Here is a 72,089-nt window from a genome sequence, read left to right as displayed (position 1 = left end):
AGACTCGAGAAGCCTCTATTCTTATCTCTGCTTCCATTTGGAGGGAGGAAAGCAACACAGCAGCAGCAGCTAGAGGGATTGATTGGCAATTGATGAGGTTTGTCTACCGGCAACTCAACGTTGGAGGTTAAACACCCCCCCCCCGATCCCCTTGTCAGGTTGCAGGTCTACAGAGAGAGGGCGGTGATGGAGGCAGTGGTTGTTATTGTTTCACATGACTGATTGTCACTTTAATCGTTTGGGTCCCGGGCCGGGAGACACTCATGCAATTCAGTCAGACGAAATCCACTTCTGACTGAACAACTGAATCAAGTGCCGCAATCATGGCCGAACACAAACACGGCGGAGTTCGTGCTTCTGTACTTGGGAGGACGCGTGACCGTGGGGAAACCGTGTGTGCGGACGACAGCTAAAGCTGAATGAATCGGATTCTTGGGGGAACAACGCACGGGGCCTCCACGCAACCGAGATGCAGGTTCGATTTATTCAGAACGACAGATTTTGAAAGTGATCAAAAGCAAAGCAGGTGATCCTCATTGCGAAAATATGAAGAAGCCTATCTTGCTGTCAGTTTCACTCTCAGTATAGTGGAGAGCTTCAAAAAGCTATTTCTTGGAAATGATTGAACACGCGAAACAGTCGGGGTGTGCTTGAAACAAACCAGAGTTGCCCAACACACCTCCAGACAAAACGCTTCAAAGTTGTGCCAAATGATGTTTAAGTTGCACACGCAAAAACTGACAGAAGTAGTTGAATGAATAAATACATCTCGAGAGGGAAGGGCACACTCAACGTCTACTTTTACACCTGTACACAGCTGCCGCTGGGTGAACAGGTGTCTGAAGCCATGTGTCTGATGGGTCTGCAGGTAAGCAGTTTGGACACTTGGTCAATGCTCTGATAAGCACTTTGAAGCAAACCGATGCTTTGAGAACCACTATCCAAGCCCCAAAACATAACCTCACCTTAATTCTAACCTCAAATCTAAAAACACAAAAACAAAGCTTCAGCCTCCAACAGCCCTTTAAAGAGTCCAGGACCAGGTCCTCACATGGTCTAAAAGTCAAACTGGTCCTCACAAAGACACAAGTCTAATCATAAAGTAGATGGATTTCATTGGAGTCTCAGAGGTATCAGACGCTGAGCAACACTGACCAAGTGTCTGTATTTGGTGAGTTGGGAGCGACGAGTCGGCCCCCAACAATCCCATTTCATTTCATTCCCTGAATTACCGAGCTCCCCCACCAAATCTATTTTCCTCCTGGATTCCGGCACTCTGACCTCATCCACACAGTTATTGTTCTTTCCTGCGCAGACATTCGGAGTCAGCCTTTACACGACATAGTATTTTTTTTCCATTTAGGGAATGAAATGAACACAGTTGCCGGCAATATGTCAACCCTGCTGATCCACCCTGATTAACTCTGTGACTCAAATGAGGGGTGAGATGGATAGATGTGGCATTCTCAAAAGGGGCATCCTGAGGCGAAATGGAGCACACCTCCATGAGACAGAGACATGTTTATGTATACACGTCTGACCATCTGTGTGTCTGTCTGTCCGTGGTTAGCGTGTGGTGAGAGCATCACAAGTCCCCTGAGGCCATGGACCTTCCACTCGCCTGAAAAAAAACAACATGAATCAGCCTGCAGTTCATCCATTTGTCTTTCCACGTGACGGTTCTTTCAGTGCGAGCATCAAAAGTGAGGCCAGAGGGGTATACACTGTTGGTAAATCACCTCAGACAGCCATGATTCTCAATGAATCCAACTTTCAGCGGAAAAGGTTTTTTAAGCCTGATGAATGAAATGACTTGCCAAGCAGAACGCCAACGTCTGCCTAAAACAATCTTGTGGCGTGAAGTAGGTTTCTCGTTGGGAATACCAATCGCTGAGCGCCAGAGCATGTTTATGAGAAAAATAGAAATATGGAGCTTGGGTTGGGGAGAGGGTAACGCTTTGATACCAAGTGGGAATCAAACCCTCAGCAGTGTGACAGCCATGCTAAACCAAGACATACATGTGTATGGAAGACTGCAATACGCAGATAGAGAGAGAGAGAGAGAGAGAGAGAGAGAGAGAGAGAGACTGCATCTATTTTTAGTTTCATGCCAATAAAAGCATGTAGAACTGGAGATATTTGAAGAGAGACAGAGAGATGAGGATGGAGAACAAAGGGAGACTGAATTGGGCAGAGAGACAAGAGAGAGAGAGAGAGAGAGAGAGAGAGAGAGAGAGAGAGAGAGAGAGAGAGAGAGAGAGAGAGAGAGAGAGAGAGAGAGAATTGGGGAGTGAGAGCACCCAGGCCATGATAAACGACAAACCGGAGTCGTATCATGCATTCAAATGAGGCTTTACGACTCCTTCAACAACCTGAATACAAATGAGTTTGAACGTATCCAAAATCTGCCTCGAGTCTCGTGTCAAATATTTCCAGATGAGCTGGTAACAGACGGATTGTTCTGACACGTGTCAGAGTTTGAGTTTTAGACCAACGCGTATCGGGTGTACTAACAATAAAAGCCCACGACAAATCTTGCAACAGCATGAAATGGCACCTGTGGCTCCGTCTGTGGGGAGGAACTGAAGGAAGCAGCGTTTTGGTCCTGCAGATTATGTTGTTGAAAGGCGAAGGAGAAAGAAAACAAGAGAAAATGAATAAATAAACCAGGTCCCAAAATGTCCCACGGGCTCTAATCCTCCGTGGAGACAGGTGGATTAGCGGGACGTTCATTGAATACACACACACACACACGCACGCGCGCGCCCGCGCACATACAGCGGGATGAATTCATTCACAGCTTGGTGCAGGTATTTGCAGCTTGGAAGAGGCGCAGAAAACCTCCAGAGCAGAGGGATAGACACGCGGAACGCGCCACACCCTCTCTGAACAAAACCCAGCCGGCAACAAACCTTTAGAGAACCAAACGCCCTCTGAGAAATCTGCAGCACCTCAACATGACATTGAGTCGACTGTGTTTCCTCAGACCAAAGCGACTCATCTGAATCATCACTACTTGCTTTGAGCGCAAATTATTCCCAATCCTTCCTGATTGTGGATCGTTTTTCCTTTGCAATACGAAACGCACACCACCTGTGGGGGCTTTTTATCAATTGTGGCGTACCGGAAAACACATCTCTTTAAACTCAAAACCAGACGAGATCACTTGAAAAGGGCGTTTTCTTGCGGCGCATCCGACGATGGGCTGCGTAAAAACGCAGCTCTCGCTTCTCCGCCAAAACTCTCATCCACCTGTGAATCCAACGACACAGTCAAGTCTCCACTATTACATGTTCTGTATATCTCTCCGCGTTCATATTGTCACACATCTCGGTCTTATTCTCATTTTTAACGGACTCTAAATTTGATGTCCTCAAAGTTTCTAATTGAATCCAAAGATGTTCGTCCTTCAGGATTTGCTGTAGCTACACTGTCACCAACTTTACCCTCCTCGCACTTCTGCACACACAACTCTGACCTCCACCCGCTGAAGGCACGGACGCCAAATATTCTCAGATATCGATGGATTCGTTAGAGCGGGACGCAGATTCACTCACCCGCGATGACATCCGATTGTTCCTCCCGCGTGGTAGCAGTTTGCGATGTCCCTCTTCTTCTTGTATTTTTAAAGAGCTACATCCTTCACGTCTGTCTGCTTCAGTATGTCCACGTCCTCTCTTCGGGTTGAGGAATGTGTCTCCGCGTGGCGCGCGAAGCCCGCAGCTGTGAACTAGAGGAGGAAAGGAGAGCGGACAGTGAGTGTGGCTTCGGTCCACCTCAGGTCTGGATTTCTCTTTCAGTTTGTCACATCGGAACGGAACCAGTGCGGACGCACCGGACACGTTCCGCGGTCCATTTTTGGTCCGCTGCGCACCGAGACGCGTCCTGCGCCAAAACAGGAGAAATAAATGACAATAAATCCCACTTGAAGCTCCAGGCAACAGCAAAACAGCTGGTTAATTTATTGTGGTTTTTTTTGTGGGATGTTGAAATATATCCGTCTCCTGTCAGGAAAGTTTGAACACCGGCGTCCAGTGCGCGGAGGGGATGAGAGAGAAACAGCGAGACAGGACTCCTTACTGGAGCCGAGAGAAAATGAGGGAGGGACGGGGGGGAGAGAGAGGGAGGAGAGACTGCACACTCCGACTCGCTTCACCGAGCACCAGTTGACTCCTGATCCCACACATTGTGACGCCTCAACAAAGTCTGAAATTCTAACAAGCTCTTGCAAATTTGTGACTGAAAATAGCAGCCAGAGGCGATATTTGGGATCCTTCTTGTTGTAGATGTATTCATGCTGTTGGAGCATATGGTGTCACCTGCATATTAAAGCTGCAGCAGTCAAGTCTGTCATGTGCAAAAGCCTAAAGTATTTTTTTATGAAAATATTCATATGTGGCTTGAAAATGATTTTTTGTTTACTTGTATAAAAAGGAAGGTTTATTACTTACGTATTTTAGCCAACAATGTGCCATGGAGAGCAAACATGTATTCGCCCTGCAAGTAATTTACAGGTGAGTTCCTCGACTCACTTGAAGGAGTGCTAATTAGCGCTGATTGAATGAGACTGTTGGCTCTCAATGAAAAATGGTTGTCCACCTACTTTATTTATTGTAATTAGCCCTCGACATCACTTAATGCCAAAAACAGGTCTTAAGATATTGGCTTCCCTGACGGCAAGGTAAAGTGGTGAAATACTCTAAATACAGCGTGCATTTAAAGTGATATTGATTCTTTTTATTTGGGCCTCTTTTTAGAAGGCTAGGATAGGTTTTCCTGCTATCCGCAGCCATGCACTTTACCTAGCAACCAAACTCCATTCATAAAAACAGGAATTTAACCCCACAGAACACGGGAGTATAAGTACAACCCCACTTTAAAATATCTCAAAAAACAAAAATGGACTTCTTTCCGAACTTAGCACAGCTAACGTTGACTTGGCTAATGCTAGCGCAGACATTATTCACAACCTTATTGATGAGCTTTACTTTGGTAACATACATTACTGCTGTTTGCTGACGTCTGAGTGGGCGTTTCCATTTGAAAAAAAACTTAGAAAAGAACGCAGATGGAGCTGACCTTCAATGAAGTGAGGGTAGCAAACAACATACCTTTTCTCAGCACAAGTTTGCGAACTGGCAAACTTCCTGGAATTCTCCTGTTTGTTCATGACCACGGCATCCATCAAAGGCACCCGGCCAGCTAGCGTGTGAAGAGAGATACGAGTGAGTTTGAACTTGGAAAGCCACCTTACATAACCATGTGTGAGACTGCATTTTTTTAAAGCTTGTATCCTAAGTGTTCCTAGTTCGAAGGCAAGAGGACAAGAGGCTTCACAGATTTAGTTTCCCTCTTTGTGCTTCCTTATCGCCGGGCTTCAGACTTAACACCGCTCAGCCCTACAATCTGTACTTTCTGTGGCTCTTCCCATCAAGGGTTAACTCAGTCGGAGAACATGCCGGACTCTCGAGCAGCACCGCCCTCAAGAAATAACAGAAACGGCAACTTCCCCTGGATAAATATACAGTCGATGCCATCATAATGATGCCTGCAGAGACGCTTGTTCAATAGATTGACAGGTCAGATTGGCGGTCGTGAATGATATCGATATTATAGAGCACCCAGTCTATTGCTTTCTTTTTGATTTTCTGAGGCTGAAAACCCGATACCAGCAGTTTTTCCCTCTACCTGAGGTGAAAATACCACTGAACTGGTATTTATATTGTGCGACAGCTCAAACCCACCATTAAAAACCAGATTAGTGGGATTATTTTGGGGGTAAAAACTCTAAAATGCCAGCATGATCTCAAAATGTTTGACATTATTGCCTTTTTTAAAGATGAGCCACTTGTTGGAACCCATTCCCGAACAACTAATTGCACAAAATGTCACATATATCAGCCACTATAGAGCAGATTATACAGTTTATAGCTGCAATCAGGCAGCGACCTCCATTGTGACCGACAACTAACATCACATACAAATGAAAAACGAGCGTCGTAAATGTCTATGTACCAATGAACATTTACACACTTTGTATGATATATGAGAGCGAGATTGCCAAGCTCATTCAATTAAATAAACCCACAGAGCCACGAGTGCCTCCGTTTACAGCATGAACTTCTATCCGTGACCGGATGGGTTTGAAATATTCACCCCAAGCAAAGCAACGCCTCCGTTTCCAGGTACAAAGTCATCTCTAGTGCAGGTCTTCCATCCTCTCACTCGCCTTTCTATTAATCTAATTAAGCCACGCTCAGAGGCAGTTTAACCAAGAGTCAGTTCACAACCTTAACAGGAACACCCTCCTCCTCCATGACACCTTATAAGGAGCTTATCTGTAGCCAGAGGGTGATGACCGAAAGCCTGTGTGAGTCATATTCCAGCATGTAGAGTTCAAATACAAAGAATTCTTCCTCACATATCAGTCCACCTACCGGGACAACATCGTGTGGTCTTTTGACCAATGAGACATCTTGTCCCGTCCGACCCACTTTCCCTTAAATCACTTGTGTTTTTAGGTTTAAATTCAATATTTCTTTGTATTACTTATATTGCTGTTGCTTCTACCGCTCTACAGACGTGTCTACATGACTCATCTATTCTCTCCGTCTCAGTGGATTACTGTATGTTTTCCATTGCTTCGTTTTGGCTTACTTCCCTTTTAATGGTTGTATGTGAAGCACTTTGAATTACCTTGTTGTTGAAATGTGCTATACAAATAAACTGAGGATTCATCCTCTGGGGACCACGAATGTCCATCCATCAAAAAGATGTTGAGATATTTTAGCAGCAGAATTAATGTTGTGAACATCATTTGAAAGACCATCATCTTCCTAAATGTTATTTGTTGCCATCAATCATGAGTTTGCAATGGAATGTATGCGATAAGTAAAACAATGTAGCTACTGTGGAACATTTTCTTATTAAGAAAGACACAATTGCAAAAAAAGATGCTGCATTTGTACTATGCTGCACTGTGTTGGCAGGCCTTTTTTCTTTTTTTCTTACATGAACAGAGGAATAAATGTGCAAATAAATATGAACCAAAAAGAGTGCAGAAGGATTACACAAGACACTGAAGAGAGCAACCGAGGAACAAAAGCCAGAGCACAGAGCCGTGTTGAACAAAGTCATCGAGAGAGACGTGATAGCCAGAGACTCCATGTGAACACAGGAAGAACAAAAGGTATTCTCCTTCAGTAACACACCATGAAAAAATAACTTGCACAAACACAATTCACATTGCTGTAGACCTCCCCTTTACACACTTGCAGGAACATGTGGAACATACTACGTTAAGATATGTAGAAATGCAAACATATCAACATCCATCGTGTCTCACAACCAGACTTTCCTGTTTCCATCTGAATGTGTCCTTCGCTGCTCTGTGACTTTGTGACCAGCCTGTTGCATTCAAAGCAGCTTGGTAACGCCTCGCTGACGGTCCATTTGACAAAAGAGACGGAGGCTAAAAGCTGCAATGCTGCAGGTCAATGTGCAGCTACTGTATTAGAGGAGGCTGGCTTTGTTGGTGGAGACATACGAATGTAAGAGCATCAGAAAAATTAAAAGAAAAAAGATTCCAAGGGGGTATACCTCAGCTGAGACCTGGTTTACACATTCTTCTTCCAGTTGAATGACCCACAACTTAGTGTAATCGACACACAGATGGGGAAGCATAATTGTTTGGCAGCTTATTAATAAAGCTCTGAAGGAAAATTGGATTCAAAGCGGTGAGGTCTGATGTCATTTAGGGTGGCAAATTGCTAAATTAAATGGCAAGTCAATCTCAAACTGCCTCAAAAAGTTTTGGTACAAAAACACTGTCCAGATTGCTGCGAAATTTGGTTTTGATATTCATGATCACCAGAGGATGACTCCTAATCATCAACGTGAGCCCTGACTCTGGTACTGTATGAAAACGAGTATGAGTTTTAAGAATTTCGTCAGTTCCTTGTGACATCCCATCATAGGACGAGCTAATATGCTGAACACGTTTATGCTACCGAGGGGATGGACTCGTCTGGCTCCGATATCTTTCATCTCGGTCTAAAAAAAACACAATCATCTGGATTCATTCTGTCCAGCGCTTTCTTATTGCGGGGTATAATGAATTGCTTTGAGGTGAGCAGGCAGCACTTCATCAGAGGATATCTGACGCAACGTCAGACTTTGAGCAATTCAAATTCACTTCTGGCAAGGTTGATTTGATTGAGTCTCTTTTTTTATATGCTGAAGAGGATTTGCAGACGTTGGCTGGTAGAACGTGGATAATGATCTGAGCGTTTCTATAAAGGCTTCCTTAGGCTTCAAAGCGTGTGATTTATTGCATAAAAATAATTCACATTGTGTCAGCTCATCAGAGCAGCAGTCTTTTGAAGTAGTCGTTTCTCACATTTATATGAACGATACATTTTGCTCTATTCTGCGGAGGCACTGGACCAAAGACATTAACATGTATAAGAGACACACCTTCACCTTTGATGATACAATTTACTGCCATTCTGCAGATCAAACCTTGGCCCTACCGTTGAATAACAGCATCAAGGCTAGAGTACGATTGACACGCCATTGTGTGTCAGCAAGGGAAGGATCCTCTTTACATTTCAAGCAAAAAGAAGTTGGGTAGAAGGAAATCAAAACATCAAACAGCAACGTCTTGGCCAACACCATGAGGAGAATTCTGGAGTGGTTATCTCGTCTTCTACTTACTATCGACCCCAGCAGTCGCTGTTGGCAGTGCATGATGGATGAAGGGGGACATCGGTCTTCACCCCTTTGGCCTGCATCAGTTAAAGGCACTGAACCTTTCAGAGGTTCATGGAGATGGCCCTGGGGGATCTGAAAGGCACAATCCGTTTCATCGACCAACTGTCAGCATTTGCCGAGTTGGAAGCGAGGCCCTGTTGCCTGAACGCACAGTTCAGTGGTCCCCAGTGCGCCTTTGAAACCCGTCCTGGGACATCCACACTGGGACCTCTCGTGTGTCAACAGTGGTCTTGGCCTTGGGGGTCCTGCTTGCCCAGCAAACAAAGTCGAGGAAGCCCCAGCGTGTGGCAGCAGGAGCCCGAACAAAGAAAAGCCCTGCAAACGGTTGGACTTTTTACAGTTTTGTCGCATTAAACAAGCCTGAACAAACTCACTGACGGTTGATATTAGGTAGGTCGTAAAAAACCCTCTCTTTCAAATGCCTTTTTGTTTCACGGTGCAGTTCCAAGAAACCCGAAAACAAAATGTCAGAGGATCAGCTGTCGAACAGTGTAAAGTCTTTTTTTCTGGCCCTTGTACACGTCAAACACGGCCCAGCGGCACAGGAGGCGCGGCAGCACGGGTCAGTGGAGGCCGAGAGCTGCTCTGTCAAGCATCGCTTGCCTAATTGACGAAAGGACCCTCCCGATGCCGACGCTCGACTTTGTCAGAGTGCGAGCTCAGACTGTCACAGCAGGTTCACTTAAGAGCCTGCGCACTTTTAACTAGCGTTAAAATAAGAAAGGAACAGGGTGAAAACTTAAAAGAGACACAGATGTCATCATGTGCGCCCTCACCTCGCTGAAGAACTCTTTTGTCAGAGTCTCTCTCATGTGGATGTCAAATGTACCGCCTATAAAAAGCTTTACGATAAAAATGCCCTCACTGGTTCTTTCTGTGAGACATGTCTGCGTTATCCACTTCCCTTTATCTGTTATTCATAATACGTCTTACTGTCTCACTGTCTCCTTCAAGCATTGAGACAATGTAGCCCGACAAACTCAAAGTTAATGGTAGAATGAGGAGAGATGGTATTCATAAAGAACTTTTATTTTTGTCATTTGCTTGTTATTCACCTGCTGCTCGCGGTCCCCACTATCATCGTGACAGAAGGGTTGTTAAATGAGCAGCCGGCTCTTCAGTCTTTCGCTTGTGATAAAGGCCAATTGTTTGGTTCATTTGGGAGATTTCTGAACGTTGGACGTTGATAACTTTTCATTCTAATGATAGCCTCTGTTGAGAAAGGGGGATTTCTGTTCCTACCGGTCCCATTCACTGCCTCCTGCAGCACCCAGGGTCCCTTATCGCTGTGCGTGGGTTAAAACCACCTGCAAAGAGACGAGTCGAGGAAAGAAGCCACGATGGGAATCTGGAAACTTCAAAAGGGAAAGCTAATTTAGTTTCTTTCTTTTCCACGTTTCCATTGTGCAGCTGTTGCTGAAGACAAAGCCATATTTGCCAAAACTACTAGCTGACAACATCATAAAAAGAATATTAATCTAATTTATTTCCACACATGGTATGTTATTGCTGCAGAAACTGAACGAATCAGTACCCACTGGCTGTATCCTCCTGTCAGGACGCCACATTGAGCTGCTGATGTACTGGCCTGATATGGGGCTTTGATTAACATCTGATTCTAGATCATTCGTGTTGTCTGCCTGAAACATGAGGAAAATAGCTCAAATTAAATTAATTTGTTGATGATCAACTTTTCCCTGTATTTCAATAGTTCTGGTGTGTTTTATTCTGAGGCTGTTGGTTGAGTTCTAGCTTATAAAACCACCTGCAGAGTGTGTTCTTCTGGTCCAGACCCAGTAAAACAATGAAACTGTTTTCATTGTGGCCATGTGGTCAGGTTCAGAAGGGTTGAACGTGAAACCATCCTAAAGGTCGTGTTAATAGTTCGTTAGTAGGGGTGTGCTTATGCTAGTTACAGGGTTAGCATAGCTGCTATATGCAGCAAACACGAGTCGATTGATGCTAATTTGGCTCAAAACTAAAGTTTAGATAATAAACACCGACTTATGTGAAAGTGGATTGGAACAAAGTAAATGAGGGATTTTTAAGTTGGTTTTGTCAGAAGTTGGCGGTGGAGGCTACGCGTTACGCTCGGCTGGACTATGCCAGTGAACAGAGTGAACGAAACAACTTTCAACTGTTCTTTATGACGGCTCATATCGGCCGCGTTACAGGTTGACTCATCAGTCATGTCAGTTTGCTACATCAGTACTTATTGATTCAAGTGCATCAACCTTTTGGACAACGGCAAAAAAAACACCCAAAGCAATTGTAAAACAGAAATTCACGCAATTGAGGACGTTTTATCAAAGTTTTGTCGTTTCCATTCAGTTTTCTCATCTGATACCTAAACAATTCACAAAAACCTGAACGGAAACATGACATCCTTTCTCCAGATGCATCATGGGATTGGTATCGATCGTCTGGAAAGACCAGATTTCACTGCGCATGTGTCGCACCCAAATGACATTACGGGACATGACGCCATGACTTCTTTTCTTTTTGGCCTCCTTGACTCTAATCGGTGTCAATCCTCCGCCCGGCTTTCCTTTCCTGCCGTCTAACCACTGAAGATCTGCACCTGGCGGATACAATTATCCACCTGGCAGGACAAAAAAGTAATCTGCATTGAGAAGCACTGATCTAAAACTTCACTTGAGCCGTTTCTAATGAACGTTTCGATCTGATCGCACACAAGGAAACACGACTGCTGTTAAAAGAAGCTGAAGCTGTTCTAGTGCGAAAGATGCAGTCAAACGTTTTCCCTCTTCTGTGACTGTTTGTCACATTCACAAAGTTGAAGATGTGAGCAGAACGATTGGCTTCGGTCGCAAACTTTTTTTTAAGAAGCAAGATTTGTCACACAGCTCGTAGGAATGTTGCCCATCAAGTTACAACCAAACATGGTCAGCGATACGATGACACATCAACTGTGTGAAGGCCTTTCGAGTTCAAGAGCATATTCTTTGGAAAATTTGGGAAGGGGGGAAAAGAAAAATCTCAAGGGAGATTCAAGGTAATCCGCCAATTTAGCATCTGGCAGCCACATTAATCCAAAGCGCACCATATGAGTGCATACTTTGTTAGAACGGGGTGGAAACAAAGCCTCGGTAGCGTCTGAACTCGGCCGTTTCCATTGGGGAGTTGACTCTGGTGCTGTTGCTCGTGCTTTGCTGCTGAACCAGGCTGATGTTGCAGTTCTGCACTATTTCATGTCCAACGCTGAGGAAAACCTGGGACCTCTTACTGGAAATCAATGGGTGAGTCATTGCAGCGAGTCTCAGCTCACACACACACACACACACACAGCTACATCCACTGCCCAGTGATTTGTCCGTTAAGCTCCGACAGGATTCTAACTGGCTCGTGTGCGACGTCTCTTTACTGCTTCTTAAGAGTAAAATAAGGCAAAGAACTTCACGGTAATTGAAGACTTTTTTTTTTGCAGAACTTGCTGCGTAAAAAAGGCTGTATTCATTCAGTCATGGAGAATATTGCTGATTCAATCTCCTGTTAAAAATGAGCCCTTCATTACTCACTGTTGTTGTTGTCTCGGCGGTCGAGCCAAAGTTGAATGGAACCCAGACTGAACCCGAAAGGAGAGAGACAAAGAGAATTACCGTCTCAGCTGGACGGATGGATGATTTCCCATCAGTCCATCCGTCCACTGGTCCGTCCCATCTGTGCAGCAGTCGAGGAGCAGTGAATAACAGGAATATTTTCTTTTGACGAAGTCCTTGTTTACTCCCGACTGTGCCGCATAGGTTTCATACCAGTGGATGCCGCATGGAAACACTGTTCAAAACATATTTACATGGATTTCATTCATCTAGACATCGTTCCCCCTCCGCCATCAAGGTAGATCTCTCAATCCCTTAAATGCACCTCGAGGGGTATGAACGCTGCACCTCCACATGTGAATGCCTGCAAGACGACTGACATTCTTATCGGTCTAAGCTGAGGTTTACAGTTGGCTAAACTAAGATGAAGAACATGGTCGATTATACCGACTAAACGTCAGCAAACTAGCATTAGCATTGGGACAATTTTAGCAGGACCTGCGCCGCACAGACGGGTCTCATATGTTTCTTACCAAACATAGCGTGAAAGTGACACGTCGGTCTGAAACTACCAACGACAGCGTAAGAGAAGGCCCATCGTCTCGTTACAAGCTCATCAAGGGACAAAGACAGCAAACTTTTAAGCTGTGAAAGTTTGAATTTGTAACATGCTCGATGCCAAGTTATGCAAATAAGCATTCAATTAATGTGTCTAATGTACTACAATTGACCATTTAGCGACAGTGAGTGGGTTTCTACACACAAGCTGGACCTCTTCCCCTGTCAGACGTGTATCAGCGTCGTGTCGTGTGTCCTGGGGGAGCTGAGGCTGTCACCTTACTCTTCATCTGAAGCTGCCCCTCCCCCTTTACCTCGGCCTCATCCATGTGACACTTGAGACGGGACTGGGTAGTCGGCATGGCCGGTGATAGCCAGCATGGATGAACATAGAATAACACCTGGCAGGAAGATGAAGAAAAAGAGCTGATCTTGTATTTGTTGGGGAACTGGATCCATCCCTTTGACTCGTTTCATTCGTCTTCTCAATATTGGATTTGCCGCCTTGGTATCGGATCTTATAGTTGGAGTATAATATCATTGTTCTTTCTTCCACCTTTTCCTCGTCTGCTTTGAGATATTGGAAAAGGAATCCCTTACGACAGACTGTATATCATTTCAGTCTATAAATAAATTTGACTTGACAAGTACAGAACACACACATTCACATTTATGGACCATTAGCTTTTGCCATTATTTGTGGACAGACTTACTGTATATTTTCCCGGCACAGGATGAGGGATGAAGGTACGGAACGTCGAAAACACGGAATGTCTGGAAGACAAAAACATCGGAACAACACAGATGTAAGAAGTGATTCACAGGCCGAGTCCTTCCCTTAAAATTCCTCAGATATCTGCACGACCAACATTCTACCTCAGACGGCCTCTTCAGGCAAACGTCTCCTCACAGCAGCCGTTGCTTCAAAATTACAGCGAGACGTCGCATACGGCTCTGGCAACAACCTGTCAATCACAAGGTAGTCCCGCCCTAACCCTGCTTTATGGTCTGTGTGACTCTAAATGGACCGTAATGTACTAAATGAACATCATGCTGTGTTGAAGAAGACTTGAAACTGGAGATTGAGACATAAACTGGATGACACAACTGCTACAATGTAGCAGCAAAAGAGGACACTCTTCAACAAGCAGCCGAGTTGAGGCCAACATGCCTGTTTAGGAGAGTTTGTTTGACTGAATGTGGAATAATTCATCTTCTAACGGATCCACCTGCGCTCGCTGCATCTCTTCCAGCACGGTTTGCACCGAAGGTGAATCCTCTGCAAGGTGACTGCATGGTGAAATGTCACACTGAATTTCAATGTAAGTCTGGGTTCCCACAACACCGTGCACGGAATCTAAGAAGCTGCCGCCCCGGTGCTAGTAATGATCCCCCGCCATGTCTGGAACAACGACGAAGGAGAGATCGTCAGTGCAAGAGGCCTTTATTACTATTCTCCCAGAGTTGGACCTGGTTTTCCGCTTGGGAATCGATAAAGGTGCTAAATTTGAAAATTACAAGATTTAATACAGCAGCAAACAACTATTATCTGTGTGAAGATATAGAGGAGTAATATCTACCTGAGCAGAGAATGAAGTCACATCATCTTTACGTTGTTAGTCTTGTGGAACGTGCATTAGCGTTCATCGATGGCTCATCAATGGAGGAAAGACCTCAAGCGTAGATGAAGATATGCTCCGAGTTTGGAAGAGTGCACCTCAAACACTTCTAACCCAGTCGCGTCTATAATCCATCTGCCCGCCCGTTCGTTTCCTGCTGCGTAGCGGGGACGGGTCGCGGTGGCTTGGAAGAGTTGAATTCAATAATGATTCTTTAAACTTAAAGACTTCCCGTAACACAAGCAAATACTCAAAGTCAGAATAGAGAGCGCATACATCTGAGTGGAGTAAATCTGAGATTAGTCAAAAATGTGGGTTCTTTCTGTTGAATCCCGGGACGGCAGCTTCAATCATTCAGTGACAGGCGGACATCTCAACCAATCTGCTCAGGAACGTGTACGCCACAGGGACATGAAATCACATTTCTGTACATAGACTTCTCTCAGGGACACGGTGCAGGAGATGCAAAATATTATGAGCATGAATGTGCTGATTCCTCTCATCTTATTGTTCTGTACAATGTGTGTTTGCTACCTTATTGTCATGTTGAGTGGATTAAACAATAGCCTGGTTTGACATTGGAAGAATCTAGTGTCTCTCTCTCTCTCATATGCAATGAAGTAACAACCACTAATCCACATGCAGAGCCAGATGGGCGGTAAATAGAGTGCAGAGGCTGTGTGTGTGTGTGTGTGTGTGTGTGTGTGTGTGTGTGTGTGTGTGTGTGTGTGTGTGTTTGTGTGTGTGTGTCGCACCAGAACCAGAAGCTTCGGGATGAAACCCCGGGTCAGACCGCCAGACGCAATCCTTGACCGAAAGCAACTGCCCTAGTTTCCTTGTGAGTAATCTCTCTCGACAGAGTCTCCTTTCAAATAAAAACTCTGCCGCCGCCGCCGTTTGATCTGTTTAAGAGTAGAGCGGACTTTAAGAAAATAGATTGAAATGCTTCTTCAAATGTGATCAAACGACGCTGGAGGACAACCAAACAGTTTTCAATGACGGCTTCTCCGGTGGTTCTGTGAGACAAACTATTTAAAAACACGTCTTCCACTACCTGGCCGAAGTGGTTTTATAGATTTTGGCGAGAATGTATTTGGGTGTATTTGGATGTGAGTTACAAGGGGCCTGCTTCAGCTTCTAGTAGGTGGAGAAGGCCCTGATCATCTATTCATGTGGTTGGTCATCAATATGAATACAAGAAGACAACACCAACCTCTACCGGCCAAGTCCATGGAAGCAGGAGGTCGGAGGGGGAAATACAAACACAGGACTTTCACAGAGGAGGCCGCTGTTCCTGTGAAACCAAAAGCCAACGTTGACCTACTTTACCAGACTTGTGTTACACAACTTAAGGACTTAACTAACAGCAGCTTGCATACATTACTTTATAAATACAGGCGACATATTTTAAGGCAAACCACAATCTTTTCACAAACCGAACAAAGTACTGTTCTTGAAGTTGTTTTCTCTAAATTCACTTTAAGTTTACAGTTCCGACTCGTGTTTGTTTTCATCACTGATGAACATGCCCGTTATTTTCTAGATTAATTGATTATTTGTTCTATAAAATGTTAGAAAAATGCCCATTCCAGTTTCTCAATGTCAAAAGTGAAGTCTTAAATTGTCTTGTTTTGTCCAAAAGCCCAAATACAGTTCATGAAACAGAGAAGAGCAGGATAGCTCCATATTTGAGAGGCTGAAAACAGCATTTTCTGCAATTTTTCCATGAAAATAACTGTAACAATCAATTGATATTTGGACCCAGGGACACTGAAAGAGACAAAAAATAAAATAAAAAGCCGGGTGGAAGCGTGTGGGTGAAGCGAGGACAGAGAACTCACGCGTGATGGAGAGAGAATTGGGCAAAAGGGGAATATGCACCGAATGAAAAGAAGCTGCCAGCCGCACTGACAGTGCTGGAAACAGATAGCAGAGAGAGCACGCTGCTGAGAACAAGCTGCAAGGCACAGGCGGGACGGGGAAACCTCCACAACAAAGCAGCGACGACCGCCTCTGAAGTGAGCGGCCAAAGAAAAGAGCTGAAACTACCGAGATGGGTTTTCTTCCCTCCGGGGAGAGCCTTCACAAAATATGCGCTTCGGTGGCATTTTATTTTTGTGAGAATTCAGAACGGCCTTCAAGCCCCGTGAGAATTGAACCCTTTGCCATTGCAGCGATTGTGTCACAACATAATAAGATGAACAGGAAAGAAAACTCTCCTCTCTTAGTAATCCTCTGGTGCCTCAAAGATGCAAAAGGTACATCAGAGACACTCCGCAGCGCTTCAGATTCCTCGAGGGGTTTTCGGGCGCGAACACATTTTTGATCATGATTTTAAATTTCTTGGCAGACGAGGAGGAAGTGAGAAACATGTGACTGTGAGGCTGCTCAGTGGCCAACAGTTAGAAACACCTCCCTGTGGAGTGTACGGGGTTGAGCATCGGTGGAAAGAAAGAGGACCAGGTCACCTTCTCCTGTAAAAAACAAGTATAATCAGCTAAATGAGTTGATGACCCTGATTTCAATAATTCTTATATAAAGAGTTTAAAGACCTGTTCCAGTCCAACTTGTAGGCCTGCATATGAATTTATTGTATTTTCTTTGGATTAACTGATTCATTGTACAACATAATACACGTTTTTTACATACACATTTACATACACGTCCTTTAAGACCAACATGTGTTGTCAGCGGCCATTTTGAAAGACGGATCCTGTCAAAAGAATTGCGGTCCAGAACGGAACGACTGCACTGAAACACCCTCGGCGTTCTCTACGGGGCTCCAGGAACTACCCTGCACCATCTTCTTTCCCCTCCAAAGTTTTGATCCCAGCTCTTTTCAACAGACTGACTTCTTCACGGTCTGATTCACCTTCCGAATCTTGGGGGGTGGGGGAGGGTAAGGACTGACAGAGGGGAGAGGAAAGGGAGAGCGAGAGTGACAGAGAGGTGCTCGGGGAGACGAGACCGAAGACATTCGCAGAAGTCGACAGCCGGAGGGCGGAAGAGGAGATTAGGGAGGGAAGACGGGGTGGAAGCCGGACAGACACGAGGAGACAGAAGAAACGGAGGAGACGCAGGAAGAAGGAAGACTTCATCATTTCAACCGGCAGGCATACTAATCTCTCTTCTCTTTGTCAGACATGGTTTCTATCCGCTCCCTCCTTCATCCTCCCCTTTTCTCATTTCATCATCCATTTCAATGTATCTCTTCCAATTTCTACTACATTGTATTTATTTCTCCATCTCCTCTTTTGCTCACTTTCTAACCTACGTCCTCCCTTTTTATTCCCGTCTGCCCTTTCGGTTCCTCCTCCTACCAAGGTTTTCTGCCTCAACTTAACCAAATATTTCCAACCAAACCATCTTTTCCTGTGTTTCCGAGTAGTTTGTTCTCGTAAGTGCACTGATCACTGATAGGAAAATGCTAAATAGATATGAATGTATCCAGAACTATAGTTTGAACTGCTAAGGAGACGTTGAATGGGGACATTGTTTTTGGAAAGAGATGTTGCTGTGAATTTCTTTAAAGTGACGCAGTCCTCTCCAGAATACGAATGAGAACCACAGACCATTACTTCCGTCAGTCGGCGTGCCAGGACTGTGCGATATCTCACTGTGTGGCATCAAACGCGGGATAATAATCTACAATAAATGAGTTATTGGAGCACAGCGGAGCCGATGTTCTGCTGGAAGTTGATTATAGTGATCGAAGCGTTGGAGAAAATTACAGACGCTGTGTACGGCTGTGTGGAAAAAAGCAGTAATTTCTGATTATTTCAGCTTGTGTGAATGCAACTGTATTATTGAGGCACCGTGCATTTTGATGAAGCAGAAACACACAAGAGCTTTGCTCTAATGTTGGACCATGTACCAATGTTGCCTTTAGAGAGAGTAAAGGATGCGAGAGCAGAAATAACTAGCGCGTTCACTTCCACATTAAGTTCAAATGTTAATTCAAGACTCATCGGGATTCTCTCCCAAAATACATTTACAACAAATGCTCTGATACAGAGACACGGTGCTGGATGCAGATGTTGGAGGGACCTGAGGGAGGATGCTGAGGAGACCAACAGATGAATAACGGTCTACCGTCTCTTAAACACAATACATGTCTATTGCAGAAGAAGGCCAACAATAAATGTGATTTAAAATGGGATTTGGTTTAATCTTTATTATGTATGAGATTATAAATTTGAATTGCTACTCATTGAATCCGTTTTTTTAAAAAGGTACCAATCCAAAGACTGCCGTCGTTCTATTTTCACTTTTCTTTCCCCTGAAAGCATCAATCTTCTTCCTGTCCGACTCCCAGTTCCTCTTGCCTTTGCCTGTATGTTTCTGTCTCTCTCTCTGATACGCTTGCTTGCACACACACACACACACACACACACACACACACACACACACACACACACACACACACACGTGTTGGGTTGGTTGGGTTGCTGAAAGCCTGTAGGTAGGCTTGTCAGCTCTCATTGGCTTTTGGAGCACACCCCATTCCTTCTTGTCCCAGTGTGCTGCAGCGCGCCTGTCACTGCCCACACACTCCATTCACTCTGCCTGAGTGTGAGAGTGTGTGTGTGAGTGTGTGTGTTGTAAGTGATGCCTCTCAGTGCAGTAAGGTGCGTATAAACGACACACGAGTGTGTTTGTGTGTACCGGTGGACATCCTCCTCTTGCCCTCGTCTGGTACACACTCGAGTCATCAATCAAAGCATTCGCCAGCGCTCCATATTGATTTCTTCTCTCCGCTTGAAGATGTTTTGGAGCTCCTCATTACTCGGCAATTCGTCTTATTCCCGCATTTTGAGCACTTCCAGTGACTCGCTGTGTAGATCTGCTGCAGCTCCAGTAAATCACAGGCTGATGTCGCGCTGATTACCATCCAAACATTCATGAAACGTGACTCGTGCATCCCTCAAGTCAGACGGGTGTCAGCTTTTCATTCATTATGTGGCGGTTAAGCGACCTTTAAATGTAAAAACTAAATACGTAGAATCATTTATTGTAGTAAATGTGATATTAATAGTCAAAGGAAGATGCATAACCAAACAGAAATACACTTTATCTGCCTGAACTGTAGACTAAAGTTTATTTTCCTAAAGAAAAACGAGTTGTATTTCGATGAAGAGTGCGGTATCTACATCTTCAGGAATTACAGCTGACATGACAATGATTTCTCTTTATAGATAAACAGCCTTTAAACTTCAAACCAACTTCATATTCCATCGTTACTACTCTGTCATTTAATTTCCAAAACCTCGTGCAGATACAGGACATTGTTTCCCCGTCTGTCCGACCTTGGAGACACGTTTGGCCCGAGCTGGTGCGTTCAGTGTACCCGAACAATCCCAGCGAGACCATTATCCATCGCTCCCACTCCGCACCTCCTCTTGGCTACTCAGCCTCTGCGTGTGTGTGTGTGTGTGTGTGTGTGTGTGTGCGTGTGTGTGGCAGTCTATCAGATGCCCTAAACGATCGTCCTGTTCCCTGTCAGTCGTTTGCTGAAGTGAAAGTGTCGGCTCCAGAGCACACCTTTGCCATTTAACGGCCTTCTGGTGACTCCTCGCCTCCAGAAATATTACACTCAAGGACAAAGCGTTCGTGTGTGTGTGTGTGTGTGTGTGTGTGTGTGTGTGTGTGTACTGGAAATTAAAAGTCACAATTTTGCACAGAAAACGACTCAAGCTTCTGCTGTTTTTCTCTGTCAACACACGTAAATGACTGTCAATAATTGAACAATAACCACTGACTGAAGGCGTTGAAGTGCGTGAGTGTGTTCAGTGAAGAGACATCTTTCCTCGACCGAGGGATTTGACTCTCCGAGGCTTAATGTCGGCTTCACCATGCTGCCCTTCATCACGTGGAGCTTTGCCTGCAAAACTTTCTCCTCCCGGCGGGCCGAGGAAAGTTCCGGTTCTCCACAAACCACCTGGCGTCCGACACACTGACGTGCACTAATGCTAACGTCTTGTTTTTTAAATGAATTCTGACTCAGCTCGTGTGGAAGATGTGGGATTTGGTTTGAAAGAGAAATGTCTTGTTTTCCCCCCGTCCCTCAAGCAACACTCCTGCTGTTTGTCATTAGTTGTAATGAGGTGTGTGCAGCAGTGCTCTGTGTGCTTCATCCATCACACCTTGCAAGCAGTTGTGGAAAGTAACAAAGTACATTTCCTTCAAGTGATGGACTGAAATAGAGTTTTAGGGTACTTGTATATCTCCGAGCCCTCGCTGGCTTCACAGCGGTGCTCTTTACAGCCTTCTCCTCCTGCTGCTATGTTTCCAATGACGCTGCTGTCAAGCGGGAGGACTCAACTCAGCCTCCTGTCTGATACTGTGTTCTGCACAGCTCGTCTGTCTCAATGCAATTCCCGAGAAACCGTTCTTTTTATACCGACTGTCACAGCATGAAGAGCTGGTTGCCCACATTTTGCTTGTATGCAAAAGAAATGTTTTGACAGGTTAAATGTATATTTGCCGATTGTGATTCCGTGCGAGAGCGAAGCAGCGTTGTCGTTTGGCATCTGACAGTTGCTAAGAGGCTATCATGCCTTTTTGTTGGAGTTCAAAGTGAGACATAATGAGTGTTTGTGTTTGCACTAAAAACACATTAATTGCACCATGTCAGTGTCTTTAAATTGAAGTTGAGAATGAAACGCCTCCTGCCTTTATTTTAAGGGTAATATAAGTAAACATCGGTTGACAGTTGAGTACTTTCAGTCATAAGGACATAATTGGTCGTCAACTGTTGAATTCTTTCCTTTTTTGTTGCAAATACAAAAAGGACTGAAAGCGGAGCTCCACGGACGAAACCACTGTTCATGTTTTCCTTCTCCAGCATGCCGCTGTCATTATTTCTCTGCTGCTTCTCCTCCTATTCTGAGACACGACTCGCCTAATTAGGCATGTGGCAGAGAGAGTCGCCTCCCGGTCAGACATCAGGCACAGGTCCTCACCCAGAGCCCGCCGTAGATCATGAATCTTAACCAGCTTCCGGGGAGTCACACAGCCCCCTCAGGGCGGCTGGAATACCTGCACTGTTGGTGGCATACAGGCTGTTGGGCAGCGAGATGAGGCCCGGGGTGAACATCGCATCCGTCTCTCCCTCCCACACACACACACACCCTCTCGAACACCATTTCCTGTCTCCATTTGAATCGAATTCTCTCTTTATGCTTCTCAGATGTTTCTGTATATTTTCACGATATTACACGCCTGCTATGAATGAGGCAACACCTGGAGGGAAAAAGCAATGGCCGTCAGAGGAAAGGGTTCATGCTGGTGTCAGAAATGAAAAGAACCGCACCTGTTTCCATCCCGGCTGAGATTACCTCAGTGAGCCAATACGTAGTGCGTGTTGCCAGACTAATAAACCAAATCATGCCACTCCGCCCCCTCCTGCGCTCTGTCACCAAAGTGGTTTTACAATCGAGCTCCACCGGACGTTATTATGCACCAAGGGCTCCATTAAAGTCACACCGCACACTTCCCTCTAATAAGCCACTGTACGGCCCAAAACAAGCTCTCTCCCACATAATGCACTCTCCACCACATGGCGATAAAAAGGAAATTGAACGACATTAAAGCTGCAATGTGTGAATTTGAGCGACGACAACAAAAATCGCACATTTCAGAGCGGCCGCTTGGGGAACAGGTTCAGAGCAGTTTGTTGGTCTGGTGTTTATTGGGAAACACATTTGGCTAAACCTCTTATAATGTAGATATTTTCACAAGGTACGTTTCGTAATAATCTTTAAGCCGGCAATCATTTCTTCAGGGTTGATAAAACAAAACAAAATAGGCGTCAACAGACCAGTGGCAATATGGCTGCAAAAATCCAATCAGTTCAGCCAATTAACACGGATCGCTTTCACTACAGGTCTGCAACACGAGAAAAACAGCTCATTTAGAATAAAGCTCCATTCGTCCAGATATTTACAAGTTTACTAAGCCAGAGAACGTGCAGTTTAGTAAAATGTGAACGGAGCTTTGTAGGAGACAGGGCTGTAGGATGGAGTCTAAATGTCTGTTGTGAGAAGGTCTATGAGTCAACTGTTGTCTTCAAGTGCCCACGCCTTCTTAACTGTGACCTCGTCAGCCGAAAGCAACCGCTACACGTTTAAGTTTTCATTCTTTGACCGTGTATCCGGTTACGCAGCCGTCCTGCCTCTTCCCGCCAGTTTCCTGAAGAATCTCAGCTGCCGTCAACGAAGCTCTGTCTGGTCTCCTGTGCGTCCCGCCAGTCTCCATTTACCTCCAATCCCTCCACTTCCTCTCAAACTAAAGTTTCCTTTGACATTCCACCTGCCCCGGTCTCTTTGGATCTGCTTCTCCTGTCAGAATGGGACTTCCTCGGCCTCTCTGGAGCTTTCAGCGAGATGTCAAAGCACTCTCATAGCCGACAGGTGCTGCTAATTGACATTCAACCGAACAAAAACCCTCAAACTCTTGCCCCAATTACTCATCTCTATAACTGTACCTTTACTACTTTCATTACCGACAATTTCCGCTGTGAAAAGCACTCCGCGGTTTAACTTGGTGCAGCCATCTACTCTGCAGTATTTATCTGGATATAGATACGCTTTTGCTTTGGAATTCAGCTGAAAATCGTTACAATCCACCACTCTGCAGAGCTCTTAAGTGCCAAATAGCTTTCCCCATTTTGGCATAATAGGAGAGCAGCTCTTACCGTCTTTGCACAGAGTCGGTACCCATTTGTCTCTTTATCCCCGTGCTATCCGTATCCGTGGGCTACTCGGCAGAGGGAAGAGATGCGTCCGTCCCCGTGTGGGCTTTATCTTCATCTGAAGTTTCCACATTCATGCACACACAAAGTGGCCTTGAAATACAACAGCACAGGATATCGGCTGACCATCTTTGCCAAGTGCTGAATATAGTAGTTGATGTTTGGTGTTTACAGCATTTGCTTAGGAATCCGGAACGTTTGTAGGCTGTGGTGAAACTAGAAGTCTCTTCTTTCTATGAACGTTTCGTACAGAGTTTATCTGCAACATAGTGAGATCAGCACACCACGACATCGATTTCAAGTACAAATGATCATGTTATTCATAAACAGGGGCTGAATCAAGTCTCAGTGACGGGGTAGCGAGTGCTTTTAGAAGCTGCATCTTATATCCGAGATAAGATGGAAACGGATATGTTCTTCTTCTTCTGTTGTCCAGTATTGTGCTGTCGAGTATTGTCAGGATGTAATGAGGCCGTGGACACAGAACAGTCATGGTCTGAGTCTCATCGTGTTTATATGAAGAGTGCTTTGATTCGCTCTCATCTCCAGACCGCACTGGAGAGAGTGAATGTTTTGGATAATGTTGCTCTCCGAGGCTCTGCCGGTAATTACCTTCCTGATTGCAGCCTTTTTGTTCCTCCGTTTGAAACAGGGAAATACTTCACGCCAGAAGGCGCAACGGTGCATGAAAAAGTTAGACCCACACTGCATTCCAAAAGTGCTTGGAGGTAATGTCTTCTCCTCTTGCATTTAGGGACACCGTTTGATTGGATTACAGCACCCCACCATCCCAAAAGCCCACTGATGGCGTTCTTGAGATAAAAGTGCAGGAAAATTGTGGGATTGGTGGAGTCAAAACACAATCAGGTGGTGTATCCTTAAAGTGGTGAACACCTCCTTCACCTAGCTTCACGCTAGGACCAAGGGACGGCAAATTGATGTGTCGACAACCATTTGGTATATTCCCATTTGATTCAGCCGTTCCTGCTCCCCGCAGGATGAATCGTAGTTTATTTTTGTGATGAGTCCCCACCGGCCTCACTACGTTTGCCTGCTCACAGTTGATTTCCTGTCAACGCCGTCTTTCTCTGAGAGTGACTTCAGGACACATCTGGATCCAACTGAGACCTAATTAGGACAAATTAGTCGTAGTCGGCTTACTTAGCGACAAGGAGAAGATTAAGACCTTTTTGATTGAAAACGATTGATTAAAAAAAGCTCAAGACGACATTTAGCTCCTAGAAAAAAGGTTGTTTTCCCCCACATACATTATTAGAGATTTGAAAAGATGAGTTACATTTTGTTTTCTTTGGCAATTGTATACTCATCACCAGAAATAAGTCCATTTGAGCAGAATGGATATTTAGGCTCCAGCTTTGTTACATTCATGTCATTGCAACCTCAGAATCCTGTTGGATGGAAAGAAGACTGACTTTGATTGAATGAGTAAATAACATATCACGCTGACACGGGTCAGCGTGATATGAAAGCTGCTGTGATCGCTGGTGTCCATCCGACTCAAAAAAACTAAATCTTCTTCTCAAATGTCTACTTCATGGGTTTGTGTGTTGATGAAAGCACGAGCAGCACTTATCTAGTTCTGGAAATCAGGGAGAGGAAATGTCATATTTGTGTTGTTTGCTGGATCTTATTCACGTCCTAGTCAGTTGAAAGGCTCCATATACGACATTAAGAACATTAATAAAGCAGCAAACAACTAATTGCAATGTAAAGATACAGTCGTGTGACATCATCCGGAGCAGAAAATGAAGTCACTCTCCCTCTTTGTGCGTCGTTCACCGAGCTTCTGTTCTTATTCTGGTTTGTGACATAATACTTCACGAATAACATCCCATCAGCTTAAGATGTGTTTAGTGCTAATACGCTACTGTCAGCTGAACTAAAACTAAAGATGGTGAACACACCCGTTTAATATGTAACAGGCATATTAATAACCGGCACCATCGGAAACTTCAGTAATTACCAAATAGCTTTCACTTGCTGTGACTGTGCTGTGCCCCGAAAGACAAGACGCCATGGATTGGATTTTTTTTTTCTTCTTCTTCTTTTTTTTTTTTTAAACGGCCTACTCTGACTGAGGTCTGGAGTACGAGACACGGGGGATGCTGCTGTTGTCATGGCAACCCTGCCAGAGTCGAAACTATGGTCTTTTTGGCTGCTTTGGACGGTAGCCGTCGTCCAGGCGGTGAGATTACGTACCAAACATTACATCAGAGCTTTACCAGGACAAAGTTGTAATTATGGCTCTTCCTTTCTTTTCCCCATCTCTCGCTCTCACCCGACTGTTTCCATCTCACCCGGAGCCACACGGGAGTTACTTATCGTGTGTCTGCCTCATGCGCTGTCACCCCCCCAATGGGTTTGCAGTAATTAGGAAAAGCCGGTAGGAGGCGGAAGATTCATTGCCCCGCAGAGACGGAGGGGATGTGAGCCAGCGACTTACTGGAACACTTCACCTGTTCGCTAAAACACACAAGACCTATCTTTAGATCACATGCTCTCAGCCACACTGTCCTGAATGGACCTGAAACAAACACGTCGTCACGCTCGTCACATGCTTTGTAATGCACCGGGTAGATCAGCGCACGGTTGTCGTAAACATGTGGTTAATGCTACGCTAACTGTCTGGTATCCGTCGGTATCCGAACGGTATCCGTTCATAAACTTTTGAACTTTAAATGCAATTTTAAAAGTTTTTCTTGTAATAACAGTATGTCTGTGTATTGCTACTTGTACTTAATACTTATCCACCATTTATGTAGTTTAGTTGACCATATGCATTTTTCAACTGGCCATTGACTTTGAGCTTTTATGTCAGAGTTGCCATCTGACAACCTCTACACATGCAGCTACTCTCACCCCAACGTGCGGCTCAAGGAGTGAATAACGTAGATTCCTCCTCTTCGGGGTAATTGGTGCTCTCTCTGTGATAACGGTGCTATTATGACAGCAGTGAGAGGAGGACTGGTGGGAGAGAGGTGTGGAGTGGAAACACAGGAAGCAGAGAGAAGACAAGAGGGGAGCTATTTGTGGATTGCTGCACAAGAGGTTGCTCTTCTTCGTGCCATTTCGCTCTAACAGACGAAATTGGACTGAATAATACCTGCTGGAAAATAACCACGTTTCTACCTTTCTGTCGAGGATAAGTGACATCGTTTTCAACCTTTTTAAACCCGGCAGGTTGACGAAGAATATATCCAGGTTTCCAGCCGTCAATGTAAATGTTAGACCCCTACGGCATTAAAAGTAAGTGAGTGGTTCTCTCAGCTGATTCTTGGGATTTTTCTCCTCAAACTTTTGACGAAAGGACGATTCAATTTGAAATCTCTGAAACTTGTGCATAAATGAAAGGGTCTGTGCTGGATGTTCCACATGGATTCAGACCCGTGCTAACTTGTTCCTCAATTCATGTTGGTTTTCCAGCTGCGCTCCGATGCTGCAAACATCCTGCTACATCTCATCCCAGCAGCCCACAGCCCTCTGCAGTAACAGACAGTCAGGTTCACTGAACCACCTCCAGCAGAAGCTGCGATTCACTCGACCAGCTGACGCTTTGCCGCTCTTCATTTATTCTTTCTGCTGAAGTGGCTGCTGCAGCAACGTCTGGTCTAATCCTCTCTATGTTTGGGGAGCACTCCTCGACAATAAGGTCTTGCTGATAGGAGATACAGAAATCCACAAGAGTAACAACACTGCATCGTGTCTTGATTACGCTTCATACTCTGTACATGCAGCTCATTGGGTGGAGCTGTTCAGCACATAGACTGTTTATAAGAAGTGGAGGAAGTCACCGTAAAGTCGCTCATGGTTTGACTGACGTTTTAACGCCTTGAGTTCAGCTCATTTTGGTCGTCGCCATCTTGGTTTTTGGCCGTCGCCATCTTGGTTTATTGCAACCAGAAGAGACGAGAGGGTGGCGCTAAGGTCAAACAAACGCTGAATAAGACCTTTCTAGTGAAAGGGTTAAACGTGTGAGACGAAAACGAGGACAACTCACAGACCAAACAACACCGTGTTAGCGACCTGTCAATCACCGTGTAGCCCCGCCCTAAAGCATCCCCTGCTTTATGGTCTGTGTGACTCTAAATGGAGCATAATGTACTAAATGAACATCATGCTGTATTGAAGAAGACTTGAAACTAGAGATTGAGACATAAACTCATGTTTACAATGTTTACTGAGGTAATAAATCAAGAGAGAAGTAGAGTCATTTTCTATAGACTTCTATACAACCAGAGGAGTCGCCCCCTGGTGGACAGCAGAGAGAATACAAGTACTTCTGCATTTGCGTCACTTTTCAGAACCAGAGGATTGCCGCCTGGTTCAGCAGCTGTTTTCATGAACCAGGAGATGGTTATGATTTCATAAATCAAGCCATCAAGCGAGCAGACGTTCACATGTTGCCATTATTATGTTCATGCCAACAAACTTGGAGAAGAAAAAGTAATTAGTGCAAAAAGGACATCAAGAGTTGAGAAAAAAAAGCACAAAGGATAAAGTCAGAGGGTCAACAGGGAGACAACAGGAGCGACGAGAGCCGGAGGATTCAGTCGTAGCCGAAGCTTAAATGAATGTAATTATGTGGTGGTAATGGGCCTCACTTCCATGCTCATTAAATTTGAAGAATGAGGAGAGGACACGAGTGTGAAAGCAGCAGAGGTGAGAGAGGTGTACGTGTGTGAGTGCAGAGGGTGGAGCGTGGCTGAGGGAACTTTCGTTTGTGTGTTAAACAGATTGAGAAAGTGAGGGTGAGCGACGGGTCTACGGCGGATTTCTTTGAGAGGTGGTGTGACCGAGCCGACCTGAAAAGGATGAAAGGATAAATGTGCGCGTGTGAGAGACAAAAGTGAAGCTACATCTAAAAAGAAAAGAATGAGTCGAAATAGAGAGAAACGACGAGTTGATGAACCTGAAATGTAACAAGTTACAAGTATGCATGCTAATTAACTCATTTATGAATACAGAAAGAAATGCATGCATACACGAGGGTTATACTCAGGATTCAGTATAGGCTTGTGAGGCAAATATAGAAGAAGCTGGACCTGCATGAATAAAACGGCCAAAGCGTAATGCAGATGAGCAACGTGTTCTGTGGACATAAACAGGGCATCTGCATAAAGGCATCCAGGGGTTAGCCTGGAGCCATGTGGACCACGGCCAGCAGCCTGGGCCTCGTCAGCGTTCAGAAGCAAACGGCTCATTATACTGTGTGTGTGTGTGTGTGTGTGTGTGTGTGTGTGTGCGTGTGTGTGTGTTTGTTTTTTGCTTTTTTGTTCTGGAAAAAACCCAAGAGCTGAAACAAGTGGAGAAGATGAAGGTCAGTGTGAATAACTGGGACAAGGCAGATTAAACCACTGAGAAAGAAAGCTTCATGAAAACAGCCATTCTTACAAGAGTTGGTATTTAAAGGCGAGTGATACCAGTGACCCAACGCATTCATTAGAATGTAATCTCATCGAGTTTTGCTCAAATCTACAACATAACTCCCACACCTTAGGAGCGCCGCAAGCAACAATATGCTCTGCTGAGACTCTGCACTTTGATTGTCTTGTTTTTTTATTTATTTTGGGGGGAAAAGGTCGTTTCATCGGAAAACAAGACAATAATAAGAAGGTAGGGCCTGGACGACAGAGAAAATCTAATATAATACGATATTTATGACCAAATACCTTAATGCTGATATCGCAGAGTTCATTATTCGTAATGTGGAGATAATGACGAGGTGGGTGAAGGGAAATAATAGAACAGCTACAGGAGTCTGGTAGACAATGCAGCCTTTAAAACCAGGAACAGATAGATGATATCTAGTCGCACGTCAAGATATTGATATAATAGTACGTGTAAGGAATGACCGTTGGCTCGAGTTCTCAAACTAGACGGAACCAGCTGTCAGCCAGGAATGAAGATAAAGGGCAAAACGAATCAAGCATTCAAGTGTTTGCGAGTCAAATGTATCCACAGCATCATGAACTGAACATGAAGTCTCTGATGAGATTATTATTTCATTCTTGATCTTGGAAACAGCAGTTGAGAAAATCAGAGGAACCTTTTAGTACGATTCAGATCACATGATCGTTGAGACTCGACATCAATGGACCTCGTGGTGAAGATGAATTAAACTATCCAGTAAATCAGCAAATAAACAACTGATCAAAAAAGAGTGCCTTTGAACAAGGCCCTTACATGCTACGAGTGTGGCACAGCGTCAGGTTACTGACGCGAACACGAAGCACTTTGTCATTTATGAAATGCCAGAACAGAGCGGTGAGACGCATCATTCTGAATCAGAGAGCTTTTCCCCCACAATGCATCATGGGAAATTAAAAATGCATTTAAAAATGCATTGCGTCACGTCTACATCGGTGCAACGCCATCGTCCGTGATGAAACCGCCGTCTCGCCCTCAACCACTTAGCCGCTCTGCTATTTATACCCGAGGCGACTGCAGTCACTCCCAGCCTGTAATGTTTTCCATCAACTCAATCTATCCGTCTCATCCATTACCAGGTCTTTCCATCAACCTCTTTGTTTTCTTTCAGAATCAATTACCCTTGATTTGATTCCCCCGCTCGTCCCCTGATGTCTGTCCTCCTTCCGTCTTTCCTCCGCTCGTCCTCCCTGTCCGTCCTGACCTGCAGTAGCTGTCTAAATATCTGATGCTGTCGATTGTCAAAGTGTAAATCAGCCGTCAGTGGACGATCTGAGAGCAGAGAGTCACAGATTTAACAACATTTCTCGCTTGATTGACAACTTTCATGTTGGGAAAGTCCAAAATCTGACAGTGTGAAGGACCTTTAGCTGAACCCTCACATTCTCACTGCAACCGCAATTTAAAAAAAAGTGTTCAGAATGACAACTTCATTTTAATTTTATTGTTTTAAAAAGGGATTTACAAAGCAAATTCATTGGAGCTCAAATTAACTGCAGTGCACCATAACTTGGGGGACTCAATCTGGAGGATTTTGAATACCTTACTGTGTCACTAACACACACACACACACACACACACACACACACACACCAACAGATGTCCACCGGCGTTGAAATGGAGCCGAGTGAATCTGCGACTTCGACGCTACATTTCGTGAACTGCAGATAAAAACTGCTCCGGGTGGTTTGAACTGCTTGGTAACAGCGTATACAAGTGTGTTTACGTGCAAACTGTTTTCATTCAGGCTTGTTTGGTGTTTGACTGGAGGGACTACCGGCGGCGGGGGAGCTTTCTCAATTCCAGTTGATTTGTTTGTTTTTTTGCTCAGGTAAGCTTTCTGACAAGCCCGTTTATCAGCCGGAACATTAAGAAAAACACCTTAATGTTGCCCGGAAAGCCTACAGCGACAAAACACACATTGGTACCGTGACACATTGTCTTTATCGGGCCCGTTTTGGGGGATTCTGGGCTCGGAAGAAGAAAGAATAATGATGCAATCACACTTGCAATCTTCTCCATTCCAAACCAAAATGAAAAGAGGGAAAACGTCTCCAAACAACTGGATTTATTCAGCTTTCTCACCAAACTACATTTCACAAGATTACATTTGAACACATCATAAAAACTTCATAATTTACCTCCGCCAAATAGAGCCTGTAATGTAGCTGAGCCGAAGTTCGTTAGCTGTTAGCGGTGCTGCTAACGTTATCAGTGATCAGCGAATGTCCGCAAAAAAGCTGCCATTTTTAAAAGCTACCGTCAATAGCGGCCGCAATTTTAAATAAAAAATAAATGGCAAAACTACGGCGTACACCTGACAAAGTGCGGATGACGTTCTTCTGTTTTGTTGCAGATAAAATAATTCAGTGTTTGTGTATACTGTATGAAAATATGATTTAAATATGCAACAAAGTCCGAGGAAGAGCGTGACTGCATCCCTCGTAGCCATCAGTTTGCCGCCTCAATCAGCCTCTGCACCTGCTTCATTCAGCGCCGTGCACCTGACTCTGATTAAAGAGCCACAGCGGGTCATTAAAGCAGCCGTTTGACCGAGAAAAACCTGTTTTCCACAGTGTCACAGACCGACCGTCTCCACGGACAATTATGAAGCCACGCTCATGAAAGTAAATGAATATGGATATGCAGCGAGAACGTTGTGCTCATGATTGTTTTCTTTGTCGATTTTTGACTCTTGTTTCTATTCGTCTTTTTGGATGAAGTGTTTAGACCAGCGGTTCCTAACCTCAGGTCCATGGGCTCCCGAGAGGCCCCCGGATGAACGTGATGGGGATCACAAAGTGATTGAGAGGAGAAAACTTGGCTAGCTGTTTACCGTCTTCATGCTAAGCTAACTGGCTGCAGCTTTACATTCAGTGTATAAACCAGAGAGCGGGATCGATCTTCTTATCTAACTCTCAAGGAGCATATTTCCCAGAATGTTGTCGCTTTTCTTTTGATTGAAACCAAGTGACAGAAGAAGCCTCGTGATTTCTGAGCCAACACCTTCATGTCACAACATCTGTATTCCCGCCAAACTGAGCTTCATCCTAAAAATACAACGCTGCGGGCGGCTTTGGAGCAAAAATACCCACCAAATGTATTTTTATGTGAATGCACATATGGGTAATTACGCTCACACACCTTTGTCTTTGCTTGTTTCCGCGCGGTGTTGGCATCGAGCCGGCGCTGCCTCTGCCATTGAGGGATTGTCCCGTCTTCACATCTGTCAGGCCGAGCGGCTCTGAATTCATCATCAGGTTTCTGGGCCGTTGCTCCGCCGGAGCTTGGCACGCTCTCGGCTTTTTGGATAGGAGTGTCTGTTTTTGTTCCAAATAGAGAATTAGAGATCAGAGCGAGGCATTGCTGCACCTGTATCCCCTTCACGTCTCATCCCTCTCTCGCACCATCACCCTCCCTCCCCCTCCCTCTCTCTCTCTCTCGCTCTCTCTTTGCACACACTGAATTAAAGCTGCTCCGGGGGAAGTTTTTTTAAATGTATGCACCCGTCTCATCAAGACTGAATCACAAAACAGAGCTGTAATCTCAGAGCATCAGCATCCTACTGATTCAACACCTCAACATAACTCTCGATGTCAAAGAGACTGATCTCTGCAAACAGGCGAGGGATCCAAACGTAAAGACGAAAACCGTCACTGAATGAAATCTGAATCGCTATGTTTTTTTGTCTTTCGTTTCCTTTGATGGAAACCGTCACCGACAGGTCGGGCTGGTGAATATGAGCTCTCTGCGTGTCGTCACACGACAGTGAAACCATTTTAAATGGTTGCTTTACGCCTTACACCGGATTTTAAACATTGCAGAGTTGATTTTTGAGCCGCACTTCTCATTTTACAGACAAAAAAAAACTCATCAGCGGTGGAAAAAAGTGACATTCATATCAACATGTGACTTATTCCGACTGCAGAGTGGCAACCTTTAGTCAAAGCAGCATTTACAACGTCAAGGTCGGGGAACTGTTTTCAGTGTAAAAGAAATAAGGAACATTTCATACACTTCTGTATCACACCGTAGGAACACTGTGTGAGTATCACTTGTATCAGAATGAGCTCATGTCACTGCAGCTACACTGAAATCCACCATCAGCAGCTATTGTGTTGGTTTGAGGCTCGAATTTGGGTGAAAACTCGGCTAAAATACTGTCAGAAAAACTAATTTCCAGCTGCAACACCAGCTCGAAAACAACGGAGCCAGAATATTACCAGCCTCCTCACCGACTGTCACTGGAGGCTCGTGTCTTTGAGCAGGACTCCTCGCCTCCAGCTGCTCAGCGGGCTTCGTACGGAAGCTGGCAGGTGTGAACGAGTCCAGCAGCGTAAGCGAGAAGCAGATCGTCACCGACACTGCAGCATGCTTACTCGGCAAAAAACTCTCCTCCCGAAAGAGCAAAGTGGGCCGCGACGGTAAAATGTGACAAATTGGGGGGAAACAAAATCCCACATGCACCCAAACAAACCTGCTTGTTCGGTTCAAACAAACTGCTGACTCATCATAGATGTTAGTGGGTGTGTTTCATTCATTTTGCAGTACTGTCACACAAAACACACCTAAAAACAACAACTGTTCCTACACAGAGGGATGATGATCCCTCTGTGTAGGAACAGTTGTTGTTTTTAGGATTCAGCAGAAATATAACGCATTAAATCTCCACTGGAACCGTTTTCCACAGCATTTCCAGCGTTTGCATTTCTTCAAAAGTCAGATGTCCAATACGTACGTGGAGAGAAGTAACTGATGTAGTTTCTCTTATCATCAGCTGTGTTGTAGTTACTGCACCTTCCTCTCCTTGTATCACATGGCTGTGCATGTGAATCTAGTAATGTTGTTCACAACTTCAAATAAATGAGCTGCAATTTAGTAGAAGTTTCAAGCCAGTGAGTCACAGCATTTGTGCTCCATTATGCACACAAATGAGATTAATTTCGTCGCGGTGCGGGCGGAGGAGCATCGTAGCTCGAGTCCCTGTGTTCAGTCCGCTGCGTGTTTCTGGTTTCAGGCGGTTGTGCTGAAGCCAGAGAGACTCTTGTTCTCTGCTTTGTGAATATGTTTCACACTTGTTGACTGCACCTCAGGACTGAACTTGAATAAAATAATCAAGGAACTTGGTCTTTACTTTGAGTATTTCCATTGTATACTGCTTTATACCTCTATTCCACTTCATCTGAAAGGCAAATATTGTGCTTTTTACTACACGACAGTGTTTCACCGCATTCCTGTTCAGGTGAAACCACGTATCTTTAGAGATGTGTGGTTCTCACAGGACAGCGACACAAACATGATCGTACATGATGCATTAATGTAGCCAATATATACATATGACATTATTATATGTACTATATGATATAAAGGAGCACATTAATGCCGCAGTGATCCAGAAACATTATGTAACTGTAAAACACGGACAGGGAACACAAACTGAGTATTGTTAGTAAATGGGTTTATGAATTAATAATAACTTAAGACGTTATTTTCACAGCGGTGCTTAGGTTGGTCCAGGTCAAATGAGAGTGTGGCAAAGTTATAAGAAAACATTCATTCAGTGTGTCGGAAACACTGCAAAGTGCTGGTGAACACGTTTAAACAAGCTTTGCAACAATTGTAATCGTGAGAAAGTGCCGGGAACAAAATGTCATTACTTTCAGCCAGTGATAAGTGATAAGCCTATCTGATGCTACTTGTGCATGTAAGTGTGTGTGTGTGTGTGTGTGTGTGTGTGTGTGTGTGTGTCCAGCTCAGAGTGTAAAAAGGAAGTAATTTGCACTCTTTTTCCCTCTATCCTGCTAAGTGTCTTTTTGGCACCATAACAGCTAATCACTTCATAATTCCCTGACTCTCTTACTCAAATACAAACGCCATCCTTATTCATTCTCACCAGATTAATTCCCTTAGTGTAGAGAGAAGGGGAATCATAGTTTTAATACCACCACAATCCTAAAATCCTCCAGTTTAATCCCCAACATGTGATGTGGAAACAGTAAAATAAACACCTGATGGAGACTCACAGTCATCAGACACCGACCCTCTGGGACGCGACTGAAAGGCTGAATTAATATGTAATACTGTTTCTCTGTGTGTGTTTGATACAATTACTGAACCTTTTTTGGGAATTACAATTTGACGAGTCAGTAATTCTTAATAAGCTGAGAAGCAGCCCCAGGTCCTTCCTATTAGTGCATAATTCATCATTTCTGTCTGAACAGAAACAGTAAAAACAAACAAGCATGTATTTCTTTATGTAATAAAGAATAAACACATGTTTTAAGTAGTGTGTGTGTGTGTGTGTGTGTGCACGCGCGCGTGTACACACCGCTTGCCAAACACAGGTCTCATGAAGGGATTGCCCGTCAGTGAGTTGTTGAATGAATACTTTATATGTTAGTTCATAAATAATACTCTGTTTAGCCCTGCAGTACATCAGCCCATCCCCCCCGCTCTGCTGACGAACTGAAACCTGCAGAAAGTTTCCCAAAAGTTGCACGACAGTCCTGAGCGCTCACACCGTCAGGTTCTAAATGTTCTTACCTTACGGAGGATGCTCATGGAGGGACGTTGGGTTGGACTACGGTGCCAGCTGGACACGGTTCTGCTCTCCCTTCGATGCTGCCGCCCAAAAGGACACATCTGCATTGAAGATGTAATTATTCAATTAATATTGGGAAATAAGGGTTCCAACCGGGTTCTTCCTCAGGGGCTGAGGTTCTACACAGAACCATTTGCTTCTTAAGAACCTTCTTTGAATAAAGGGTTTTTCAAGGAGTACGGGTCCCATCATGCCCCTTTTCATCTAAAGAACCCTTTTTGGAAGAAAGTTCTTGAAGGATTGTGGAAACCGTTATTGTGAACCACGACTGCCATTGGTTGTGCTGCACCACATCAGTCCCGGCCCTTTAGGGTTCTAGACAAAACCCTTGGAATATAAAAGGGTTCTTGGTAGAACCCACGTTTGGTTGTAGATGAAACTCTTACAATGTAAAGGGGTTCTCGGTAGAAACCCCACCTCCTTTCTCCAAAACGTTGCTCTGTGCTCCATCAGTTAAAGTTATGGGTATGATTTCATATAGCTTAAAGATGGGCAGTGTGATATCCTTAGGCTCACCTTTGGCATCTGGGTAAATCCCATAATATCTCTACATACCAATAATATCTCTACATACCAATAATATCTCTACATACCAATAATATCTCTACATACCAATATTATCTCTACATACCAATAATATCTCTACATACCAATAACATCTCTGCATACCAATAATATCTCTGCATACCAATAATATCTCTGCATACCAATAATATCTCTGCATACCAATAATATCTCTAGATACCAATAACATCTCTAGATACCAATAACATCTCTACATACCAATAATATCTCTAGATACCAATAACATCTCTACATACCAATAATATCTCTACATACCAATAACATCTCTACATACCAATAACATCTCTACATACCAATAATATCTCTACATACCAATAATATCTCTACATACCAATAATATCTCTACATACCAATAATATCTCTACATACCAATAATATCTCTACATACCAATAATATCTCTACATACCAATAATATCTCTACATACCAATAATATCTACATACCAATAATATCTCTACATACCAATAATATCTCTGCATACCAATAATATCTCTGCATACCAATAATATCTCTACATACCAATAATATCTCTGCATACCAATAATATCTCTGCATACCAATAATATCTCTACATACCAATAATATCTCTGCATACCAATAATATCTCTGCATACCAATAATATCTCTGCATACCAATAATATCTCTGCATACCAATAATATCTCTACATACCAATATCTCTACATACCAATATCTCTACATACTAATAATATCTCTACATACCAATAATATCTCTACATACCAATAATATCTCTACATACCAATAATATCTCTACATACCAATAATATCTCTACATACCAATAATATCTCTACATACCAATAATATCTCTACATACCAATAATATCTCTACATACCAATATCTCTACATACCAATATCTCTACATACCAATATCTCTACATACCAATAATATCTCTACATACCAATAATATCTCTACATACCAATAATATCTCTACATACCAATAATATCTCTACATACCAATAATATCTCTGCATACCAATAATATCTCTGCATACCAATAATATCTCTACATACCAATAATATCTCTACATACCAATAATATCTCTACATACCAATAATATCTCTACATACCAATAATATCTCTACATACCAATAATATCTCTACATACCAATAATATCTCTACATACCAATAATATCTCTACATACCAATAATATCTCTACATACCAATAATATCTCTACATACCAATAATATCTCTACATACCAATAATATCTCTACATACCAATAATATCTCTACATACCAATAATATCTCTACATACCAATAATATCTCTACATACCAATAATATCTCTGCATACCAATAATATCTCTGCATACCAATAATATCTCTACATACCAATAATATCTCTACATACCAATAATATCTCTACATACCAATAATATCTCTACATACCAATAATATCTCTACATACCAATAATATCTCTACATACCAATAATATCTCTACATACCAATAATATCTCTACATACCAATAATATCTCTACATACCAATAATATCTCTACATACCAATAATATCTCTACATACCAATAATATCTCTACATACCAATAATATCTCTACATACCAATAATATCTCTACATACCAATAATATCTCTACATACCAATAATATCTCTACATACCAATAATATCTCTACATACCAATAATATCTCTACATACCAATAATATCTCTGCATACCAATAATATCTCTGCATACCAATAATATCTCTACATACCAATAATATCTCTACATACCAATAATATCTCTACATACCAATAATATCTCTACATACCAATAATATCTCTACATACCAATAATATCTCTACATACCAATAATATCTCTACATACCAATAATACATTTTTATTCGACACAAAGACTAAATCGATGCTGACATTTCCCTGACGTGCACTACTAGTTGCAGTTTTTGTTGATTTGCCATAAATGAACCGTTCCCTTTCACAAACTGTAGAAAAGTCACTGTTTGTAGAATCCATTGATTTTGAGTTGCCTCCGTCTGGACTCAGAAAGGGAAGAACAGATTAGGATGCACGACGGTGTTTGAGCGTCCAACATGACAATGAACGATGGCAGGAGAATGATTGGACATTACTGGTGTTTTGTTCTCATTTGCACACACACACACACACACACGCAGAGTCAGAATTGGTTAGCAATGAAAATGTCATTTATTTTGCCTCCTAATGACGCTCCTAATACGCAGAGAAGAGAGTAAACTTTGCCACTTGGAGTTGCCCACAAAGTCAGAAAGCATCAATACTTTGAACAAACAAAAACACATTTATCATAAGTAATAAGATAAGAGCAAGAGAAGACACAAAGAAGAAGTTAGGATGCAGCAAGTTGACCGGTTGCTCGTAATTGGATCGAATCGTGAGGCCAGTGAAGATCCCCAGAAATAAACAAATAAACTCGAGATCCTCCTGCGATGGGATCATTACGGCATTTTGAATGCTTTGGGATGTAGTCAGTAGAGACATTAACCTCCAGTGGTTTTAGTGACAAACAGGGAAGCAGACATGGTTACAGAGCTAAATCAACCTGAGACGGACTCTCTCCAATCTTTGTGGAATTATGATGTTCAGAATAAAAAGCCTGAACGGAGCAAGAGCACATTCCAGGAAGTGCTCGGATCAGATGTCACCAGTTTAATAAGTCACAGCCAGAGAAGCGTGATGAAGAAAATGAAAATGGTCTCTTTGAAAAGGGAGCTAAAGCTAAACCATCGGTGTCATACAGAGCCCAACGATAATTCTCCAATAAAAAAGGTGATTTGTTTTTTTTTCAATGAAACACACTCAGCTCGTATCTCACACACTCTGTGGGACTACGAGGAGATGGAGGCGTCCCGCAGTGAAGAAAATAAGAGCTGTGCAGAGCTCGGCTCACCACACACGACTGCGTCACGCTTACTTTCACATTATCACGCGTGTGTGTGTGTGTGTGTGTGCACACAAGAGAGTGGGTATGAAGAATGGATGAGTGAGTTGATGTGCAGCTCGAAGAAGAAGAGGTTCAATGGAGAATAAATCAGTCCTGAGATGCCATTTCCCTCCAAAACGATGTTTCTGGGTTTTATTCTCGAGGTCTTTTCAGTCCTCGTGAAATCTCCTCGGCGACGGAGACAGAAAGAGACGGACTCATCGGCACAGACGTCGGTAATTAGTCACAGAGTTCACACCATGTTCACTTTCGTTCAACATCTTTATAATGGCTCAACACAGCAGGAACATCCGGCCAATCAGACATCAGCGTCTGCCTTCTGGTCACCGAAGGACCAGATATGATGAGAGCGAGAGCGAGGAGGTGGATTGACACTTCACTACATGTGCAGTGATTTCCCGTTCGTTAAAGCTGCTTCATAACTTTTCATATGAGCTTCTGTGCAGCTGGGCGACAAGCGATTTTTTAATTAACTTTAAGTCACGATGTAGTACGAGGGTCACGAATTAAAAGGTAATTACATGGAGCTGCACCATAAAAAGTTTCTAAATTTGTTTCCGAAAAGAAAAGTTTCTAAGGGGAAGAAACCCAGACATTGGACATCGGATGTGATGTGAAAACATTGGAGATGTATTTGTTGTTCATAATGAGAAATTACTCGAAATGACATTTAAAAAGAAGTTTGCTTCGTGTGGAATTTCTCGTAGAAAAACAACGACTTGACACAGTTAAACAACTTCAACTGTCAAAACAATTGTAAATGTATGTTTGCGGGGTAAAAGTGTATGGTCTGTTTAAGTGATGTTTCCACTGCCTCGGGGTTAAAACAGAAGCAGAACATGAACACTGATTTCATGTCGTGCACCCAAAATAGTCGTGAAATCACAACTTTGCATCCAGAGGCTGCATTTCGTCCGTCCACGCTTCTTTAACTGTTTACATGAACATGATCCGACAGCGGCAATAGGAATGAAGAGGTAACCTCACAATGTGCAGAGACCACCATCAGGTCCCACCTCCTCCACTCATTACGTACTCTATGACCCCCGGGGGCCGCAGATAATTGATACGTGTAGCACTCGACGGATAATTGATAATTGGCACTAATGTAATTAGTCTCAGGAGTCACACTAGCACGCAACCGCACGCTCAGGGTGCTAATGAGGTGGAATCTGGTGTGAAGTGGAACGGTGACATAACCCCACACACACACACAATCCATGAGCATGCCAGCAGCCATAATTGAGAATGAAGTGTCCTCCGTCTCATTTGCTGTTTTCTTGTGTTTCTTGCACGCGTTCTGGTAATTTATTCATAATAACTAATAGAGATGAACGATCCACGTGAACAACAAATTAGGGATCTTGCGGCGACCGAGGAAACAGAACATCGCAGAGGAAAAGGAAACGTAAATGTCATAATGCAACATGAACTGTTTGCTGGGGCCGATAGCGTGTTGGCTTTAGCGATGATGCAACACGAGTCCTGTGTGTGTCCGGATGGAAATCAAAACCTATCCGACTTAGTGTTTGTGACGCGTCAGTCCCCATTAAAAGGTTATTTTTGTGGTAATTACATTAAGCTTGATGTAGAGACGCTGCATACGTCTCTGGTAGAGACCTGTCAATCACCGTGTAGCCCCGCCCTAAAGCATCCCCTGCTTTATGACCCTCCATGCAGCAGTGTGTGATTATAGCGGCGTCTTTTGTTTCCTAGTTTCCTCCTTTGAGCTCCCTGTGCTCCCTTCTCTCTAGTGTCCACCAGGGGGCGACTCCTCTGGTTGTATAGAAGTCTATAGAAAATGACTCTACTTCTCTCTTGATTTATTACCTCAGTAAACATTGTAAACATGAGTTTATGTCTCAATCTCTAGTTTCAAGTCTTCTTCAATACAACATGATGTTCATTGAGTACATTATGGTCCATTTAGAGTCACACAGACCATAAAGCAGGGGATGCTTTAGGGCGGGGCTTCACTGTGATTGACAGGTCACTACTGCGGTGTTGACCGTGTGGAGACGGCCAGAAAAACAAGATGGCAACAGTCAAAATGTCCTCAAACCAATCGGTGACATCCCGGTGACCACATCCACTTCCCACTTGGGTTGAGTGTCCAACATGGAGGTTTCCAAACTACCTGAGCCGTGAGAAACTGTTTTCAAGGTGACGCATTTGTTTCAATTATTTCCATTTCATCAGGGAAGTGGCTTGTTTGTCTCTTTCTCCTTCACTGACTTTTGGAAGAGAGAGAGAGGCAGAGAGAGCGAGAGAATGTTTATGTCACGGTTGTAAATCAATCGGGTCATATTTTATCAGTGGCACTATGTCCTCCGCTCTGGCGGGATCACGGGCCGATTGAGACGAAGATGGCGCATGAACGGACTCAGGAGAACACACGGAGAAATGTGCTCAAATATTTTGACAGTCTGTGTTTTTGGGTGGCTTTCTTCCTCGTTCTGGTACATTGTGAACGGCGAAGTGTCGTCTCCAGAATGTTAAGTTATCCTAACCTATATTTATATCGTTGAACCCACTAGTTAGTTATTTTAAAAAGGTTTTCCGTCTCATTAGTCATGCGTTGTGGGCGTGTCTTTGTTTGCCGCGTCATCACCATTCATATCTATGTAATAAAAGAGTTTCTTTTCTGTTTATTTAGCCTCTTGATTTTGGTCTCAGCGTGCATCACATAATGCATTATCCTTTAAACGGACACATTTCAGGGAAAACATTTCTATTTTTTATTATCGCAGAAAAAACAAGTTTATAATGTCATTTCCTCCAACATGGTACAATGCGTGTCCCCTATCGGATGCTTCCTCTCAGAAGACCCCGATGTGTTAAATAAAATAAAATAATTTGAGTGTTTTCCCATCAGCGCCTCAGATGAACCTCAGAGGCAGACACACTGATGCACACACACACAATTTGTTTCCCACCCGGCACTGCCGTGTAACAGATGGGTGACATGCATGAGTGCCAGGCTAACACACGACAGCCAACAACCTGCCGTGTGCACACACGCTAACAAATCCATTCACTTTGCTCCGCGCTCGCTCCCTGTGACATCCACTCACTCGCCATCAGTGCGATTCGCCAGCTGTCAAATTTGACTGTTTCATGCACTTCGCCGGGGATTGGAGTGTTTTTTTTCTGGTGTGTGTGTGTGTGTGTGTGTGTGTGTGTGTGTGTGTGTGTGTATGTGTGTGTGAGCTTATGTGTCCACAAACAGACGCACACAGGAAGCACACTGTTGTGCATTTGCAGGAGATTTAATTCTGTTTGTTTATGCTGTTTCTAGGAGGAGAAAGCCATTAAAAGTAATGGAAGAGTCGTGCCGACACACACTGCTGAATGTAAAAAGGCGTTTGGTGCACAACAAACAGCCCGAGGGAGTGAAGATAGTTAGACATCCTGAGAAGAACCAGACATCATACGTCTGCATTTGGTCTTTTTGTCCTTCGCTGATTAACATGTAGTCTCTCTTTCATACTTGTCATTTTAAATTCCTTAATTTCAGGCAAATGAAATGAGCAAGTTGTAGAAGTTTAGTGTCTTCATTTCTTATTTCTATTCATTCGATTTTTCTTTTATTTATCTCACCGTAGCCCGAGACTCTCTTGAACCAGAGGTCACATTGGTTTTACTCATTTATCCATTTATTGATCAATTATGAAACATTGTCTTCAAAATGACCTGCAAGCCCAACCTTATATTACTACGACTGCAATAATGATAATGCATTATTAGGAAGACGCTGCACTCGTTGACCAGCTTGAATTGAAAGAGTTGCCGGCTTTGTTCCCTCAAACACACGTGAAGAAGAAAACATCAGGTTCCACGTTCGTGCTGATCGTGAAGCAGAAAGCGCTGCAGTCATGACAGCTGTGTAATTACGCGGCAGGTGTTTCCTCTCCGTTCGTGTCAGTTCAGGTGAAATATTCTGCTGAGTCACAGCATTCTTCCAACTCCCAGCAGTGAAAGAACCACAGACGTTTGATTGAGGGGGTTAAGAACAACCTGAGCTTCTCATCATTGGAAGCGTTGTTTGGTTATTGACGGCGTGGCATCTGCAAAAAAAAGACAATCGCAGCCGAGGAATGCAAAACTGCAACTCTCCCCTGCAGCCTTCAGAGGTAATTATGATTCTTTCATTGTTTCCCCAAAACACCGTTTCTCCCTGCTGCTTCATTCTGCTTCCTCTAATGACTTCACCATTCTTCACTTGTTCGGCAGCACAGTGCTGCGATTCTCCAGGTTTGCTCTTTTGATGAACATCCCTTGCGTCTAAAATCCTGAAGGCCCAAAACCTCAATGTGCCCAAACACAAAAAAACAATCATCAATAAGTCGTGAATGTAATGAAGCTCACAGGCTTCCAGAAACCAAAGTAAGTAGCTTGCTGTGCCCAACAAAACACCCAAAAATCCAAAGGTTTGTTGAATTTACAATCATGCATGTCCTTGTATGAAAGAGCATGACACGGCAGGATTTAAAACGCCAACAATTTACAGACGTGTGAATGTTCCACGTGAATGTTGTGACTGAGCTAACGGTTAGCTCGGCAGGTACTGCAGTTCACCACCATTTCTTTAAGTAGTCACATTGATGTACACTTTGTGGCAAGATCGCCGCGTAAACCACGACCGTGAGCCGGCATGCACGACACCAGCACCCTGAAACTCAAAGCAGCTGATTGGAATTCAGCCATCGTTGAATTCCTTTGTTTAACCTTTGTGCCTTTCCTCGCTGTGAAACGTCAAAATCTCTACCGTGAAAAACCCAAAGGCGGAATTAAACAGCAGAGTCAGTAATATGTCAAGTACGCAAACACCAAACTGACCAATGAGCTCCCCTCAAAGTGTGCACACACAAGCATGCACACACACTCCCGAGCGCACACTGCTGCGGACAACGGCTGTGGATTATTAAGAGATAAGCAGATCAAGGGTTAAAACCCACTGCTGGCTTTGACATAGATGCACCACACACACACACACACACACACACACACACACACAGTGCTGTACTCACAGGTTGACTATCGAGGTCAGCAGAGGAGGTGGTCGGGGTGCATGTGGGCGTTTGAATACGTTTTTTTTCTGTGCCGCACAGGTGTGTGTGTGTGTGTGTGTGTGTGTGTGTGTGTGTGTGTGTGTGTGTGTGTGTGTGTGTGTGTTAAAGAAAGGGATTAGGACCAACAGGGACTCAACACCTGATTGACGCAGAGAGATTGATTGAAAAGTGGATTTGAGCCAATGGATATTAACACCCACACACACACACACACACACACACACACACACACACACACACACACACACACACTATTAAACACAAAAATAACACCCTTATGCAACACACACAAATACACACAGAGAAGCGCCTGTGAAGATAAACCGTCTGTGATGTCTGTATTGACATTTGACAGACAGAAAGGGGAGATGCTGACTGACAAATGAGACAAAAAAACACAGAGGGAGAAAGTAAGAGAACAATACAACGTGCACACACACACACACACACACACAGAATACAACAACAGGAAGTCAGCGAGGCAGTGAGTCAACAGCAGCAACAAAGAGCTCCGAGGGGACGGGAATAAGTTTGCATTCATAAAATCTTCCGCACCGGAGGAAGTTTTCTAAAGACCGCTCGACGTCATGAAGTCGGCTCCGGATCCTCGGCCCCCTGTCCCACAGAGAGCATCGTCGAGTCACGTCAAAGCGAAGAGAACGTCAGCGACAAAACATAAACACAGCGGCAGGAGGGAAAAAAATGAACAACTGCAGTGTGGAGAAGAAGTGTGAAGAGAGAAAGGTGATACATCTATATTTCAAGAGAGGAATCCATCCAATTGCATCTTTTTTTCCTTTTGGTTTCAGTGGTTAGTGTTTTATGACATGCTGAAATGGCACCATTATGCCAGCCAATCATAATTAAGCAAGAGGCGGGTTCAGCTCCATAACCACTACCTTCTTAGCTAGTTAGCCTGTGAGAGAGCTATATCGAGTATGTGAAGAAGGAACCTCCGGTTGTGCCGAGAGAAGCCGATGTGAGTGTGTTAAAGCTGCATTCTCTCTAGTGTCCACCAGGGGGCGACTCCTCTGGTTGTATAGAAGTCTATAGAAAATGACTACTTCTCTCTTGATTTATTACCTCAGTAAACATTGTAAACATGAGTTTATGGTCTCAGTCTCTAGTTTCAAGTCTTCTTCAACACAGCATGATGTTCATTTAGTACATTATGCTCCATTTAGAGTCACAGACTGTGGCGTCTCTGGTCACTCCACATTCTACATACAGTAACCTCCGTTTATTGCACCGCACGACGCTGCTTCCCTCGGCATGTTCTCATAATATAATAATATATTCATGCAAGTTCATATTCATAAAGAATGAAAAAACTGAGATTTTGTGTCAGCTCCAGCCTTTTACGCCTACCACTCTTCCATTACATAACTTATTTGGCTCGTGAAGTTATTATATCATCCTCGCACTCGTGCCAGCGATGCTATTTTTTAAACATTAAACTCTCAAAAGAGACGATAGAAACAGCGAGACAGCAGGAGAGAGAAGCAAAGGATGAGAGAAAGAGTTTCCATCCACTCCCCCGTGTGGGTCGTCTGTTCAGCAACACGCAGGCAAATCTGGCTGCATTCTGCACACCTTAATGAGCTGTGCGCTGTGCTCACGACTCAAACTAATCGTCTTTTAAACGGACATTGATTGCATTATTTCGCATCGTTCGTTCTCGTTCGACTGTTACGATTGGTATCGACGGAGCAGATTGTGAATGAACGGCTTCCTCATCAGGTAACGGCAGACAAATGCTCACTGGGCTGCTTTAAAGTTTAGTTTCGAAAAAAGATGGTGAAATACAAAACTACTACGTTATGTTTAGGTTCAATTTTCAGAATCTTTCGCGAGGAAAAAGCAATCAGATGCCAAGTGATGAAACACACACACACACACCCGGAGTGTTGGCCTGGGGGTTTTATGTGTCGGGCGGCTGTTTTCCCGGGTAAAGACGTGGTCGATATATTGACCAGACAAATGTACAAGCTGAGATAAATGAGCCGGCAGCTGCAGCCGTGCATTCTCCATCAGATGAACTCGCTGCCACAGAGGAAATGAAAGCAGATAATCCTGACGTGCCAGAGAGAGAAGTGGAGCAAAGTTCTGCAGAGGCAGAGAAGTTTGAAGGGGTTCATTAAAAACCTATCGTTTAAAACGATTCGCACTTAAAAGTGCCCCAGAACGAGCAGCGTGTAGACGGGATGAGGCCTTCTCTCGAGGCGGGCGGTGCACTTCTGCTCAGACTTGGGGGTGAAGTTACACTTAAAGTGATTTATATCAGCCGGGGTTCATTTCTGTGATGGTGGAAGAAGTGAAGTGTGTTAATATGGAGCAGAAGTAAATCAGCTCTGCTGTAAAAAGCCCCGAGTTCTTTTATCGGGACTCTGGATTCTGGCCCAACTTCTTTAGGACCACTACGGGCTTTTTTTCTTCCAATATTAAAAAAAACGATGTCTTGTTTATTATATACGGCCTTTGAGTAGCTTGCCGAAGGTACAGACTAATCAGGAACCTGTGTGTGTGTGTGTGTGTGTGTGTGTGTGCTACATGCTCGGCCGTGATGACGGCAGTATGGCGGATGCTTCGCCACTTGTTTCACTCAACAATGATCGGCTTGACGTCTTTGTCACAGTGAGCAGCAACATCACCATTAAACGAGTGGAAAAGCAGATTATTATCACCGATCATCGCCTTTCATATTTGATTACAGATGACTGCAATTGAATTTGTGCAGAGTATTATTGAATATGCCTGACTCGTCTTACCCAACACTTATCCTTCATGAATACATTCGTGTCCTGCCTCCCCAGACTGGTCTGCAGACAGAAAGTTCTTGCCGTGCTAAAATGCTCACAATGACAATAACCTCATGTTTCGCACGCTAATTGGCTAATTAACACTCAATGGTTGAGCATTCGGCGAGTGGCAATGTCAGGTTTGCAGGTATTTGGCACTCATTTGTTTGTGGACTTTCATTTAGAAGCGTCAGAGTTTGCCATCTTGGGCCCTCGCCATTTTCTTTTCTTATGACTTAAGGCTTGAAAATGAGATGAATTAAAAATCCACTGCTCCGACTTTGACAATGTCCCCAGCGTTGGCGCTGGCTCGATCAGCTTAACGAGTGCACCGATGGGAGTTTTGAACGGTCTCGTAAAACATCAAGAGGCCAACCTGATCTTTCGCCGCAGTATGCTGAAGAACGCTTCGTGATTATAACTCTCGAGTCAGACTTGGTCCTCAGCCCGCGATGACTCATCACATTCAATCATGTGACACCAGTCGGCGACGAAGAGGTTGAGTGGACGTGAATACCGTTTGAATACGAGGAAGAAGGATTCAGTTCATGAGTGACACACACACACACACACACACACACACACACACACACACATAGAGGAGACCTGCCCTATTCATCGCTCACCTCCAATCAATACCCCTCCCTCTGTCCCTGTCCGTCTGATTGGGAGGGATGAGGAGGTTTCATGTGATTGCATCAGTTAATCAGCAGCATTACAACCAGTCCAGCTGCTGCATATCCGCCACAATCAACCTTTCCTCACCGGTCACAGGCTCCACCGGTCAATCTAATCGTTTAAAATCCCTCCTCTGCGTTAACTACACCCTTTAGAATAGGCCGTATATAAGAAGTGGACTTAGTCGCGATGACGTCGCCCATTGTTTTGGGGAATGCCATTTTAAAGCCTTGAGTTCGGCGTTTTAGCCGTCGCCAACTTGGATTAAGGTTGTCGGCATATTGGCTCCTCGGGATTGAACTCTTTCAAACATGGATCATACGGTTCGTTTCTCGTACAAAGCAAACAAGAGTCGCCTCAAAACCAGAAGTCAAAACACTAAAAGAAAGCGGTTGGCTGACAGTGGCTCCTCTCAAAATGTAGGCCCCGGAAAATCACCAGCCACCTCTGAAGTGACTGGACAAATCCCAAACAGTCCAGTAGTTCCAGATAGAAACATGTATTGCTGAGTTTGGCTTCTCTGTCTCCCACACAATGTGAGTTGTTTCAGGGGTGTGTCCGCATGCATCATGCTCGTCATGTCACATATCAAATCCATTCTTCATTTAGTTCCAACGAGACGTTAATCTGGTAATATTACAACAACAACAACAACAACTAGCAAGTTACAGCCCAGAGATTTGTTATTAAGTTAGTGCGCATCGTTATTTAACAAAGAACGGCAAAATGAACTGGTCGGACAGATAAGAAACTTTGTTTTTTAAGATTATTTAGATTAATTGGGGGCATTTCATACCTTTTTTATTTCTTCAGTGTTCATGTACAGAGAGAACAAATGTGGGGACAGAGTAGGAGAATGTCATGCTGCAAACTCGGGGCATTTGCGTCCACGTTGTCGTGTTTTAACCAATCGGCTGTCGGCTCAACGTTTTTGAAACGGTGATTTCTGCTTTCAATAGTTTGTCTTTGGTTCACGAATGCACATCATCATCTGCTTCACCCTGAGGATGTTTGCGCAACACTTTTCTTTGTTTTATATTTCAGGATGTCATTCACAGCAGCCAGGTGAGCATCCGAGAGCAAGATTACCAGTTCAACATCCACGCTGTGTCGGCCATGTAGGCGACTCCTTGCACAATGCTTAGGGCTGTAACAATACATGCATTTACATTGAACTGTTCGGTACGAGACTTTCGGTTCGGTACGCATTACAAACCGAACTGTGCGTTTGAATAACGCTCGTGCATTTGGAAAATGCAGAAGCTTAAGCTTGAGGCACGTTTGTTCTGGGAGGAACGCGATGCTAATGTTCAGCAGGAAAACCAACGCACACACGCTACAAACTCTCCCCGCAGCGTTCAGCTGTTCCCTACTGATTCAAACAGGGCTAAAGCCACGACGACTGGTCCATTTATAGCCGCGGATATGATGCTTAATGCTATTGAGCCCCCTGACACGACTCCTTCACGAGCCCATTTCACCAGACCATAATTCCTGCTTTGTAAAGGAAAAGAAAAGCCCAAACAGAGAATCAACTGTCCGAAGCACCCGGTGCTGACAACAGACGGACGGACGTCTCGGACTCCACAACGGTACCCGAGTGCAACGACACGTTACTGAAGGGGAGCTGAAGAGCCACGTTCTTCAAGACACGCCCCCTTGAGAGTCACACCAGTGAGGATGTGCCATTTCTTTTGACTCTTTTCTTCTCCTTTCTGTGTCGGGCTGTGGAAACCACCAGCATTGTGGGAGGTGGCGCTGCGCCCCAGGGAGTTGGCCCTGGTCGGCCAGTTTACACGCTTTGAGCGCGCTTCTGTTCAGGGTCCTAATTAACAAGCAGCGGGTGCTGACAGCTGCTCGCCGTCTGTCTGAGTCACAACTGCTGCCAGTTTACTCACGTAAACGTTGTTAATGGTTTGTTAGCTTACAACACACTGCAGGTTACTGTCATTTGGCATCACTTATGCTTAGATGATCGGATTGATGTTAAGTTTGGATATTTGTAAAAGTTTGTGAAATGTATCGTCTTGTACGTTTTTCAGACTTTTGTTCTCATAAATTCATGAAATAAATATGTTCTGTTGAGTTACTCTTTGAATTGCTGTTTGCCATATGTAACAAATACAGAGGGCATATAAAACACATATCACCTGATACTCATCACACATTAATCTAATAAGAGATTCACCTTCATGCATTTATGCCATAATCCGAAAACAAATGAAATTAGCTGCACATTTCAATGTGCCTTCTAGTTAAAGAACGTATAGTCGTTTAAAATAGACGAGCAAAACATGCCTGAGATGTATTTGTGTAGTTTTCAGGAGCTCTACTTGTGTGCCAGTCAACCGACTAAATGTCAGAACTCAGGCGTGTCACACACACACACGCACACACACAACGCAGACGTTTTCACCTGCGCAGTCTCACTCTTCTGCCCAATTAGTGCGCATCATTGCATCATTGTTAACCTTTAATTAATAGCAGGGATGGGTGGATCTGCAGTGCACACTGTTATTACCCGCTGCGACGCAGGTATTGTTTTTACCTAATGCGTGTGTCATTATGGCAGAATGGGTTCCTGGAGACACTTACTATGGCGGGAAAGTACCACAAAGGTGGTTTTGAAAACTTTCCCAGGTGTTTAAACGTCTGTGTGTTGACAGGTTGTGTGAGAAATATTTCCGCCAGCTATTACTTAATACAAAGTAAAATAGATTTCATTGATTTTCATGTTTTCCAATTTGTTTAGCTGATGTGCTAATTGTCTCTGGGTTCATCACAATGAGCAATTCCTTTAACAGAACACCCGTCATTTAATCAGTTTTAATACAAAATATTGATTGTTGCAGCTTTAAACTAACAGTTTTTTTTTAAAGTAACAATTGTATGTGCGATAACTTGTGTTTTGCCAGAATGTGTGAAGCATTTTACAGAGGATACAGCAAGACCTCTGCGTAAAAACCTCGACTGAATGTCTTTTGTACAAGCTGAACATTCCCTCGTGAGACGCTCTGGTTTTACTGCTCTGTCATTTGTACACATGCCCGCGATATATCTTTCAACGCGTTACAGAAAGCTTGAAGGTTCTCTTTTCATGGCGCTGGTGTAAAGATCGGAGCCTTGAGAAGAGAAGAAGAAAGAGCAGCGACCCTGAGACAGGCAGCCGAGGAACGCTGATGAAGAGAACGCGACTTTGCAGACGTTACAGAGAGCAGCACACTGCAGAGCTCGTTGCAGCGGCGTCAGCGCTGACTCACTGTTTGTGTCGTGACTCATGGTGAAGCTCAGACTCTGCCATTGTGATCGAGCTTCTGTTGAACCTCCTCACCTCGTCACTATTACACAACCTGAAAGAGTCATCAATCTCTCTGGCTTTTTATATCGAAACCAGTAAAGTGGTCACGTGATTACTGGTAGTAGCAGTAATAATAGCAATAGTATTTGAAACGGTGTAGAGTATCATTTTTTACTGAAAACACTTGAACTGTGCCAGTCTGCCGTTTGGTGCTGAGCAGGTAGTGGAGAGGTTTTTTCTCATAGACTTCTATACAACCAGACTTCTTTTGCAAGCTGGCGGCTGCAGCGCTCTCCATCAAGTTTTGAACGGACTGCCATGAAATCCACCGTCTCACCCGTTCAGTTTACAAACAATCGGACACGTACGAACGTCATCAGACGAGGAATCATCTTCACCGTGAAGCGGCGCTGCTTCAGGAAGAAGAAGAGGAAGAGGAAGAGCTCCCCGAGGGTGGGTTTAAATTCAGCATGAAGAAGAACCGGCTGGATGTCGTTTAATTCAATATTTCTGTGGAATTTGTCGCATGCTCCTGGAAGATCGGCTCCATGAGAGATCAGACCGCTGGAGGGCCGAGTTCAGCCATTCACAGGAAATTGGCTGATGTGGATGTTTAACCCGGATCTCTTCTGTTGAATGTGGATAAGTGGCTGTGACAGTGGGCATCAGCTGACCCCATCTGGGTCTCACCAGAACAATATGAAGAGTAGTTTACTGCATCAACAGAGGAAGAGGCTTCAAAAGCTTAATTATCTTCCTATAATGAAACAGATATTCATGAATTTGTCTTTAAACATCTCTCTTGTCCAAACCACGTCAGATGCTTCAAACAGAACCTTTTCATCCAGAACCTGTGAATTTCACCTTTTCCCCCCCCGACACCATTAAACTCCTTCTCAACGGCAGATTTGTCTCATTACAAGCTGCTCACATCATCCCGCCTTACAAAGGCTTGACATCGCTGCTTCATTTCACGCTTGTATCTTAATAAATATCACTTTATGTGGGGAATTAAATCCTGGATTAGGGAAAAGATAAGATAAGATAAATGAGCGATTTGCAGTGTTAAAAACCATAATGTTGTAAATCCCTCCTGCTGTAAAAGCCTCCACCAGTAGGGACCTGGCTGCAGACGTTAAGAGCACCACAGTGCAGGGCCGCTGGATGTAGAGCTGCTGAGGGGGCTGCAGCGCCCCCTACTGGCAAGGGGCTGCAACTGCACGGCCACAAAGTTTACTCGACAAACGTAAAATTAACTTGTCAAGTGTTGGTCGACATCGGAGTTCTGTGCCGCCAGTCAAGTATTTCCACAGCGAGCTGGGTGAAGGAACAGTCACGGGCCTGGACGTCTCGTTCTTCAGCCCTGGAGATGGAGAGAGCCACTCTGAGGCTTGGCTCTCATTTGACGGGCGTGGAAGCTATTTGGAACGTGGCCCAGCTGCTTAATATGGAAACAAAGGCTCGGACCAACTTCTCTTTCTTGCACACACAAACAAGAAAAACGGAGAAGCCCAAATTTGGGATTCATCCATCTCGGTTAATTGCTTTTTTTTTTGCCCTGAAACATACATATGCAGATTTTTCCACAAGCTCATTCCAAAAACAAGGCCTTGTGAAATTGGTAAGAGCCCACTTATGTCCAACACAGGAGTCTGATGTCTTCACGAGACTCTGTGGTCCAACGGCGTCGTCGTGTTATCGGCGACAGGCCGAGTGTACACATCACAGCAGCGCCGGCCCTCGCTGTCAGTCACTCACAGACGCTTAAGATTCACCACAGAGGAGGCGGGAGACTCCGATCCCCCCCGAAAGAATGAAATAGACCAGAATGCAATTCAGCCACGAGACAAGGACACAGCTGCACACAGTTTATCGAAATAACCAACGAACAAGACAGGCAACGACCTGTCTTATTCGCGACCATGGTCTTGAATTGAAAAATGAAGTCGGATTTGCCAGAGTTTGTAGAACACTTTCTAGGAACATGTGCGGGAGGCGATGGGAGGGAACGAGGCCGTCTCGCATTGATGAGAAAACGACGAGGCTGCAACATCCAACAGGAGATGAAGGGAGACGACAGCGGAGGGCTGCAGAGCTGAAATAACCGTTCAGAGGTAGTTAGAATCGAGGCGAGAGATGATAGGAAGCACCCAGGCTGGGCTGAGAGGAGCGACAATCACAGATGACTTGATAAATGTTCAAGTCACTGCAGAGGGATGAGAAGAGGATCACCTCTGCTCTGGGGGAAGAGGAGGTATTCAATGAAGCACTGAAGACGAGCAGAGGAATGCACATCAGAGGGAGGAGATGCATTCAAAGCAGAAACAGCAGCTGAAGCATCCTTAACAAGGACAGAAACAACAGCTGATCAACCGACCGGATTGATGAATAACTGGAGGAAGATCTGTTCCTGCTGGAGGAACAACAGCCTCGTCCTCACTCTGAAGGGTGTTTATAACAATGCCTCATTCAGCATCTGTCTGAAGTAGTTTTATTTCTGATCATATTGTTCAATAAATGACATTGAAGGGAAGACGGATGCCATTTTTGCTTAAATTACTCAATCATCCGTCTATGGCGATGACATTAAATCATCATTTTACTGACATTGCGACTACAAACGGCTACTTTGCGCGAGGAAAACTAAATGTGATCGCTTCCTCTTTTAAGACCTTTTAAAGAGCCAAGTGCTGAACGAGACACTTAATCAGTATTTGAGAATACATTTAAGAAAACAAAGCAGAAAACAAAACCACGAAAAGAAACATGACAAAAGAAATGCAGGATTTGGTGTTTTCATCAGAAGAAGTTTTTATTGGTATTATCTCAGTCGTTTTCCCCTTCAGGGCTTTTTGGTGTCATTTGTAAAAAGGCGCACACACACACACACACACACACCCGTTGGGCATGTTTTACGCATAGAGACACACAATAAGAGACAATCGCTGGTGTCGAGCTTTTGTTTTGTAAAATTTGCAATTCAGTCCAGAGCACAGAACCAGAGCGACAGCAAAGCTGCAGAGCGAGTTACCGGAGCTGGAGGCCGAGTCACTACCGCAGACTCTGGGGATTGAATGAAAATATTGATTTAAGGAATTATGATTTATGCGGGATTGAAAAGCGTGCTTTATTCAAACCATCGCCAGAACTACACCGTTTATCACAGCAAGAGGCTGGAGAAACAGCTTCGTGGTCAGGTTCTCATCTTTCCGGAGGTTCTCAAACAGGTCATGTGTGACGAACCTTTCAGTCACAAAAAGCCCCCAAAATCAAGTCTAAAATTGTGATATATTTTTCTTCAGAGGCACTTTGAGGCCAATATATGAAGTAAGTCCTCAGTGTAGCCTCAGAATTAACCTTGAAAAGAGACAACACTCAGACCTTTAAACCAAACTATTCATGAGAGCGGAGAGCACCTCGGCGGGTGCGACAAGCTAAATTAGCCTCATAAATATCATGCAGCCGCAAACACACACACACACAGCAAAACATAGTGACACTCACCTGCCTGAACGCCATTCTGTTCACCGAGAGCACCGCCGAGCCCTCCTGCCGAAAACACTCCTCCTGTCCAAACAAAGAACAGCAGACAGTCATCACACTGAAGGTAAAAGCTCCTCACTGAATCAGTTAGCATGTTAGCATGTTAGCTAGGCGTACATGGCAGGTTACAGCTGACGACGCTGGGATTAAAGTGATTGTACACAATAGACCGATTGCAGAGAGAAAGCATTGGTTTGTGGGGTTTTATTAAAGATGTTTTCAATAATTAGCAGTGTCGTTATTCTAGCTCATAAAGGAGGCGACGATGACGCCCTTCCTGCGGACCAATCATGTGTTGGACCCCAATGATATGACATCTCCTTCTTTACCCTCCTTTAACCTTTATTAAATGGAATGTTATTCGACTGAATCTTAAAAGAACTAACATTTAATAAGAAACAGTGGAAAATATCAAATGTAGAAAATCATAAAATATAACACTGAGCTGGGGCTCACTATGTTAGCCAATACAATGAACTTTGACGTCACGGTTATTTGTTGACGTCAAACGTTGAGAGGAGAGAACACTTCACCTGGTTGTTGGTCCCGAAATGCACCCTCATGGAGGTTCTTTCATATTTTCTTCTTTCGTGTCAAACAGCTCTTCTTCATCCCGCTCGGTGAAGTTCAAACGTCCATGATTGATAACAGCAGAGACACGCGAGGGGAGGCGTGGCCTTTGCGTAAAGTACCGGGCATCTACGCAACCTGCGTAGAGAGCGTGAAGGGCCGCACTACGGACCATACCATGTTAAGGAGAGAGGGGGGGTTCACCACGGAACAGGCTACGTTTTACCAAAGCAACAATACATACGATTTTTATTTGTGTTGTTTTTTATAACTAATGGTGAATATTATGGTTCAAAAATAACATTTGGTGCTCAGAGCTTATATTTAGGATGAACGTCAATATTGGTGGACAACAAAAAAATAGATGTATATCTATATAAATGTAAAAAGCACCAATGGCAATAAAATAATTGAATAAAAAAATATGTATACATATACAAACGCACCAATGGCCAACAACAATAATACATTTTTAAAATATATACATATGTATTTTTGTATTGTATTATTTTATTTCTTTTCACTTTACGAATAGTGCAAATAAATGAAGACTGAATGGATGTACATAGGCAGTATGTTCTATGTATACAGTGTGTGTGACTCGGCCTCTTCTCAGAGTCTTGTAAGGAAGCCACTGTGAAGGTTAGAGACGCAGGTCTGTGCTCCAGATGGTCGCTGGTTTGATGACAAATCCGTGCAGGTAAATAAATAAGTGGAATAAACCATCTTTTCTTCTGCCACAGTCAAGGTGTCCTTGAAGGAGGTGCTTCTTCAAGAAAATGAAAAAACCCCAAACACAGCGCCGCGGGGCCCTTGTGTTGTTCCTGTGAATTCTTACTTTGAATAAATGGCTTTTCCAGTGTTTCTGTACGCGGATAAAAACACTTTTATTTTACGTTTTTTGCTCCATGATTATAGAAAATATACGTCAATGACATATATATCAATATAGACACTCAATACTTCTTTTATTATGAATTATCTCAAACGTTATGTAATTAAACCAATATTTACACCATTCAATTGGAATTTAACACATTTTATTCATTTTACAGAAATATTCTGTAAAATGACAGACTTTCTTAAGGTGTGTTGTTGAATTGAGTCCAAGCTATATTAAATAATAATAAATCAATATTTTACATGAATGGTCTGTCTTAATGTTTCACACTGCTGGTTCAGTCCGTCCCTCAGAAGCACCACCAACAGTTCGATTTTACAGACAAATGTATTTAAATCATCAGAACTGAAGAGCAATAATTGGTTTTCAGCCTTATTACTTTGCACCCCGCACTTCAAACGTCATAAAGCCAGACATCCATCCTTCTGAGGCACAGGACCACAATGCAACGCGACACCAGGACGCTGCCGAGCATCGAGGAACTCGTCCCACCGCGGCCACTCGGACGTAAAATCCATCGCCGAGTCCCAAACCGCTCAATGGAGAGAGCCGCTCTCGTAAATGTGTGACTTTGGTCATTTAAGTAGAAGAAGAAAAGGCAGGAGAATTGAGTTTCATACCGTGGGTATGAAATGTAAGCCGTTGCTCAACAAGAGGAAAGTTTTCACGTGTATTTATCGAGGCCCAAAGTCTGTCCCAGTTTCATCTGAGGACACAAAATCGATGTCCACACCTCGACCTGCCTCTGTCAGGCTGTCACTCAGCGCCAGCACGGTTCTGTGGACGACGCAGCAAGAGGGGGTTTAAGAATCAGAGCTGTCGTCTGCTCGACTCATCGATCCGCACAAATCTCTTCAGACCAGGAGCTGCTACACCGGCCGTGATTGTCATCTGAAGATTCCGAGGGCAGGAAAGGCCACATGAGAGTTGTATTCGTAGTTTATACGATGAAAGTTTGACCACAAACCAAAGACTTTCAGCTGAGGAGCAATGTAGAAATGACACAGAGCCGTCGCCATCTTGGTTTTTTGCAACCAGAAGAGACACGCGAGGGAGGAGCTAAGTACCCAACGCTGAATAAGACATTTCTAAGCAACCAAAATGTTACAATTACAAGAGTTAAAGTTTGCAAACAACCCCCAGACCGGACAACGCTGTGGTGGCAACCTGTCAATCACAGAAGCCCCGCCCTAAAGCATCCCCTGCTTTATGGTCTGTGTGACTCTAAATGGACCATAATGTACTAAATGAACATCATGCTGTATTGAAGAAGACTTGAAACTAGAGATTGAGACATAAACTCATGTTTACAATGTTTACTGAGGGAATAAATCAAGAGAGAAGTAGAGTCATTTTCTATAGACTTCTATACAACCAGAGGAGTCGCCCCCTGGTGGACACTAGAGAGAATGCAGCTTTAAGGAACTTCAGCACGGTTGAAAAAACAAACTAATAACACAGTATAAAGTATAAAGTACAGTCACATGACCAGGAACACCATCTGAATTATCCTCCAAACCCTCCACTACATTTCTAAAAGCTCGAATTGAAGGCAGCTTATTTAGCTGTAAATGTCTGCAAGCTGCTCCAGGCTGAAGGGAAAAGAACAAACGGCCTCAGGGACAGACGGTGGAAACATTCATCACAGCGTGCATTGGGTTATAGATACCTAACTGTACCTTAGCCTGTCCCAAAATCAACCATTGGATGGAAAACAATGTTTTTGCCCGAGGTGTCTCCCTTTAAGACAAACAAGACGTGGTAATAATAACAATCACACTGTAATAATCTACCGGAGTTTCTAGAGAAACTGATATCATATATGATAAGTTGTTCCTTTGTCTGGAGGAACGTGGAGCATCACTGACCTCTAGTGGCCGTCCAGCGTAACGACCTCCAATTAAATAAATACACATCAAGACAAACAGCAGATTCATTCATAAACAATTAAATCAATCATGGAACCCAAATGACGAACAACCATTTTATCAAAACACATGACAAAAAAAAGAAACTTTATTTTAACAGCGCGCATGACAGCCATTTACAAACAGCACAGCATCATCCGGTGGTCTTTTATACAAACGATTAGCGTGGTGATATTAACATGATAAACACTGTGCAGCGTATGGAAACCCACGAGCAGCGCTGCTGACCTCGATGTGTCGACAGGCACAGATGTTGGGGCTGCTGCATGATTCATCAGGAAAACGTTTACTGAACCTTAAAACTTGTGTTAGTGACACACTGACGGGCTGACAAGTTACACATGAAGTAAGATCTTTTTTCCTTTGTATCCTCTTATAAAAATCAATGCCAAAAAAACAACTGGGCAGTCAAATGTAACACGATAAAAGCCATTAAAAACAACAATAAACTGGCAGAACAGAAGAACTCTTCATCACAGAACTGGAATTAAACATTTATTTCCACGTTATATAAAAGACAGGAAAGACGCCGTGTATAAATATTAAACATATCAACAAAGTATATACAGGTGTGAGGGAGAATTTTAAAACATTTCCTCTTAGACGGGCAAGGTTGTCTTTTTTCTGGGGAGCGACGTGTCACTGAGATAGAACTTCCTCCAACATGTCCCCGCTGACCAACGGCAGAGACGCCACCTCGAAAAACACCCTGAAAGATATGAAATGAATATGAATATGAATATGACACGCTGGAGGATATTAAGCTGCCTGTGTATTTATGCCACCTTGTTTTCTGAACTTACTTGTGAGAGTATTTGTTGCGGATGGCTTTCAGTTTGTCGTCCGGAGGAGCTGAAAGCATCTCGCGGAGATTTCTGACGACGGGCGCCACGTCCAACACCTGGTAGCCGGAGTGGTACTCCAGGATGGGACTCTGCAGCACATTCACACGGAAAGAAACTGTTTAGCTTTAAATATATAGAAGTCAGCGCTGGAGGGGAAGGTCTAAAGTCAGGCCTTCACTTTAAGGAACGTTTCACACGTGCACTGCAGCCACAGGCTGGAAGAAGACGTCACCCGCTGGTTTGTGCGCTGACGTTTCGAAGCCTCGAGTTCAGCGTTTTGGTCGTCGCCATCTTGGATCTTTTGCAACCGGTTAACGGACGTTACCATAGTTAAACTGTGGAGGAGCGACGTACGCCAACGAGGGGGCCGAAACCCTGGCAGACGACATCTTAACCCTCTGAGCGGCAGTGAAACGGTTACAATGCGATAATTCAGGAAAAATGAGTCTTGGATCATTTCTTTTACAAAAATTGGAAAACACTGGAATCCATATATCAAAATATTGAGGCTCCATGTATACTATACATATTGAACTCTTTATATTTTCGCTTTACAGTTTTCACTGATTTGTTGTCACATGACCGTTGGCCTCAGATGAATCAATCATGGCTTCATAGTTGCTCTGAGGAGCTCAGAATTTCATGTTTTTGACAGAATCTGTTTCCTTCAAAGGGTTTATTCAGGGCGAGATATGAAATGAGACACTTTAATAAAATCTTTCTGATGAAATTCCACAATTTTAAGCTTTGTTTGAGTTGCTTCTTCTGAAGCGCTCGTCACGCATGATGTGTTCAAGGACCGTCGGAAAGATGAAAATCTGACGATAATGACAGTTTTTACAGCTTGTGGTTATGATTACCGGCGTGGTTTTGGCGAGTGTTTGACAGCGGTGAACCTACCCATCCCCCCAGGTCTCTGGTGACCAGCGCCAGCAGCAGGCAGGCGGACGCCAGCAGCGAGCCTCTCACCGACACCAGCGCCACCTCCATGAGGCTCATCTCACAGAAGAACCGAGCCAGAGTCAGCGTGTCCATCCCGGCACTCACACACTGCAGAGACACACACAATCAGATGAGCCACGGACGACCTCACAGAGAGTGTGAAGAGCTCCACACACACACACACACACACACACACACACACACACACACACACACACACACACCTTGGCATAGCGTCGGAGGAAGCGGTAGGGGATGGGGATGTTGATGTCGAAGGACAGCGTCTGCAGGATGTTGGCCTCCATGGAGATGATCTCCTCCCTCTTGTACGCGTCGTCGCAGATGTACAGGAAGTCGTCGACACACGGCGGACTGCACTCCTGCGGGGACCGCCAAAATAAAGTCGGGGAGACCAATCGACTGTGAGAAAGTGTCTTCATCCGTCTGGTGTTGTGGATTTTAAAGCTGCTTACTCTGTTATCTGAAATGAGCTTGTAAACATCTTAATATTCATGTTTCCTGTCTGTGTTTTTCAAAATAAAACCCACTGGCCATGCTCGAGTTATACAAGAGTAAAATAAGAATACCCCAAAACGACTAATCTACTTTTACAATTCAGTAATGTGCTCAAACGATCATGTTCTTTACCTCAAACTTGGAGGCGATGAGCATGGTGGTGGAGCCGAGGAGCTGCAGCAGCTCCCTGTGGACCGGCGTCTTGGCGAGGTAGTGGTCGGTCATCTTCACGGCCAGGTACAGGGTCTCATGGTACAGCTCAAAGTTCTCCTGAAACACATCAACAGAGTCAACAAGCGGCACGAAGAGCGACGAGGCAGCAACAACTACGTTCTGTTAAAGGTACAAATACATGAGCTCGCCCACTTCACCCCCTTGAAACATCATCTCTGTTGGTAGTTGCCAGCAGGCCACCAGGTGGACTCACCTGCACCTCCACCAGCCAGTCGATCAGGATGGCCCTCATCTCTGGGTTGAGGCTGGGCTGCACGGGCATGTAGTTACAGAGGACAAACGTCTCCTGAGGACGACGACAACAGAGGAGAAGTGAGAATACAGACGATAACACACACACACACACACACACACACACACACACCAGTGTTTAGCTGGTCTCACCTCTCTCTGTTTGAGGTAGTCAAAGATGTCCTTGGCGTACTCTGGACACATGTAACAGTCCCCAGCGTTCTCCGCGTCGACGTCGAACTCCGCTGGCATCTACGAGCACGGAGAGAATACGAGTAAAACATGTGAATACAAGAAGCGAAGAGAAGAAGAAGAAGAGAAGCGTCTTTGATTTCTCCTCACTTGTTGTTTCTGATGGCGTGCCGGCACTTGACAGACAGCAGGAGGCGCAGCAGCCACCAGCTCTTCTACTGGAGCTGCTGCCTCCTCTTCCTCAGCATCGCTGGTCTCTCGCTCAGCGGGCGACCCCTCAGAGCTCTCTGACGAAGACCTGCAGAGAGAGAGAGACAGAGAGAGAGACAGAGAGCGAGAGACAGAGAGACACAGAGAGAGAGAGAGACAGAGAGAGAGAGCGAGAGACAGAGAGAGACAGAGAGACAGAGAGAGAGACAGAGAGAGACAGAGAGAGAGAGAGAGAGAGACAGAGAGACAGAGAGAGACAGAGAGAGAGAGAGAGAGAGAGAGACAGAGAGAGCGAGACAGAGAGAGCGAGACAGAGAGACAGAGAGAGAGAGCGAAAGACAGAGAGACAGAGAGAGAGAGACAGAGAGAGCGAGACAGAGAGAGAGAGCGAGAGACAGAGAGACAGAGAGAGAGAGAGACAGAGAGAGAGAGAGAGAGAGAGAGAGAGACAGAGAGAGCGAGACAGAGAGAGCGAGACAGAGAGACAGAGAGAGAGAGCGAGAGACAGAGAGACAGAGAGAGAGAGACAGAGAGAGCGAGACAGAGAGAGAGAGCGAGAGACAGAGAGACAGAGAGAGAGAGAGACAGAGAGACAGAGAGCGAGAGAGACAGAGAGCGAGAGAGACAGAGAGCGAGAGAGACAGAGAGCGAGAGAGAGACAGAGAGCGAGAGAGACAGAGAGCGAGAGAGACAGAGAGCGAGAGACAGAGAGACAGAGAGAGACAGAGAGAGAGAGAGACAGAGAGCGAGAGAGACAGAGAGCGAGAGAGACAGAGAGCGAGAGAGAGACAGAGAGCGAGAGAGAGACAGAGAGCGAGAGAGACAGCGAGAGAGAGCGAGAGAGACAGAGAGCGAGAGAGACAGCGAGAGAGAGCGAGAGAGACAGAGAGAGAGAGAGACAGAGAGACAGAGAGAGACAGAGAGAGAGACAGAGACATACAGAGAGAGAGACAGAGAGAGAGAGACAGAGACATACAGAGAGAGAGACAGAGAGAGAGAGACAGAGACAGAGAGAGAGAGAGAGAGAGAGGTTGAAGTTTAAAAACAACAGGCACCTCTGAAGGAGATGAAGATGAGGATCTGAAGCTCGGCTGCGTTACTTTGTCAGGTTGTCGTGGTTCTTCGTGGACACAGAGGGGGCGCTCGTTTTCTTCACCTGCTTCTTCGCCGCCTCCTTCTTCCTCCCCGGGAGGCTGATCTGAACCTTATGAGCCTGCGGCGGGAACAGTCAGAGTGAGGTTTGAGTCACAGGAATAAACGCTCAGCGGTTTACAGTGAGGGGGAAAGATGGCGGCGTCTAAACGCGTCGGTGCCAAATATGTTGATTTTGGGAACGACGCGGTAACGAGGAGGCAAACAAACACGGTGCTCGTTTCACAAGTAGGTGAGACGACAGAGAGCATCAACTCACAGCTCAGTGGAGAAACAGAGCACAGGGACACACACACACACACACACACACACACACACACACACACACACACACGCTAAGTGGATGATTGAAATACACGATGAGCACGGACACGTTTCATTTGCAGGTGAAATTGCTTTTAAAAAGTCCACGAAAAAATAGTGAGTTTGGAGAGGCCTGGAAGTACTCACCAACTACAGGAGACCACCCCCCCCCCACTGAGGCCAACCACCAACTGGCTGACGACCTGCATGCCTTCTCCTGCAGGTTCGATAAGCATACCCTCACCCCCCCACCCCCCACCTAACAACCATCTACACCCCCTGCCTCCTCATCTCTCCCAACCGACCCCCCACCGGCACTGAGGATCTGCGAAGAGGATGTGAGTCGGCTCTTTCACAGACAGAAGATCAGGAAGGCACCAGGCCCAGACGGTGTGTCTCCCTCCTGCCTGAAAGTCTGTGCTGACCAGCTGGCCCCCATCTTCACAAAGACCTTCAACCGATCACTGGAGCTGTGTGAAGTCCCCTCCTGCTTCAAACGCTCCACCATCATCCCGGTCCCCAAGAAATCCTCCATCACAGGATTAAATGACTCCAGGCCCGTCGCCCTGACGTCTGTGGTCATGAAATCCTTTGAGAGACTGGTGTTGACCCACCTGAAGAACATCACAGGACCCCTGCTGGACCCCCTGCAGTTTGCCTACTGTGCAAACAGGTCGGTGGATGATGCAGTCAACATGGGACTGCATTACATGCTGCAACACCTCGACTCCCCAGGGACATATGAAGGGTTCTGTTCGTGGACTTCAGCTCCGCGTTCAACACCATCATCCCAGCAATACTCCAATCCAAACTCTCCCAGCTCACTGTGCAGCCTCCACCTGTCAGTGGGTCACAAACTTCCTGACTGACAGGACGCAGCAGGTGAGGCTGAGAAACATCACATCCAGCACCCGGACCATCAGCACTGGCGCCCCCCCGGACCGACAAACGTTGCCTTTAACCCGTGCTGCAGACATCCACGGGGCTCCACAGTAATCACGCCGCTTCCTCGTACAGGTTATTGATCTTGAATCTGGATGCTGAACTTACATTCGTGATGTCGATGAAGGCGGTCCTCTTCTTCGGGGCTCCGTGCGGAGGAGAGGAGGACCGCTTCACCTGGGGGCCTTCCTCCTGCAACACACAACCAGGAAGCTCAACACACACACGGCATTAAATCACAGATCACGTGCATGCAAATTGCAACAAAAGAAAGAAAGTTGCATCCATTTATAGCAGGTTCATCCATGCAACTTCGAGGACCAGATGCTGCAACGTCTGTTTACAGCCTCTCCTCCTGTCATCTTATACTTTGTCAAGCACTAACAAGACATGCAACACAGAGGCTCATACATCAACACAAGAAGCAGATAACACCCACGTTAAATAGAAACATGGACTAAAGACGAGAGTATGCTGCATTATTAGACACTAAAAAACATCCAATATCAGAGGAACAACACATAAAAGCATGCAGAGTATGTGAAATATAGAAATCAGTCACAACAACAATAAAAGACATGCATGCAGGTACAGACAGATCCTCTGCATGAAAGCTGGATATTTAAACGAACATGAGTGCACATATATTTATATTATTTTTACCTGGTTCTCACTGAGTTTGGGCATCTTGCTCCGGGCAGTCACTGCGGGTTTCTTCCCCCTCAGTAGAGGCATGACTGGCTCCTTTATTCACCGACACACACAAGAACTCTGCAGCGGCTGCACTTTGATCTACTAAATACATATGAATATTTAAAAAATGGCGGGTCGGTGTTAAAAAACGAAATAGGGTGCAGTGTCTCTGTGGTGTTAAACGGGTTTAAACAGTTTTAAATATCTGTAAATAAGAAGAGTAACGTGAGTTAAACACAACACGTTGCATCTTTGTGTGTTTTCTGCACAATAACTGGCTCTGCATGGACAATATCAGGTTAAAATTATACAGTTTTTCTTACCGTGTTTTATAATTCCTGCTTGTTTGCTTCAGTTCCGGAAGGAAAAACACAGAATAAAGCTCGTTTAAATGTTGTAAATAGTCCAAATCCGCCGTGTTTGTGTTGCTTCGTTGACTAAAGAGCTTAAACAAAAAGGAAATGAGCTGCGGATCCAAATCTGCTGCGCCGCGTTCCCATTGGCTGGAATTTGAGCCGTGCGGACCAATCAGGAAGTCGCTTGGGATGCCGTTGGCAGGATGGAAGCGTTGGTTTTACTGTAACGGCTCCGCGCGGTGCATTTGTTGAATTAAAAGCAGTTTAATTGCGCATTTTTTTTAAACAATAGCTGATTATGAACTGTATATGTTATGTTTATATTTTGTTTTGTTATTTGATTTAAAAAGTTAAGAATTATCCATTACAAATGTAGTTTTCACATAACCCCGCCCAGCTACAGCGGTTCCTTGTACAGAAATCCAACGAACCTTGGAAAGAGGTAGCACGTAGGATTTTCAAACATCCTGACAACAAATGGCAGTTTAAATGGGAGGTAGTTTATTGATGTTTTCCTCATGACCATGAACTGATGGTTATTATTTCAGGACAGACATATATTAGACATGATCACACATATGTTTCCACTTTTATTGTAATGTTTATGCATTTGTAAATGCTGCATTTGATAATTATAGACACACACAATTTCCATGACGTTATTCAAATTAAATCATAAAAGGGCTGAAGCCAATGTTCAGAATCTGCAAAGTCATTGTACTTAAGGTATCCAGATGCAAGGTTTTATGTGTTATTGAACAGAAAATGTGGCGTTTTACAGCTTAAATTACATGATATTGATCAATCATGACATCTGCACATTCCATCTCTTGATGAAGACCATGGAAACTCCAAAAAGCTCCAGTGTTTTATGCTTGTGAAACGCAGGTCTGTCATGCAATGATTTCCCTTTAGGCAGTAATACACTGAGGGGGGTGCTGGCAGCTGTAACATCCATCCAGCTGTTTGCAGTTTGGGACATTCACCTCTGATTATTGTCTGAAAAAACGGGAATAGAGCCCATAAAGTGTATCTCAGTCTTAAGAGAGTTAATTTGAATCATCATCTATGAATGTTCCCTTTAAAGAAAAATGCACATCACGTCTCATTAAAGTCCAAAACTCTGAATTCGGGGGTGTCGTGGACGAAGTGCATCATCAAAATTACACAGGCCTGTTGTGCATCAAACTTGAAAAAAACATAAAAAGTGCCATATTTAAAATTCTCTTTGGCTGAGCTAGTGGTCTGAATCTGTGTTGCTTTACCTCCTCTTCCTCCCCTCGTGACATCTCTTCATCATGTTGACCTCATGAACAGAAGAAAAGAATAAAACAGGCAGAATAGCTTTCTGTAAACGTTGTTTTATGTTGTCAGTGCAAATGAGCACTCACACCATCTCTCTCACACGAACAGGAAGTGGGTAAAGTCGTCTGTCAAACCTGTTTCCGTGTCGACTCATTTGCACCGGAGAGACCGAACAGTGAGCCACCGTTAATAACTGGTGAGCTTGATATTTCCTGTGTCTTATTTCCAAATATTTTGTGGTACATTTACGTAACTTTTGGCTTGAATCTTATCCAGTTGGCCCTTGAGATGCAATTCTGCCTTCTGCCGGGAATCCTTGAAATATTGTTCTTTTTATCCTCTTTTGGAGGCGTTAAATCTTTGGTCTTATCTGTGCAGTTTTTCTCGTGCTGACAAAGATTAACTTGAAATGTTGAAAACAAAAGATAACAGTGTGAAGACGTTTTCGGTAATTCATGAGCAAATGTTTACTCTAAAACCTGTAGAGGGCTTAAGTAGCAACACTGAAATAAGTGTGGAAGAAAAAGTACATTTGGCAAGGCGCTGGTTATTGGATGTTGAGACTGCAAGGTGTGTTAGTAAGCACCGTCATAATCAGCAGACTGCAGGGTTTTACAAGAAACACATGAATAAAGTAGCCTGCTCATGTTATGACCATCATGATGTCCAGATCAGACTGCCAGGAGAAAACATTCTTTGTTTAATCGGTAATTTGTTCCACATCTGCGCTTCAGTCTTGAACTAAAAGGCCGGATAATATTGTGACGTGTGTCACGGGTAGTATGAAGTTTAGAGAAACTCAAACTGCATTTGGTTAAAAATGCTTTGAACCTGATTTGGGTGACATTTTTATGATATGTACATATTTTATACATCAAATTATTCTTGGATATGCTCAAATTAAACCATAATTTTGATCCCAAGATGGCCACAAAATGCTAACAATTTAGCATGTTAGCAATGGTGATATAAAGTCACGTTAGCAAGGAGAGGTTAAAGAAAGAGTGAAATTACATCATTTTAGGATTTTAAATAAGCTTATTTGTTGACAATGCGTTTGTCTGCTGGCTAGATGTTTCACAACAATAGAAATGTTAGCAAGTACAGCTAACTGCTATTGTGTAAGGCAACTTCTGCTATTTCATGCTAGCAAGTTAGTAAATGTTAAACTGAAAATGTACATTTCAGAATATGAAAATGTTGATTTTGAAATAACCAAATTATATCACACCTATAAATGAATATGTTTAATTATCAGAGATATGAAGTGTTGGTGAGTTTTAGAGGTGGAATTTGTCATGTGCTAGCGTTAGCCGTTGCCCATTCTTTGTGCTAAGCTAAGCGGCAGTTGTTGGCAGAAGCTTATATCGACCGTGGTATCAATCTTCTCATCAAACTCTCACAAAGAAAGCAAATTAGAGAATTCCCACTAAAAGTTCAACTGTTCCAAAACTATTAAACTATTAGAGAACAAATAGTTATTTGTACATACAGTATCAGCTCAATTAGTTTCTATGTTACTCCATATTTATAGCTGTTTGCACGAACACACTTTTAAACCAGAAGTTGCAGTCTAAGCCCACGCTTCCCTTCTTCATCGTGTTGAAATGGATAAAGATGCCATCACAGATAAACAACATCACACATTTCATGTAACATTTGCTTTGCTCTATTTCTGTTTTTCTAAACTCGATAGAGACGATCATCAAACACAGCTCTATCTCCATTAACTACAGATGCAAACATAGTTTAGAGAAAATGACAGGATGCCGCCGTGGACGCCAAGTACTTGCTGCTCGTCACATTCTGGCTGCAGCGGTACAGCTCACATGGTGACAGGCTGTGGTCGAGGCCTCCATCTTACTCTCATCTGAGGCTTCAAAAGGGGACTTTCTGTTGTGTCAGCGTCATGTTTTCTTCTCCTCTTCACAGCCGTCCTGATTACTTTATCTTTTGCCGTTTCTTATACATACATTTTAACATTCCCTCAGTTTGATTTCTTCTCTAATCTAATAAAAATATAATAAAAATAATGAACTAATCATAGGGACGAGGCAGCGGTTCACACCATCATTGGAGTCTTGTTTGTGCTGCTTGTCCTGGCCTTCACTATATTCTTCTCCCAAAAAGAAAAGAGCCTCCAGGAAAGGCAATATTTCCGTTGCTTTTATTAAGATTATTGCTTTTGTCCTCACAGGATCCGATGCCGGCAGTGAGTGCTGATCAAAAGGTGGAGGAGCCGTCTCCTGAAGGTCTCAGGAGAAGCCACCTAAACATTGGGGTTCTTGAGGAGTTTGCCCAAAATATGTCCGAGAACATAATCCAGTCATTGAAAAGCCAAATGGAGACGCTGGAACCTGAGGTGGACCGCCGGGCGTCCAGCTTTAATCAGAACCAGGAGACGTTAGCCGAAGAGTTAGCCTCAGCAGTCATTGAGGTCGCTCTGAGGGAAGTGTTTAGCAGTCAAAACGTAGCGGGTCATCTGGAGGGCTCCCAGAGTTCAGCCGGGGTAAAGATGGATGGTGGACAGGCTAAAGATCTGCCCTTTATGGACGAATCTTACAGCGGAAGATCCACAGAGATGAATCTAGGCAAAGAAATCCAGACCTCCAAAGACACCCAGCACTGTTACCCATCTCTGTCCCAGCCGGGGCTCCCCATCTCGGGATCCCTCGACTACCCCGACGCCCCTCCGACCACGCCTCTCCTCCCCGAGCTCGAGAGGAGCCGACGCAGTTTCGCCAGGAAGCTAAAAGGAGGCCTGGCCAATGTTTACCTGCCGTCAACTCCTCCGCCGACCCCAAAGGACGAAGAGGACGAAGAGGACGGGGCCGCCGGCGACCCCCAGGTGGAGTTGATGGAGCACCTGATGCGCTCGCTGTCCACGGATGATTTGGCAAGGGACTATTTAGAAGTAGGATCTCGCTGCGGAGCCAAGATGGAGGCTTTTGCTGAGGCTCTTTCATGCCACATCATTGATTTCGTCTTAAGTGACAATTTCAGACAGCAGATAGCCGACGATAAAGATCTTCACCTGCTGGCAAACCAACTGGCTGAAACCATCATCACCTCCTCCCTCGATGAAGCTAAAACGCTCGTCTAGTATCTTACTGTGTTTAATGGGATCATATTAGTGATGTCTGGCAAGAAAAATAATAACAAACCAAACCTGACATTCTCATTAAAATGTGGTTTACTGCAATATGTTGTTACAATGGCTGCTTTGTTTTACATTTAACTTCTCAATAAAGTTTCGGTTAAAGCTCATCCAGATGAAGAAGAGTTTCTTCGTGAATTATTACTTTTTTATTGCAAACAATGACCAGAGATACAACAAAAAAAGAAAACGTGGCACTTTCAATGACACGGTTATTGTGGAAGCTGGATATTTTAGAAGCTGGATGAGGAACCTGAGGTCATGGTTTTATTCCAAGATGGACAAAAAGTACTTTGGCAGTAAAACTGTAATGGATTTAGATCCAACTGAACGAACTGAATGTCGTTTTTCATCATGTCTTTTCCATCATGAACCGACATCGAACACCCGTCACATTTCGTTTTTAGTTTCACTGAGATGACTTCATAGATCCAGCGGTTCGTTCATCCCCTGGACTGAGCTGAATAGTGGCAAGTCTGGCTCCGAGGAAACCCATTTTCATCCTCACTTATGGAGTTCAGATCAAGGAGACGAGGCAGCCGTGGTGCTCAACCACAGCAGTGATTTAACAGAAGAAGAAAGAAAACGTTTCTTCTTCTGTTAAATAAAGTCTGCCGCTGACACAACAGTCAGTAAATGCCAAATGCAATGAAAGAGACGCTTAAGTGAACCTTGAACAAGAGTTTTATTGTTCTTAGTCATCTGTTAATGCGCACATAAACTCAAAAACAGAATGAAGATGTCGACGTCTGACTGACTTTGATTGGACAATTGCAAGCTAACAGAAATCGAGCGTTCACGTTAGAAAGTGCGTTGCTGCTCCACTGGACCGGTCTCATTTGAATCTGAACCCGGCCCGGGATCATGAACATGTTCAACATAACCTGCTTAACATCAGCATGTTATCATTGTGAGCATTTAGCACGCTGATGTTAGCATTAGCAACATTAGCGTGGCTACTTGCTCTTAATCTCGTTAACATTTATTCTTCGTCTTTGCAGGTAAAAATAGCCACGGAAAAAAAAGTTCACCGTTAATTTGAACCACATATGCAGACGATCAGAGCCCAACACACACACACGTTGACCGGTCGGCAGTGTGTGTGTGTGTGTGTGTGTGTGAGTGTGAGTCCCTTGGCTCCGATACATAACATGTCATGGAATGCTGAGTCTGAACTTTTAACTCCCACTGCTGATCACCATTATGTTTTCTCACCACGGGACACTAACCGACTTCACACACACACACACGCTGCAGGGCTGGGTGGACAGCTGTGGCGTCCGAGGACACACACACACACACACATCTGGAGAATTGCTTCTTGTGTTGTCAGGTGGTTGGCTGCCAGGAAGAGAGGGAGACTGAGGGAGGAGGCGTGATGACACACAGAGGATGTATAGCAGGGGGGTTTACTATAATGGGAAATTCATCGCAGAGGTACTTCATCTCTTTGTCTGCTCTGGCGGAGGGTAAGCCCACCTAAATTAAACGTAATCACCCTTTACGTGAACCAAACAGTGCTTGTCCACCATGATGTAAAGAGTATGTCTAAACTAACACCATACATCACCATGGTAAGTATTTATCACGCGCTGGGGAGGACTTAAAGGGTAATTTAGGTATTGTTCAACCTAGAAACTATGTTTTTGTGTCGAAGTGGCTAATGGGGACAGGAATTTTTGAAATTGGTCGGCAGGAGACGGCAGCCAATGAACTGGCTGTAATGTGATCGTATCGGGCAACTCCTCTCCGTCGATGTACGGCCACGAAAACGGCTTGTTTTCACCACTGAAGGCCTCAGATTGTTATTCTAGGTTTCACTCAAATATGCTGCTTTCATTCCATCTGGAGTCGCCAGGTTATTTGTTAAAAAAGCTGTTGTGTTGAATAAGATCCTAGAATATGAAATATTAAGTTACAACTACCCCAAAGACACAACAACAATTAACAAAAAGTTGACAGTTTGAACTTTTAAAACAATCACTGTATGCAATACATTGTGATATTTAAAGCAGGTTTAATTGCTCTTTTGTGTCGTGCAACGAACCTAACAAAGCTGTTAAAGTGAATTTGTTGGCAAACAGTTGGCAAGTTACATATCCCAAAGACACATAACAACATTATCACGAACTTAAAGTGCCGTTTCTGGTCACTTGATGAATATAACTCTAATTTGAACTCTTCTTGTATCTCTGTTTTTGGTCTCCACCAACTCCAAAGCGAGACATCCGGCGAGTTAGCCGCTAAATGCTCGACTGTGTTCACCAGCTAGTTGGTTACTTTGTCTGTCTGCTGTTTGGTGCTCGGCAGGGAGTAAAGTTGTGGGAGTAAAACAGTGGTGATCTCTGGGAAGTGAGATTCAAAAACACAGGTACAATTACTGCTCGTCGCCATACCTGCCGCCAAATCTCGGAGATGGTAACTGTGTAGAAACGTGCCTGTGGCTCCAGCGCTGCAGCGCTTCCACGGTTTGGCAAATCGATGCCCTTCTTTCAAATTGCATTGCCGTGCCGTTGAGCAATGTGTTTAAAACAGATGTTCTATTGCAGCGTCCAGTCATTGCCAGAAAACAGTCGTGTGCGGTGGCCTCAAGTTTCCTACAAAATATTACAGCCAGAGAAACTGACAAACAAAAATCTGGAAACGCTATATGACGTGTGTCTGATACTTATTTGGCTACAAGAGCAGCATTTTAAGGCTGCTGAGTGCACCTATGGGTCTATTCTATGAGGGAACCATTGGCTACCGGCTCCAAATTCATAAATCTGAGTGGGATTAGCAAACCTTCTCATTTTACTGATAAGTTACAAAGAGGCTGTGCTTTATTTTTCTAGCTTCGTCACAAAGAGTAGAGAAGTAAGATTATGTTTTGTTATGTTTCTACAGAATGTACAGCTTTGAATAGTCAGCAACAATGACAACATTTACCATTTTCTCCAGCTTATTAGCATGCTCATATTTTCTAATTAGCACTAAATGGAAAGTACAGCAGAGGCTGATGGGAATGCTAATTTTAAAAGGTATTTGGTCATTTGTATTTGGGTTTTGACGATGCCGCCAGATGAGAATCAGGTGATAACAGGTCACTACAAACATCCTGTCGGTATACAAATGTTCACCACATTCCCTGAAAGCCTCCTCGTGGTGGCGCTGGAGATAAGGTCAGGGGATCACCAAAGTCTGTGGGACTCGTCCTCTGGGTACCATGACTGTTTCTACCAAATTTGATGACATTTGGTGAGATATTAAAGTCTGGACCTAAGTGTTGGAGCGACAGACAGACTGGCACTGCTTAAACCCAAAATGATGTCAAATCCATCATAACAACCGTACACGGAAAGTATTTGGATCTCTTTTCATC

General features: G+C 44.1%; 2 protein-coding genes across 3 annotated transcripts; one reads left to right on the top strand and one right to left on the bottom strand.

The window, feature by feature from the left end:
* Positions 1-57,718: 57,718 nt before the first annotated feature.
* On the bottom strand, positions 57,719-64,374 carry ccnb3 (cyclin B3). Of its 2 annotated transcripts, none has more exons than XM_079295429.1 (12): positions 64,234-64,374; positions 63,881-64,012; positions 63,326-63,409; positions 61,921-62,033; positions 60,761-60,908; positions 60,572-60,670; positions 60,381-60,473; positions 60,086-60,223; positions 59,662-59,817; positions 59,396-59,545; positions 58,454-58,584; positions 57,719-58,359 (listed from the first exon to the last, which is right to left on the bottom strand). In XM_079295429.1, exons 2-12 carry the CDS (start codon positions 63,950-63,952, stop codon positions 58,290-58,292), a joined length of 1,254 nt encoding a protein of 417 aa, XP_079151555.1. In that variant the 5' UTR covers positions 63,953-64,012; positions 64,234-64,374; the 3' UTR covers positions 57,719-58,289. The 2 variants fall into 2 exon arrangements, with proteins under 2 accessions (XP_079151555.1, XP_079151556.1); XM_079295430.1 differs by having other exon boundaries at positions 63,881-64,009; positions 64,234-64,335.
* Positions 64,375-65,678: 1,304 nt separating this feature from the next.
* Positions 65,679-68,784, top strand: LOC306796255 (uncharacterized protein). The gene is made up of 2 exons (XM_079295100.1): positions 65,679-65,767; positions 67,769-68,784. Exon 2 carries the CDS (start codon positions 67,775-67,777, stop codon positions 68,672-68,674), a length of 900 nt encoding a protein of 299 aa, XP_079151226.1. The 5' UTR covers positions 65,679-65,767; positions 67,769-67,774; the 3' UTR covers positions 68,675-68,784.
* Positions 68,785-72,089: the final 3,305 nt, after the last annotated feature.

The sequence above is a fragment of the Melanostigma gelatinosum genome, assembly GCF_949748355.1.
Source record: "Melanostigma gelatinosum genome assembly, chromosome: 23".
NCBI lineage: Eukaryota > Metazoa > Chordata > Actinopteri > Perciformes > Zoarcidae > Melanostigma > Melanostigma gelatinosum.
Note: the sequence above shows the minus strand (reverse complement) of the source record. Positions and strands in the feature narration are given on the sequence as shown.

Coding starts and splice junctions, on each gene's coding strand:
- ccnb3 (XM_079295429.1), bottom strand. CDS start 63,952: ATGCCTCTACTGAGGGGGAAGAAACCCGCAGTGACTGCCCGGAGCAAG. Junction 63,410..63,880: donor CCAAACTCAGTGAGAACCAG/GTAAAAATAATA, acceptor TGTGTGTTGCAG/GAGGAAGGCCCCCAGGTGAA. Junction 60,224..60,380: donor ACTGGCTGGTGGAGGTGCAG/GTGAGTCCACCT, acceptor GATGTGTTTCAG/GAGAACTTTGAGCTGTACCA.
- LOC306796255 (XM_079295100.1), top strand. CDS start 67,775: ATGCCGGCAGTGAGTGCTGATCAAAAGGTGGAGGAGCCGTCTCCTGAA.